The sequence below is a fragment of the Phoenix dactylifera genome, chromosome 8 (genome assembly GCF_009389715.1).
Source record: "Phoenix dactylifera cultivar Barhee BC4 chromosome 8, palm_55x_up_171113_PBpolish2nd_filt_p, whole genome shotgun sequence".
NCBI classification, from domain to species: Eukaryota; Viridiplantae; Streptophyta; class Magnoliopsida; order Arecales; family Arecaceae; genus Phoenix; species Phoenix dactylifera.
The window spans coordinates 7639633-7711302 of NC_052399.1; the positions used below are offsets into that span (position 1 = coordinate 7639633).

Consider the following 71670-nt stretch of genomic DNA (forward strand, 5'->3'; position numbering starts at 1 on the left):
TCTATGGAACTGGTCTTAATACAAAAAGTAGGATTTTGAAGAGTCATTGTGCAAAAATGTGGAAAGCAATTCAGTCCATCCCTCCCCACCCCCCCCCCCCCCCCCCCCCCCCCCCCCCCCCCCCCCCCACAACCCAACCACCAAGAAAAAAGGAGTAAAGGCATAAGCAAATATTTGTCATTACGAAATAGCATTTAAGGTAGCAGACTTTCTCACGTATAGCGAGCAGCAGAACAAAAAAAGTACAAATGTCAAGAATTACAGAAATCTCCCAAGCTTAGAGGATTCAGTTCAATAAAAGATTAAGCTCAAAAACAAGAATAATCAACTAATTCACCGACGAATTGCTCTCCAAGTTTGAACAAGACAAATATACCAGGCATAAGTTGCAGGATTCAACAACTAAATTCTTGACATCTATTACAAAAGTGAAAGAAAAAAACTTAGAGAAAGATGAAAAATTGCAATGGATCAGAGAATATATGTTCAAATACCATAAACATACAATAAGATCTCTGCTTTAAATCACAATTTTAAGACTATTGATGATGGTCAAGCTACATCACATGAATGCTGTTACTGCATCTCCAAATACCACCTTAATTGAACTTATCTATGAGTTCATTGATGCGCTCTTCACGATTGCCTGAATCACCACCGTCCTTGTGGGGTTTTTTCTTCAACTGCAGACGTCTCTCAGGAGCTTTAAGCTTGAATGGCCACAGGAATTTGGTCACCTCTTTAAAATGTGATCCCACCGTAGCAATCTCATGCACGATATCTTCAATACAGATGATGCCATACTTTCCAAGTGCCTGAATTACGCAGCAAAACAATTTGTAAGTATTTATTATTCCTAAATTAAAGCAGGAAACAGATGATGTGGGGCACATCATCTTCAATGGAGAACAGGCAGCTTTAACACATTCATCGCTACCAAGTTTACTCGAGGCATAAAACTTGAGTTTATATTTGTTTTCCCATTCAAAAAATGCAGGTCAGAATCAATGTTAACATCGTAGGTGCTCAGGTCAACTCAGACTTGTCAAGTCACATGTAGCTGCAATGAGAAAAATACAGCTTGTCCAAACCCGTAGGAAGGTGGGACGACCCGCCAAATTCACATCCGATCAGGTGGTGACTGTTTTCCACACTGTCTTGAATTGTGGTGCATGAGAAGTATCCAAGAACGTTAAGGTAGAGAGAGGAAACGGCCAAGGTACAGCATGATGTTATTTCTGTGTTCTGAATGAGATGCAGTATAAGCCACTTAGACAAGGCCTATGACTAGGAAATCTTTCAGCATTTGAACTTTGACTTCGAGGAATTACAATGCTACCAGAAATTTCAATGCGAATCTTGTTCTTGTCCTTCCAAATAAAATTTCAAATATTTGTACAGTCAAAAATTAACAATGCAAAGCAATATGAAATGAATTATTGTTGTGATGGTTTTTGTTCCTAACCCATAGTCACAGTAAATTTACAGACCATGCATGAAAAAGTAAAACAGAAAATAAGTTATGTGGCAGGTGAAAGATTATACAGAATGCAGGAGACTGCACCTGCTCAATAACATTGTTATTTGTGAGAGGAACCCTCTGCTTATCTATCATTCCACAGCCCTTCTTGTAGATCAGCTCCCTCACACTCTTCAAGTTAGGATAGCTGCGATCACATAAAATTTTAAATGAACATAAGAGAAAACAAGAACTATGGTAAAATAATGAAGAACATATCAGATTTCTTACCCATAGGTGATAAATGGCTCTACACTGAGTAACATTTTCAAAGTCGCTTCACTGGCCTTCACAAATACACCACTTAAAAAATGTCTCAACCTCAACAAGTCCAAGATTTTTCGGGTTCTAGGATGCATGTCCCTTGAGCTGAATATTATCACAAAAAAGAGGGAGAAAACCGATTTAGCAGAGGCAAACATGTCAAAATCAGCTTTGAACAAGAGAATTTGCAAAATAAGAGGTATTATGACATCCCCAACTCACCCACGAATACGAATAACAAAAAGTAACTCAGATTTAAGACTGTCAGAAGCCAATTTCCGCAGCTTCAGCCTTTGTTTCATCCGAATGTGGTCCAATTCCTGGAAAATGAGTGAGAAAATCAGAAAAAAAAATTCCAAATTTAACTATTTACAAATTTCAGATGCCAAACATACAACCAAAAAAAGCTTTGCAGTGACAAGAAATGAACATGTCATCTAATTGATATGGCCTAGGTTTAGCAATGAGCTAAGTATCTATGATATTAAAGTTACAGATGTTACGCAAAAAGAACTCAAATATTTTGTTTCCAATTTTCTTTATGGTGGTTGGACTTTTGTTACATAAACTGTACTTCTATATTTTTTTAAAAAATTATTCACAAAAAAATTTAGGTCATTATATATATATATATATATATATATATATATATATATATATATATATCAAAATGAAAATCAGGAACCAAAGAAGACTGAAGAATTACAAACAAAGGAAAATAATAAACAAACTTACAAAATGTTGATGAAAGTATGCAAGAATGGATAATAAGCAACAAGTAGAGAAATCTTAATAGGCCAAACCAAGCACCAGCAATATTGCAGCCATAAATAATGCAATATGCTTACTTTATCACAGTATTCCTTGACAAACTCCTCGGGCCTTTTGATCGCGAATTTCAAGTCCCTTTTGTTTCTTTTCTTTCGTGCTTCCAATTGCTCCCTCCTCTTGATAGCCCACTCTTCATTGTTTTTCCTCTTCTTTAGCACCGTCTCATGGACATAAGTGAGGGGCTGTGGCTCCTCCTCCGCCATGAAAATCTGATAACCTTCAAAGCAGCTTCACCAAATAATCCACTCACAGTTAATACTAACCTATAGCGCAAGAAATATCCAGGAAAAGAAGAGAGAATGATCGGATTCGTTAACCAAATAGAATACTTTCGTTACAAATCAAATCAAGTAAAAGATGCAAACTTTTACCGCTTTATAGATGAGTAAATTTGGGAAGAAACTCAAAAATTTACACACTATATCATCATATAGTTTGAAATCATTGACGAAATTAAAAAAAAAAAGTGATTTTGAGCGCAGATGACATAATTCCAGCTCTCAAAGTTTATAAGTTAGGGCAATAGAGATGAAGCCCCGTTCCAAAAGTAATATAAGTGAGCTATGATTCACAGAAAACGGGAAAAGAGGGGGAACGAGCGGGTGAGGACAAGAGTACCGGCAATCCGCAGAGGGAAGCAATGGCCGGCTCCGGTCTTCGACGGAGGGGCGACGGCCGGAGGGATTCGGCGGCTCGGCAGCCGGGGTAAGAGAGGGAGCGATGGAGGAGGGAAAGAGGGAAAGAGCCCGGGAACTCTAGGGTTTCTCTTCTTTTAATTAGGGTTTTCATCTGGTGATCTCCCGCTTCCGGCCGTTGGATCTTGGAATCGTTAGCCTTATATATTGCTCCATCTATTATATTTGGGATAAATAAGGCCTATTGACACGGTCTAACGTTCACGGCCGGGCCTGAAATTTTCAGCCGGCCCAGTTATGCTTACACGTGGTTTTTATTTGTAGGAGAAATGAAACTAATTAACTCACTATATCATGATAATTTTAATTAAATTTTGTGATTATGATATGAGATAATGCTTTTCTTTAACTAATTAGCAGTGTCTACTAGTTGAACTTGAACCAAATTTTATTTATAATACAAGGTTCTTACCTTTATGCTAGTATGAGGCACATGCAATAGGCGTAGCTAACAAGATTTTGTCCATGTATCATATGATCTTCCATCAACAAAAAGTCACTAAGCTTGAACTTACTAATGAAAAAGTAGAAATTGGTTTCAGGATAAAACAGAATCAAATGTTTTGTTGAATTTGGTAATTTACTATGGCAGCTCTTCAACAAGTGCTTGCATGAGCCTCAAACCAAGACACTTCCATCATCCCATCATAGCATCAAAACCGAGCTGTGGCTTGCATCCCTCTTTTGTTATTGATGGACATTGGAAAAAAGCATGCAGGGTCTAGACAGCCACAGTCCACCATTCATGCTTGCAAGCATGATTAGTGGCTTAATCAGTTACCTGAGTGGCCTGCCAACAATTAGTCTTACAAGGATGCATTAATTGTTCCAGATTTGCTTCTAATGTCCTCTGAGGGCCAGAGACCAGGGAGCAAAATGGCTCTCCCAACAACCCAACCTCCTTAGGTGCTTCCTTTTGATTGGAAGTTTGGAACACAACCCGTCTGGTCGATTGATAGAACCATTAGACAGACGGGAATGTAAATAGAAAACATATCCTGGGAAAGCCTCACGGCCTGGTAGTCAGCATAACAATAATGACATTTGTTGATATGCCACCGCCTATATTATTAATGCGTGCATTCCATTATCGCAAAAATATTGTTGAGGGTGAGGTCCAGCCCCATGCTCGGCAAGTTTGTTTTGAGCCAAGACTGAAGATCTGAAAGACTGTATGAGTTGTAGGTGAATGCTTGAAGATCGTTTCAGGCTGTTTCAGAAAGTTGCACTGTGGAGTTGTCGACAACTGAGAGTTGGTTGTCGACAACTGGACAGAACTTATCGACAAGTCAGCCAGACTTGTCGACAACTGTGAACAGAAGGCAGAAGGACAGAAAGATGTTTTTTGGCTATCTTGGCATCAGTTGTCGACAACTGAGATTGGGTTGTCGACAACTGTGCGCGGAAATCCGTGCGGTCAGGATTTTAAGTTACTTATTCGTGGCAAATCAACGGTGGAGATCATCTGAGAGTCTGGGGACTATAAATAGGTCTCTTATGAGACCTAGGGATATAAGAGAGAAGAATTATCAAGGAAAGAGAGAAGCTAGGGCTTGTGGTTGTGCTCTAGGGTTTTCTTGCTAGGGCTTGTGGTTGTGCTTTAGGGTTTTCTTGCTAGGGCTTGTGATTGTGCTCTTGGGTTTTCTTCTCGGAGTCAAGCCAGCGTTTCTAGGGTGTAAGCGGCGGCTCTAAACGGGATTTGAATAGATCCTCCTAGGAAGTGTTCCAGATTGTGGATGTAGCCAAGTTTTGGTGAACCACGTAAAATCCTTGTGTTCTCTCTCTCTGGATTGTTTTTTTTTTTGTTTCTTCCTTGTTTTGTTGTTTGTGTTTGCATCTCGTGATCCAAGTTTTTTTTATCTCCATCGATTCTGGGAGGAATCTATATTCTCAGCATGTTCGGTGGTTGATCCGAACTTAGGAAAGGAGAAGTGCACGATTCCCATCAAGTGGTATCAGAGCCTTTGGTTCAAGTGAGTGGAGAAATTGTTTTTTTTTTTGCTAGATCCAGATCTAGAGATGGACATGGGAAGCAACAACAAGGATACTGGAATGTTTTGTTTCACCAGCATGAACTCGTGGCCGATCTGGAAGGAGAAGATGGAGGACATACTCTACTGCATGGATTTGTATCAGCCTATCCTAAAAGATGCTGATATGAAAGATAACATGGATCCTAGACAGTGGAGGGTGTTGAATCGGAAAACGTGCGGGATGATCCGAAAATGGCTTGATGTAAGCATTTATCCCCATGTTTCTGGAATTACTTCGGCATTTGAGATGTGGCAAAAGCTACACGAAAGGTGCGAGCGGAAGTCCGTGGGAAACAAGACTCTATTGATCCGCAAACTTGTGAACCTGAAGTATAGAGATAGATCTTCAATGGCAGAACATTTGAATGCTTTTCAGAGTATTGTAAACCAGTTGGTAGTCATGAAAACAACTTTTGAGGAGGAAGTTCAGGCTAGCTTGTTGCTGAGTTCTCTCCCAAGTAGCTGGGATACCTTGGTGGTATCAATCAGCAACTTGACTCTAAAAGGTGGTTTGACAGTACCAGTAGTTCATAGTGTTTTGTTAAATGAAGAATCTCGCAAGATGGCCAACGGTGAAGGGCCTTCGCAAGTCTTGGTAAATGAGGACCGTGGAAGAAGTAATAGCAGGAAGCCCTGTGGCAGAGGAAAGTCTATTGCTCGGTCCAAGTCAAAAGGGAAGTCCAAGTATCAGTGCTGGCATTGTAAGCAAGAGGGCCACATGAAGAAGAACTGTTATCAATTTAAGAAGGACTTGAAGGAGGGAAAGGTGAAGCAGAAGGATGATGGCACATTGGCTGCCATTACTTCGGATGATGGCACATTGGCTGCCATTACTTCGGATGATGGCATTATTGTCTTTGTAGACTTAGGAGAATGCCTTCATACCTCAGGCAACAAAGTTGAATGGGTGGTTGACACCGCAGCATCGTATCATGTGACTCCTAGGAAGGATTTCTTCACAAGTTACAGAACTGGTGACTTTGGAAATGTCAGGATGGGAAATAGCAGTGTGGCGAAAATTCTTGGGATCGGTGATATATGTGTAAAGACAGAGGTTGGCTGCACCTTAGTTCTGAAGGATGTCAGACATGTCCCCGATCTTCGTCTGAACTTGATTTCAAGGTTGGCTCTTGACAAGGATGGCTATGTGAGTATGTTTGGACAGGGTGCATGGAAGCTGAGCAAAGGCTCTATGACAGTGGCTAGAGGCAAAGCATGTTGTACCTTGTACAAGACATATCTGGAGATAGATGCTCAAAGGGAGTCAGTAAATGCTCTTGAAGCTACTCCTGAATTATGGCACCAAAGACTTGGCCACATGAGCGAGAAAGGGATGAAATTACTCGGTCAGAAGAACCTTATTCCTTCAAATGCTGGATCGATGGCATTCCGCTCTTGTGAGGCGTGCTTAGCAGGAAAGCAATACAGAGTGTCCTTCACAGAACACTCAGAGAGGAAGAAAGAGCTCCTGGAGTTTGTCCATACCGATGTATGCGGGCCACTCCACGTTCCTACACTCGGTGGGCGCCGCTACTTCCTCACTTTCATCGATGATTCATCATGAAAGGTATGGGTTTATGTTTTGCTGAACAAGTCTGATGTATTTGAAGCTTTTAGCAAGTTCCATATGAAAGTAGAGCGTGGAACTGGGAAGAAACTCAAGTGTCTCCGTAGTGATAACGGAGGGGAATATGTTTCCCATGAGTTCGAAAGCTATTGTGCTCAGCGTGGTATCAAGCATGAGAAGACTGTTCCCCGCATCCCTCAGCACAATGGGTTGGTGGAGAGGATGAACCGCACATTGATGGATAAAGCTCGGGCGATGCTATTCAGGTCAAAGCTTCCAAAGACATTTTGGGGGGAGGCAATGTTAACTGCTTCCTATATAGTCAACCGGTCTCCCTTAGTTGCCTTGAAGGGGGATGTTCCAGAGAGTGTTTGGTTGAAGAAGGAGATTTCCTATACCCATCTGAGAGTTTTTGGATGCAAAGCATATGTGCATGTCCCAAAGGAGAATAGGTCAAAGCTCGATGATAGAGGCATACCATGTATGTTTGTTGGTTATGGGGATGAGGAATTCGGCAAGCACTTGTACGACCCTAAAGCCAAGAAGATAGTGAGAAGTCGGGATGTAGTGTTCTTTGAAGACGAGACTATCGCCGACATCCAGGTGAATATGAAGCCAAATGATAATAGAAGTCCACAAGATGAAACTCCCATCTCTTCCCCACAGCTCTCAGAGGGGGGAGAGGGAGAGGCTCATAAAGAACCAGTGGTTGAGGATGCTGGTGGTAATGAAGCTCCGGTACGTGATGAATCTACCAGGCAGGAAGTAGAGCTCCCACCTTCGGAAGTGCCTCAACTCTGGAGGTCCACTAGAGTGCCTATACCATCAAGAAAGTATAGTTCAGAGGAATATACTTTGCTTACAGAAGAGGGGCAACCAGAGGACTTCAACGAAGCTCTTTGTACTAAAGAGAAGATAAAGTGGTTGAAAGCTATAGAAGAGGAAATGGATTCCTTGAAGAAGAATGACACTTATGAGATTGTCGAAGCTCCAAGGGGAAAGAGAGTTTTGCACAACAAGTGGGTGTTCAAGCTCAAACGAGATAGTACCGATCAAGTAGCAAAGTACAAGGCGTGACTGGTGGTCAAAGGTTTTGAGCAGAAAGAAGGTATTGATTTCACTGAGATTTTTTCTCCTGTGGTGAAGATGACATCAATCCGGGTGGTATTGGCGATGGCAGCTTTGATGGACTTAGATTGAGCAACTCGATGTCAAGACTGCATTTCTTCATGAAGAGCTCGAGGAGGAGATCTATATGAAGCAACCAGAGGGCTTCGAGGTGAAAGGCAAAGAACATATGATTTGTAGTTTGAAGAAGAGCTTGTACGGTCTGAAGCAAGCTCCTCGACAGTGGTACAAAAAGTTTGATTCCTTTATGGTAAGTCAGGGATACACTCGTACAACTGCAGATCATTGTGTCTGTCAAAAGAGTTTTACCGGTGGGAGATTCATAGTGCTTCTACTCTATGTTGACGACATGTTGATCGTTGGCCAGGATGGAGATTTGATTAGGGCATTGAAAAGGGACTTCTTCAAAGCTTTTGACATGAAGGACTTGGGTTCAGCCCAGCACATTCTTGGCATGAATATCGAGAGAGATCGGAAGGGTCGAAGACTATGGTTGTCTCAGAATACTTATGTTGAGAAGGTACTTGAGAGATTTGGTATGAAGAATGCAAAACCGGTAAGTACTCCTCTGGTGGGTCATTTTAAACTTTGTTCTAGTATGTCACCGGATTCAAAAAAAGACAAAAAAAGGATGGTGTCAATTCCTTATGCTTCAGCCGTGGGGAGCCTAATGTACGCCATGGTGTGCACTAAGCCGGACATTGCTCATGCTGTGGGTGTGGTGAGAAAATATATGGCAAACCCAGGCAAAGAACACTGGGAGGCGGTGAAGTGGATACTGCGATACTTGAGGGGAACTTCAGATTTCAGATTGTGCTTTGGCGGTGACAATCCAATCTTACAAGGATATACGGATGCAGACATGGCAAGTGATCTTGATAGGAAGCGGTCAACTTTTGGTTATATCTTCACTTTGTCAGGGGGAGCTGTATCATGGCAGTCGAAGTTGCAGAAGTGTGTGGCTCTTTCTACAACCGAGGCTGAGTATATTGCTGTGAATGAGGGCGGCAAGGAACTTCTCTGGTTGAAGAGGTTTCTTCTTGAATTGGGTATGAAGCAGGAGGCTTTTGTATTACATTGTGATGCTCAGAGTGCAATTGACCCGAGGACCAAGCATATAGCAATTAGGTATCATTGAATCCGAGAAGTGCTTGAAGAGGGGGAGATGGTTATCAAGAAAATTGACACAAGTAAAAATCCGCAGATATGGCTACTAAGATTGTGACTCGAGGGAAGCACGAGCTTTTTCTAAGCTCGTGGGCATGACTTGAAGAAGATGTGCAGTGGTTCTCTTCTTCCCATGGGTCTGGAGGGGGAGATTGTTGGGGGAGAGGTCCAGCCCCATGCTCGGCAAGTTTGTTTTGAGCCAAGACTCAAGATCTGGAAGACTGTCTGAGTTACAGGTGAATGCTTGAAGATCGTTTCAGGTTGTTTCAGAAAGTTGCACTGTGGAGTTGTAGACAACGGGGAGTTGGTTGTTGACAACTGGACAGAACTTGTCGACAAGTCAGCCAGACTTGTCGACAACTGTGAACAGAAGACAGAAGGACAGAAAGGTGTTTTTTGGTGATCTTGGCATCAGTTGTCGACAACGGAGATTGGGTTGTCGACAACTGTGCGCGGAATCCGTGCGGTCACGATTTTAAGTTACCTATTCGTGGCAAATCAACGGTGGAGATCACCTGAGAGTCTGGGGACTATAAATAGGTCTCTTATGAGACCTAGGGATATAAGAGAGAAGAATTATCAAGGAGAGAGAGAAGCTAGGGCTTGTGGTTGTGCTCTAGGGTTTTCTTGCTAGGGCTTGTGGTTGTGCTCTTGGATTTTCTTCTCGGAGTCAAGCCGGCATTTCTCGGGTGTAAGCGGCGGCTCTAAACGGGATTTGAATAGATCCTCCTGGGCAGTGTTCCAGATTGTGGATGTAGCCAAGTTTTGGTGAACCACGTAAAATCCTTGTGTTCTCTCTCTGGATTTTTTTTTTTGTTTCTTCCTTATTTTGTTGTTTGTGTTTGCATCTCGTGATCCAAGTTTTTTTTTATCTCCATCGATTCTGGGAGGAATCTGTATTCTCAGTGTGCTCGGTGGTTGATCTGAACTCAGGAAAGGAGAAGTGCACGATTCCCGTCAAATATTCCCCCATAACACGCCCAGAATATGGGGCTAGAAATTGCAGAGCAGGATCCAAAGCAAGAGATAATTTTAGTAGCACCAGAGACAAACAGGGTTGTAGAAGAAATCATAGTGGAGGTACTTCGGTAATCAGGCAGAAAAGGTCTTAAGATACTCAGAAGCTAACTATGAAGCCTGATGGATTGCTCTCCCTCTCTTTCTCCGATATTTACTCTCTTTCCATCATTGAACTACAAACATCTGCTGCATGTGCTAGACACTATACAAATGCATTGTATGGCACTTTTTTTGTTGGAAAAAAGGTGGTTAAGAATAATCTTTCTAAACATGAATGATATAAGATTATAGCATGCATTGAAGTTAGTTTATAAACATAATATGTTATGTGAAGTTTTAAAATGCTTATTGGACCGCAAATGCTAACAAAAATAACCAGTGAAAATAGCGGTTGAATATAAAGGATTTTTTTATAAATTTTTCATCTCTAAATAGTTATAATGCACGTGCAATTGCGTATGGCTATTAATAAAGTTTTTTAAAATATAAGATAATTTTGAGTGCTTGGATATTTTTGAGCGTGCAGAAGTGTTTTTTCAAAAATACCAAGGGCAATGTGCTCTGCACTATTGGTCCCTAAGCACTCAAAAAGCCATAAACAACCTGTCTCTTTTGCAAGTTGAAGCTCTACTAGACATCTAAAATCATTCCTGTCTCTATAGCTATTAATGAATTTTACAGAACTTTCAAGCACCTCTAGAAATTGCTTTGATTAGTTTGCCCACAACCACGAAAGGAAAGCAGCATAATTAGGAAGTGTGTTGGCGAGGGAGGAAGCAGTGAAGGTATAGGATTCGTCATCAGAGACCATGATGCCAGACTGATAGTGGCTAGGGGCCGGCAAATCTTCGACAAATCTATAATCAGTGTTGAGCTTAGAGTTGCATGAAAGGGCATCACCTATGCGAGGTATATGCTGGGTGCGGACTGTATCCTCCTCGAGAGAGACTTGGCCACAATGATCGAGTAGATCCGGGGTCGGGGTCGTACCGCTGGTTCTAGGCCGCTGCTCCTCGACATCTACAGGCTCTTAGATGAGTGTGGTTTCTATCGGGCCACATATGTCTACATGGAGACGAATAGTGCTGCTGACTAGGCGGCCTCCTTTGGGGCTCACCATTCTGAAGGCTTCACCTAAGAAGACCACATGTTTGTACCTTATCCTCTGTTCTATTTTCTTTTTTCTAATTTTGTTAGCTGCACTCACATCTGTCACGTGTGAGCCGCTGTTGTACTAAAAAAGCAGCATAACTAGCAGTAATAACCATAAAATCTATACGGAACCTTCCACTCTTGGTGGATTTGGAACGTAGATTTGATGCAAGTGGATGGAAAAATGTATAGATCGAGGGGTGATCTGTCCATTTTCCTTTGCCGTGCTTCATGCATTCTTCCTTCCACTCACATCAAATCGACATTTGGAACGAAACATGGAATAGTTAGAAACGCACATACGAAGACAGAACTAAGGGTTTCAATAATATGCTCTCTCAGGGACTCTATATTGGATATCCAGCAAATGAAACATTATACCTGTGGATTCTTTGGAGAACAGAACTGCAGTTCCAGATGTCTTGGGATCTAGGCAAAACTTGAGCATTTGATGGAACATAAAAGGTGAGCAGGACTTCATATCCCACTCATAATCTCTTTGTTCTTCATATGAAATTTTAATTCAAGAAATGTGATATCTTGCAAAAACGTGTTTTCAGGAGAAAATTAGGCCGATGCCTCGTAGCTTTCATTCAGCAAAATGAAAGTAAACATCAAGAGGAAACTTGTTCATATCCTATGCTATATGAGAAACACTATGTGAATAATATTGTGCTCCCTCTTTTCGGTCGGCTTGATCCAGGTAACAACAATTTAAGAATTGCCTTCCATCCAAATATTTGCATGCTGATAGCTTTTTTTCCTTTAATTACTTCAACTCCCATGAGGGGCTGCTAAGTTTTCTTGTCTTTTTGCTTAATGATCTTCATCTAAGACTCTGCTTTCGTGAGGGGCATCCATCCATGGGCCAAGACAGAGGAGTAGACGGCTCGATGAGCCAACAAGTGCAGTCCATTGCCTTGTGGTGCTGAAAAAATCTTAAGCGATGGAAACATTCTCAAAAAACCTTGCTTGACAATCACAGCACGGCATGGTTAAACTAGCAACAAGACAACACTGCGGACGACAAAAAATTTGAAGGCAGATAAATGCGTGGACACAAAGTCCCACACGTCTCAATAAAATGCATCAGTTCATGCGATGCAGCGTATCATCAAATGTATAAATGCGAACCAGTTAGAAATGTAGAAAACGGTCGGCCAAATGAAACAAAATGCCAAAACGCGATCCTGAAATCTATTTGATCAGTTGGATTGCAAGATAGAGAGCAATGTGTCATGTGTCACATCCCCCTCCATACTCGCATCTGTTTAGGCAAAAGCCCCTAAAACACCACAATCTAGGTCAATGACTTTTTACATAGAATGACCATGCAAACAGAAAGAGCTGATGGCCCACAGATTGAGAAAGAGTTCTTTGTTAGCTGACAAGATCCATGCCACGCGCTTAGCAGGGAATGAATTTGGCGGTAGACTTTCATAGCTGCCATCCGCCAAGTTGTGGATATAGACATTTGACTCCATATCAGGATCAGTTGGTTCTTCCCAGATGAATCTCTTCCGTTTTGCTGCCTCAAGGTCCAGACATCTTGGCTCCCAATATTCATTCGGTCTTAAAGTGGAAACCTTCCTTCCCCTGTTCCTCCATGCAAAATGAGCAACAACTGGTTTTCTCCAACTCAAGATCATCCAGATATTCAGTTCAGAGAAGTTTAAAGAGCTGAAGCATGGAGACACAAAATAGACCCTCACAATTTCCCCTTCACCTTCGACAATGTTTTTCGAACCACCTATAAGGTTATGGTGATGTGAGAAGAACATCCAACTCTTTTCTAGCAGATCAAGAGTGACAAACCTCCCTTTCTTACAATCAATGCACAGAACCTGCATTCCGACTAAAGTCATAGCACTTATAGAAGTAAATCGCTCATGCTTCTTAAAGGCATACACCTTCCAAGCTTCATCTCCAGGGCAGATCATATGCATTGAGATCCAATGGTCTTCGTTGTTGATGTAGATGGCACGGCCGGACACACTAGATTTAGTGGTTGCTTATGAGATCAACAAACGATATTTATTTTCTAAATCTTTGAAATGCAAGAGCCACACAATTACTGATATCTGTTAATAGCAACCAGTATTATGTTTTAACAGGAGCTTTTACAATACCGCCATTAGAGCTGGATTCCATTATGGTACTTATCTACAATCATACTGATCAAATAAAAGGGATTCATGTAATAAGTACATGAAAATGATCAAGACGAGAGCTAACCTTCTGTATGAGGATGTGGGCATGAACAGCTTAATTATACATGATGACAAGATATGTGGATAAGTAATCAAAGCAGATTATATGTCATAATACGAGATTAAAATATGAGAATGCAACTCTTCATCTGTACAAGTTTTAAGTAATGCAGACAATCTAGAGATAATATTGAATATCGAGCAGTCAATGTTTGAATAGATTCCTACAAAATCTTACCGCCGGTTGAATTTCTTAGGGCTGGAGATTAAAAGTTAGCACCAAGAAATTCAACTAGGGATAGGATTTTGCAGGAATCCATTCAAACATTAACTGTTCAATATTCGATGTTATCTCTTGATTTTCTACATCACTTAAAATTTGTAGAGATAAAGAGTTGTAATCTTATATCTTAATCTAGTAGTATAACATATAATCCGCTTTAACAACTTATCAATATATCTTGTCATCATGCAGTATAAGCTGTTCATGCTCACATCCCCATACGGAAGGTTAACTCTCATCCAGTGACCATTTTTACGAATCATTACGCAAATTCCTCCTCTTGGATTAGTATGAATACAGATAAGCATTATAATGAAATCCAACTTTGATTGTGGTGTTGTGAAAGCTCCAGCTAAAACATAAAATTAACTGCTGTTACTGGCAATTATGTGATGCTTACATTTGAAAAGTTTAGCTAGATACCACTTCCTAATCTCATACGCAACCTCTTTAGAAAGAACCTGACCATTCAGTTGTTGGATGTTCATCTGACAACTCCTCTTGTATATGGATTGAAAAATTCAACACCCTCGAAATTCGAATTCTGCAAAAATAATATGGAACCTTGATCAACTTCTGTGAGTCTCCCCTTTTCAAGTGCATTGGACTCTAATTTATATGCAGGTGGCGTACATGCAAGAGAGTTAGAGTTGCAATTTGACGACAATTGTATGTCGCATAAAAACATTGCTAATGATTGATAAGAAATATTATTGTCTCAAATTCTCACCATTGACATAAACAGAAAATATTACTACTTACTTCAAGGATAGCGGTGCTTCAGGTGGGAATATTGAGGAAATGCTTTGCAAGGGTAGATGAGTAAAAATCAAGGTGGGGACCTTCACAAGGGATGATGAGGTACTTCCCTTCTGCATGGATTATACAAATCAAAATTATACAAGATCAATGGTCAAACAGCTTGACAACTACACATGATCTAATAAGAACATTAAGAAAAGGAATCAACAATTGGAAAAGAATTTATCATTGTGAGACAGACTTCTGAGTTATAGCAATCATAATTCATGACCGATGACTGCATAATGATTTCAATTATATCAAACAGCAACTTTGATTAGTTACAAATCAATATAAATTATATCCTACTCTGTTTCGATTCATAACCAGATCATGATAAACTTTTTCTTTAAGAAAAAACTTTCGAAAAAATAGGTGTTGTAGCGAATATACATAAAATAGAAACATTTAAATTAATTTGTATTGGACAACTTTGATGTTACTTGAGGCCCAAGTAGCATCAGAAGTGTATGGGTATCCAAATTGGTGTTACAAACTATTCCTGCTATCTTTTTATATCATGCACAAGTTAATAAAAATTCAAGTGCTTTGGCTACCATATATGTATGGATCAAAACAAACCTTTTTTCTTATTTTCAAATAAACCATTCATCTTGCAACCATCTAAATAACATCTGGAACACTTAGCAAATCAAAATTCTGATATCTTGAAGTTCTCTTACCTATGCATTAATTGTACACAACATGGTTGATATTGGCATGGCTAGGGTTGTAAAGTCTACAATGGTTCATATGAAATGAGAATATACATTGTCGATCACAATCTGTAGATCTTAAAACTCACATCCCAAAACTTAATTATATCTAATAGATCCAAATTAAAATAAACTAAATTATTTTGCCATGTGACAGAAGGAAGCTTATTTTCTGAAATCACAGAGATTAGAAGTAACGAAACAATTTGTTTAGTTCTAGCCATAATAAATGATGCAGATAATCATTAAAGATGTGGATCATGATTATTTGATCCTCCAAGATCCATCTTTGAGATAGTGATGATGATGCCCTTCTGCAAATGCTAGCTTGGATATCTTCAGAGACATGTAGGATACATGGACTTGAATAGAAGCCAACCACTTTTTCCCTTCAAAAGGTTATCATTAAATCTTGGAAATCTCAGGCTGAAGAATAGAGCAAGTACACAATCCCGTTCAGTAACCAAGCATGTACAGGTGGTGAAGACTAGAGAAAGTAACCTCAATCCATGAAAACCATATCATGTATGTAGTCACTTGAAAATGAATCATTTGAGTTTGTTCTTAACTTCTTAGGTAAGTCTATGTAGAAGGTGTCTGTATTTTCTGGGTTCCTGCTCGGTAGGAGGCTCTAGCAAAAGGTCTTTGAGAACTGGGCTCGTTTGGTTCGCGGAAAGCATTTTTTCTTCTAGAAATAAGATTCCTGGAAAGCAGATTTCTAGAAAAAGGATGCCTGAAAAAGTACTTTTGGCATGTTTGGTTGACCATGGAAAAGTGATAGATTTTCAAAGTACTTATGTTTGGTTGACCATCCACTTTCCTAAAAAAGTTATGTGTAATTCCTATTATACTCTTAACAAAATTTAGGTCTTTAATGCCTCTTTAACGTTGAAGGGCCTTTTTGAAAAAAAAATAAAAATGGAGTTATTCCTGGCTCATGAGAAAATAACTTTTTCATGTTTCTCATAGAAAAGACTTTTCCATGAAATGTAGAAATCATATTCCCATGGGAATACAACTTTTCCATTTCTCTCCTTTGAAAACTCCAACCAAACAAAAGGCATCTCATTACTTTTCCGTTGACCATACTTCCCCCCTTCTTTTCCCGCGAACCAAACGAGCCCTAAGATGGATGCCATGAGCAGATACAAGATATATTCGTGAAAGGCAATTTGAAAGGAGATGCTTTCTTATTGCAGATGTTGAAACAGCTATTGGCTATCTTTTGTTTCCTCTATCTATTGTAACAGAAAATCAACTAGCGTCAATCAATTCAAACTGTTGAAAACTAGTATAATCATCATACTGAGACTTGCTAAGAGACAATATCACATATGATATAGCATACAGATAACAGGATATTGTCCAAAATGTTCTACATTCTGTTAGATATTCTATCAATCCATAATACTGATAAAACCCTATTATATTAAGTAATAGAATATATTCTTAGCCTATTAGAATTCATTAAGATTTTGGAAGCTTGAAGAGAACATGAAGATTCCTTCAGATTTAGATTTACGTGCTGGTGACTTTCATCGTATGCATAATGTTATGGAGAGCTAATTATCAAGTTTGACACCTCTAGAAGCCAAGAGTGTATATCCTTTTCAAGCAAGCTGTTTGGAACAGGACAATGATTGTTTTCAATGTGGAAAAATTAGCGTGACACCTCCTTACTGACAAGAACAGATAGCTAGCTCTGGTTATGAAGCAAATATCAGTAGGGATGTGGGAAGAAGGTTAGGGTGACTTTGGTTGTCTCTTGACTCAGATGGTTGCACATCATCCAGTTTAAAAGAATTCGGCAATTCATGAGGACTCAGCCTTTAAACCATTTCTTTTAAAGCCAGAGGTTTCTAACTGAAATTCAGCAAAATTCAGCCATGTTTAAAAAGGCTGGATTCTCCACATAACTCTGAGGAGATGATGAATGACTACAGCCACTCTGTTGTGAAAGAGCTAGTCGATATAAGAACATGACAAGGGATATAAGCAGATGAAGGAAGAAGTTTATGGAAAGAAGCCACAGTTGGCAATTAGCAAAGAAGAGGTGGAGAGCATATGAGCAGAAAGATTGCTAGAGTGGTCCTTTCTTTTTGTAAATAATAGTCGAACTGCCACCTTAGGAAATCCTAACTTAAATATTTGGAAAGCATCTCTCAAGTTTCAAATCTATAACCTCCTCTTGAGTTTAGGATGGGTGCAAACACAAGGGTTAGTCCCAGTTTGTCCTAGAGTCATCAAACTTAAGTGCCTTCACAAGCTCTCGAGCAGCTTTGATGCTCAAAGTAAAAACATAAGGTGATGTAACCAACATTGTCCTTTCTTCCAGTAGTCAAGGTTTGGTCACTTGAGCTTTTCTCAATTTATATCCTCCTTGCTTGCACAATGAAAGCAAAATCAATGGGAAGTAACTGGCATTATGGACCTACAAGAAGAACTAAATTTGCTAAAGAAAGCCAGAATCAGACCTTGCTGGCGTTTTTGAACATTCTGGGAGTTGAATGCTAGAGTAAGAGGTGGTACTAGAGACTTGGACTACTCTTTTCTATAAAGGCTGAATTACAGTATGTTTGAGGTTAAGTGCAAGGTGATAGTGGAATAAACCAAGAGTTGGAAACTTGATTAAGGTGTACATTGATTGTTTTCATTTGCCTTCAAAAGTTCAATCTTGGATCATTATGCCCAAATGAATAGCACCGTTTTGGATGATTATGCCCATCAACTTCAAACAAAAACTCGATTTCACTCCTATCTCCACTTTACGTCATTCATTATACTATTTCGTCCTATTAATTTCGAAATCCTTGATTTCTGAGGCTTTTGTCTAGACTACAAGTTCAGCGTTTAACCTAGTTAAGTTCTCAATACTATTCATGCAGAAACAACTTATATGATACACCACATTACCTATATGTGAATATAGAAGCAAACAAACAGTAACTAAAATACATAGCAACTAAAGGATAGAAAGTTTCAAAAGTTTGTATATTAATCTATATTAATCTGAGCCCGCCAGTTTACCCCCATAAGAAAGAAGGACAAGAATTGATATGCTGGTAAAGGGCTTCTAGCACAATATGGGGTTGCATAGTGCGATGTAGACATAGGTTAGGACATAACCTGATAAAAAGTGGCATTTGAACATATTCCATATCTATGAAGCACTTATTCACATGAATACGAGGCAAGAACAAGACATGATATGGATACAAAAATACAACAAATCTTGAAAAAAATGCGATACAATACATCGAGGAGGCAACAATATTTATTTATTTATGTATGTATGTTAGCATCTACATAGTATATATTAACAAGTATTCATCAAACATAACAAGCTATTACAATAGCATAGTCATCAATCCATGCAGTAATATCCAACATCATATACTTTTATTTAACCATCCATCATCAAGTCAAAAAGATCATTATTCATCAGAGTATGCCGGCGGCATCAGAGAAGTATCTGAAGCCCTTTCGGGTTCTTAAACAAATAGGTTACTTGAAATAAGTACTCATAGATGTAGCCACATGTGAAATAGATTGTTATAATTAGTCTAATAAAACTTTTTGATATGCAAGGACATCCTTCTACCAAAAAAAAAAAAACCAAGAAGCCATTAAATTTTTCAAGGGATTGGTATACCTGCGGCGTATTGGAGGATGAGGAGGAGCCATATCCCACCTGATGCTGGATCCTCTTTTCCTTCATCATCTGGATCTCGAGTTGCCTGCCTCTCTCCTTTCTCCTCTGATCCTCCATTTTTAGGATCATCCGTTGAGTCTTTTCCTTCCTTCTATTCTTCTCCCCCAGCGGATCGACCAGCTGCATCATTGATTCAACAAGCAACGATAACACAGCCAGAATGGAAACAAAGCATCGCGCAGTTTACAAAGAAGGGGGATATACCTGGGAGATGGGTTATCACTCCTCGGAGGCTTCTTGCATTGCGGAGAACGGAGGAGGAAGAAGAAGGGGAAAGGGGAGGAAGACAAAAAAGGGGTCTTTGGGAGGAGGAAAAGGCCTCCGGACATGAATCCGATTTTGTTTTGCATTTGATAAGAGCGTGACGCCCGCTGTTCACAAGGATGGGGGTTGTATCTTTCGGGCGAAAGAAGGATTTACCTTCCTTCCCGCGCATCCACCGTTGGATTGCGAAGTTGGTAGCTTCCAGAAGAAACTTGAAGTGCTTTGAGTGTTGTGCCGGATCTCGATTCAACGGTCTATCTCGCGAGGGAAGATCAATGGTTCTTTTGCGCAAAAGATACAACCCGAAACTGTTTACCGTACAGAGTCCGTGACACAAGCAATAATTTGTCGCCACGTAGACATGGAATGTGTCGGTAAGAATGTTGTCGGACCGGCGAGGGGACCCAAATTTTGACATCTCAAAAATTTTATTAATATACTTGCAAAAACAAATATTGTTTTGATAAAATATTTTCAGTTGGCTATTTAGTAATTGTCTATCATCTATAGCTCCTAAGCATTGATCGCTAAATAATATTGATTTTATATTTCCGGACGATCATCGTGTGCTATTTTTTTTTGGGTAAATCGAACAAATTAATCCAAATAAGTATAAGTATATCCGTAGGAATTAATAAACAAAATATTTAATAATAAATCAAAAAAGAATTATCGTAGAATTCCATAATGCAATTTTGATATATTTAGTCATATAAGATATCATCCAATTAGCTGCACTATTAACTAACCTATATATATATATATATATAATGTTAAAAGAAAGAAATGTGTACAACAATCAACAGAAATCTTAGAGAAGAAGATGGAATTTGATTTCAGCATTAGATAGATTTGAGAGCCATCTAATAACAATCAAAGAATCGACCTCCAAGTAAATATTGGTTGCCCTTAATGTCTGAATAGTATAAGTTAACACTTCGATGTTGCATGCAATTTTGTTATTGGAACAGTTGTATCAAGAATAGAAGAAAGAATCTACACATTCCGGATGGATCGCGGCTGCTTCCAGATCTTCCTCTATCTGCATCCTTCTATATCATCACTGCTAGCTGCTTAAGTATGAAATAGATAATACATCTTTATTATACGTTTGATGCATTTTATTGTATATCCGCTATATATATATATTACACATCCAATAAGTATTTATTTAGAATGTCACATGTTGCACTTGGACATGACAATAAAATTATTCAAGGCCCCTATATGTGTATCAACTTGCAAGGAAAAAAAAAATCCAACTTTTTAAAAAAAATCCACAATCAAGTGAATTTTTCAATGCAAAATCCATCACTTACTAATATCCCTCTGCCTTCACCAATGTCATAGCTTTATGCCCGAGTCAAAGTTAGGGTTATGGGAAAGCTTAATCCACTTATCCTTGTTAAGTGTTGGTGATGAAGGCGTTCACAAGATAAATTTCTTGCTATGCATATGTTTTTCGAAGGAACCCACTCCCTGTGTCATTTACTCTTTTCTGATTCGGTCGGCCTTACCCATGCTCGGCACATGTGAGCAGCCATTGTACCAAAAAAAAAAAAAAAAGAAAAGAGAAAGGGACCAGGTAATTGATCCTATAGCTTTAGGTTTTGGAGTTTCTTCTTGACCTGATGTACCTGATGGAGCGGCATTTTCAGATGGCGGCCTCAGATTTTCTTAGATTTTGAAACATCTTGATGTCGTGTAAGTGCACTAGGAAAAAAACGAGCATGCCAATCTGACTTCGTTGTACCATTTATGTCCAATTCGATTAAATCCAGTTTGGATTAAGTGATATAAGAGAACATGAAAGAATTCCTCTACTTCACTATAATTTGCAGCAAAAAAAGAGGCAAAATCTACCACATATCAATCCTCCTCTCTCTTGAAATGAAACAATCTATATTGATTTCGTAACTTCTGATATCCAACATCATCCTCCACCACCTTCTAATACTAATCTTAAAAACAGAACCAGATGAGGAAAGAAAGAAAAGAAAAGGAACCTTAAATCAATAAAACCTTGTAGTTTCTCCACCAAAACATGGACACTTCCAGCTTCATGCTTCTTCCTCCATGGCAGCTCTGCAATACAGCAGGGAGACACTAGAAAATCAGCTCCTGTTGTGGATTGGATTGGACCCCCTTCGAACTCTTCTCTTGCTCATTTGGGTAGACTGGAATGACGAAGATCCCGAAGTTGATTTCTTCTTGGTGTTCAAGTTTGCGACGCCAATGTTCTTGAGGATGTGTGGCTTCTTTGCTGCTAGCCCATGCCCTGGACCCAGCCTGTGGACGAGGTCTGTTCTTCCAAGGCCATGGACCATCCTTGGTTCCATGGCCAAGAGACCAACACAAACTAGGAGAGCAAAGAGCCTGTAAGTGAGAAAAGCCATTGCTCCTTCGCTTGAAGACAGAGATGGTAGTAGGCTCTGATCATCTTCACTTCTGATGTCCTGTCTATGTAGATATATCCCTGTTTGGATTTTGGGTCTAAAAGCAATAAAGCTTGCCCAGGGGCCCAAAACACTCACACAAACTGAGATTCACTTCAATCATATGCCAGCAACCAAGGCACATCTAAGGCTGTTTTAGAAGGTTCTCACAGGAATGAATAAAGTAATTGGAAGCCAGTCCTTGGGAAGCTATAACCTTTCTTTTTGCTCTACTGTGATCTTCCTCTACTTTGAACTCCCCTCTGAAAGCACATCTACCCATGCAGCTAATAACAGCAGCACTTGGTTTTTCGTGCTAGAATAGGCTTCTTTGCGCTTTTGTTTGCTATCTTGCAGCCAAACTCCCTTTCCCTTAAAATTTTCCAAGCCTCCAGACTTGATTCAAAGTTTTAAAGAGAACCCACAATTAGCTTCCCTCATCTTCACCAATTTTAATCCTCCTCCTCTTTTAGTTTTCTCGTTTTCCTATGCGCACCATCTTCTCTTTTACTTGCTGCTTTTATATATCCATTGGCACATATAACCACTTGCAACCTGGAGGATTCCTAACAGCATAAGCTTTGCCACTTTATCAAAATCTAAGGGATGGGGTTTCATTCGAGATCAAGATTGTGGTGCACTGATCATAGTCCAAGCCAAGCAAAGCAACCGAGATCAAGATTTTGCTACAAACAGTCGGGCTATCCTTTGCCTTTGTGTTAAAGCAAAAGAGCGACAGTAGCCGTTGCTCTATAAAGTGGTTCTCGTAAACGACCTCCCTTGAAGGGGGTTGGCTTGCACACTAACTACTAGATAGTTTGAGTTTGAAGTAACCCAGCAAAGCAGCAATCTTATCAACTTAGATTTATGCATCTACTCAAATTTCGACAACTGTTGGCACAAGTTACTCTCTTAGAATAGTCAAGTAGTCTTTTGCAGTTCTGACGCGATCATGCATGCGATAATTACATAAAGAGATCTGGATTCCTTTGTACAAGGTTTGTACTCAAGATAGATTCTCTTATATTATGGTTTTCAAATAAGAGGTGCCCACAAGAATGTGATTGCTGTAAAGTAAGGGTAAGTAAAAGAAGGAAAGACAGAAGTTACTACCGAAAAAAAGGGAAATAAAGAAAGAAGAAACTAAAGAGTGACGAGGGAATTTTAACCGAGCCTTCTTTGGAGGCAAGATTCTTAAAGTGTGTGGCATTTTACTAATATTTCTCCAAAGCAGAGGGTTGGACTGGGTGCCTCCTGCTCCTTTGAGCAAGGGTTGCATTGCCTGAGGCCACTAGTTTAGCATTGTCGCACCAGAATTTAAGGAAAAGAAGCAATGACTAAAGGCTTGGTTAATCCAGCTAAACAAAGCATGGTTCATCCAGTTAAACTAGTCTTGAGTGGTTGCAGCATTTGAAGGGCAATTATGAAGCTCAAAGTGTGATAGTTCCTTCCCCTCTAAGCAATGGAAACCTCTGTGCTGCCACCAAAACAATACATGTGCATAAAGCAGTACATCGTATGCAAGCATGGATAGATCATGAGAAAAGCGAATTATGCTCAAAAACTGAACAGAAAAAGAATGAAATCACAAACATGTGGAACTTATCAGACTCTTGTTTTTATGGCAACTGCAATAAAGAATATCCATTGCTTTATCAGAAAGGGGGAGAAAATAAAATCCACTATTTCCCTGCTTTGCAATTAAACTAGCATTTAAAGGTTCTACCTGAACTAGGATCTTGTTTATATGAGGTACCATATAGGATGGTGAAACAAATGAGAGAAACATAAAATGTTTTTGCCATTACAGAGACTCGATTTCCTTTTGATGTTTAGCGTTTACACATGTTTCCCAGTTGCCAACTTTGAATTATTCAGCTACAACATTCAGTGGCATTAATCTATTGTCTAAGTTTCATGATACCTTCTAGAAGTAAGCTAATATAGAAGTCAGTAAGAACATTAGTCTCAAGTGCCTTAGCTGTCCCAGGCAATGCGTCCAAGTTGTACTAGCCCCTTCAAATCAAACATGAGATACGACTCCCCCTCGTCCAAAAGTTAATCCCACTCTGTTTGAGTGAAGCATTGATGGTCCTGAACTCAAAAATGCAGACCGGCAAACCACTATAATTTGTGGTTGACAATAGACTAGCTAATCTATAATGCATCTCTTGCTGCTGCGCCTAAAATATTCTGTACAATTAAGCAGAAATATTCCATCAAATTAGTCCAGTTAAATGGATATATGATGTTGTCATTAAGTTCTTTCAACAACAATGATACAATGTTGTCATTATGCGAGAGAGAAAACGGAAGGTATGGGACCATGCCAAACCACTTAAATGGAGGATCAAGATAGCAACCCAACCATGTCTAAATCAGATATTACACCCTTGACACAGATAAATAGAAGTATGCACAAAGCAGGCCTTACAGAACACTAATGCCATCTTCAAACAGTTATGCAGAACAATAGAGAATGGATCTCCATGCATACATATTGGAGCAAAACAGATAACAACAAAGAGGTAGTTATAATCCAGGTTAGAAAACAGAGCACCTGAAACTGAAAGAAAGGTGCTTAGAGTCTTGTTATTAGCCTGTCTAGTGTTTCATGTATTGTTCATTATTCAAAGGGAATAATTTGTTGGGTTGGTTGTTTGTTTGGATGTGGCTGGGCTTCATCCAACCTCTAGATTATCCCCCTCTTGTGAATTTGTCTTAAGAAGAAACAAACAAGAGGGTATATAGTCTTCTTTGTCGCATGTACTGATGAACATCAACAAAAATAAATTGAGGCATTAAAGTGTTTTTGTATCTAATAACTGAAATAGTAGGTATTACTTCATATTCATGTGAGGGTATAAGAGCCTATAGTTTGACTAGTCTCTCTCAGTAAACCACATTTCCCCTCAGCATTTTGTACATCTGTACATATCTGTACAGCTATTGTTATAAGTATTCGGCTCTCTCTTCGATTAGCCAAGTAGTCTTTTGCAGTTCTGTAGCAATTATGCAAGTGATTATTACATACAAAGATCTATGTTCCCTTTTTCTAAGGTCTGGGACTCAAGATAGATTCTCTTGTTTTAAGGTTTTAAAAATAAGAGGTGTCCACAGGATTGTGATTTTTTGTAAAAGAAGAGGAAGTATCAAAATAGTTATTTCAGACAAAAAAAGAGTAGTGACAGAATAAAAGGGATAAATTAAAAGGAAATGAGGAAGTCTTAATGATGTGGCCCTCTTCCTGAAGACAAGATTCTTAAAGTGGAGCCATTTTGCTAGTATTTCTTTGTAGCAGAGGGTTATAGAGGGTGCCTCTTGCTCCTTAAGCAAGGCTTGCAGGGTCTGTCTTAGGCTGCTAGTTCAAAATTGAGGTCACAGAATTTTAGGAGTAATGACTAAAAGCTTGGTTAATTTGGCTAAGCTAGTCTTGCGAGGTTGCCCAAATGAATCATTCAAGCATTACAAGGAAAATCCAGAACTTCCCTGCTTACCTCTTGAACTAGTATTCATGGGTTCTCTTTAAATTTATTTAAAATATTGAAATTAACAGTAAGATACATACTTGTAGGCAGATCTCTATGACTATCTTCTTTCTGGCCCTTTCAGAGAGTTTGTCTCCATTTGATGTTAGGGTTCACATATGTTCTCCCAGAAGCCTTGATTCAATCTTTCCAGTAATATGCTGATTAATTTAAGGCGCAACATTCGATGTCATTACAATTTTAATGTCTAGAATTTGTAAAACCTTCTCAAGTAAAGTTAATATCAAAGTCGTAGAAATATTGGTTTCAGGTGCTGTAGCTATACCCAGTGTTTGCAAGTTATAATTCTTCCCAGCCCCTTCAGATCATGTATGAGATATAACCATGCCCTTATTCCAGAACTAAGCCTAATATCTAGTGCTTATTTGTCGCTCATCCCTCAAAAGAAATGTTTGCACAAGATCTCATTATATACTGCTATTTATTTATATCAAATTGATAGATCTGCTAAGCTCCAATGCATCGTTTGCAGATACAGAAATAATATGGTGTAGAGTTAATTGAAATTATCTGATAAATTAGAACATGATGCGTCAATAATGCTTCCCAATAGTTATGATTCACCATTGCCAATATGTGATAAAATTAACGACACTTTTTTACAATGTCATATAACAAGACATTTCAATGGAATGAGCATCAACATGTAATAAACTCAAAACTTCAGGATTACAAATGGATATAAAGAAGGCTAGCTGATGTCAAACAATAATGACAGAAAACCCATGCTTTTTCTTGATTATTCATTACTTACAATAGACAAATCGAGATGTCTTTTGACACACCCTGGAAGCAAAGTCTTCGACTTTTTGATATCAAGATCCATCTGGCTTCAAAACCCAGATTTTATGCTTATTTTCTCTGAGAAGAGAATATACAGGTTATTTTTTCTCCGTTTTTTGGAATGTAGTAGATGCCCATTTAGCAACAAAATATCACAATGGTCATAACTGCTACGAGACATCTTTGATCAAAGGTACTGAGATGTAGTCCAGAATTCCAGATTGTTCCTCCTTCAATGCATTTAACTAAGCTTTGGAAGACAAAATGGTCTGGATTCTTTCAAGAGAATAATAGAGCTACCAAGGTACAGCTATATCCCCACTATCATCACCAAGGCTATGGAATTTGATTTCACTCATTAAACTGCTACCTTGTTAATCTCATGATATTTTCTTTCATTTGCCAGGAACAGCCCCATTGGACAAACAGCTATTTCCCCTCCAATTTGTGCATCTGTTTTCTTAAACTGTTCACCTACGCTGCTACAATCTTTCTCGTAAGAGCCATCACAACTTGATAGCCACAAAGTATCAGACGCCCAACCAGGATATTTTTAGAGCTCTACTGGACTGCAGATATGTCAAGTTTTGCTGCAAATCCAATGCTGCAGCTGGCTGCAAAAACTAGAACTGTGCCTCCATACTGGTAGCAGATTTGAACAAATTTCACCATATCCTTGCATAATAGGAATAAGAAATGTCTGCTCTCAATACTCCAAATACAACCTCCTAACTCACTATATTCTTCTTTCTCAAGTTAAGTTGGAGTCTAAGATTTTAGTAGTGAAAATATGTAGAACAAAAAGAGCTCGAATCCAACAGGAGACAATTCTTAGAATCATTCTGTTACTCCAGTTACTGAACTTATTCCTGGCGTTCTAAGGAATGCTTGAGCTCCAATCAGCCTTCTTGCTAGCAACACATCATCCCATCTTCCTGATTCAGCAAAAGTATTGGAAGATATGACATAATCTTCAGGATCATAAAACTTCTTCAGCTGTATCAGCCTATCAACTAAACTTGCTCCAAGAACAACTTCCCCATGGACTCTGCAAGCACCTATAAGCATCCTCCAAATAACTGCATTGGGTTCAATAGGCATGTTCTTTACAAAATCATCCGCCTCCTCCAGCAACCCTGCACGGGCGAACATATCAACCATGCAACCACAATGCTCGATCTCAGGCTTTAAACTATAATCTTGGCACATGATTCTATACATATTTATACCATCATCAACCAAACCAGTATGGTCACAGGCTGATAAAACTCCTATGAATGTGATGCTATTTGGTTCAGCCCTTGCATCACGCATCTGCTGAAAGACTTCCAGAGCTTCCCTTCCTCTACCACTGATGGCATATCCAACAATCACAGAAGTCCATGAGATAACATCTCTCTTTGGCATCATACTAAATATTCTCTCAGCTCTATCCATGCGCCCAAATTTTGCATACATGTCTATAAGAGCATTGCATAGCACAGTGCTCCCAGCAAGACCATTTTGCTGAATGTCAGAAAGAATCCGATCACCGTCGTCAAACGCCTTCAAGTTTTGGCAAGCTGAAATTACACCTAGCATTGTCACTTCATCCGGGATCAGCTTTTCCACTTGAATCCTCTCAAAGAGATTCACGGCTTCATTAGAAAGCCCATTTTCAACATAAGCCAAAATAATTGAATTCCAAGAGACAATATTTCTGGTGGGCATCTCATCAAAAATTTTTCGAGCAATCTCTATCTTCCGACATTTAGAGTACATGTTGATCAGAGCTGTTGCTACAGGAACGGGAATATTGTTCACTCTTCTTCTCAGATAGGCATGGATCCAATCCCCCATTTCAAGATTTTTGCTCTGAGCACAGGCAGAAATCAAGCTAACTAGAGTCACTCTGTCGCCCTCAACACCTTGGCTTCTCATTTCTTCGAACAAGGATATAGCTTTATCAGCATCATCGTTTTTCCTATAACCAGCAATCAAACTATTCCAAGAAACCAAATCTCTTTCAGGCATTGCATGAAACAGATCCTCAGCATCCTTGATGCACCCAAATGAGGCATACATATCAATAAGAGCATTACCCACTGAAATCATCGAACAACCAAAAGATTTGCAGCAAAAGGCATGAAGAGACCTCCCAATACTCAGGTTTCCATACTCAGCACATGCACCGATCAAAATCACCAAAGTAACATCATTAGGACTCAGTTCTTCACCAAGACAACCATCCAGCATCTTATTGAATAAGCTCAACCCCATCCAAAAAAAATTTCTTTTTAAGAGCCCCGAAAGCATGCAGTTGATCGTAACTATAGTTCGGCAGGAAATTCCATCAAACAGATTGCAAGCGCTGCCAATCGAGTTCGCAGAGCTCGAGTAGAAATGGATCAGGGTGTTCTGGACATTTAGGTTGGATTCCAGTCCACGTCTAAGAACTTGGCAATGAATAGACTTTCCTTCTCTTATCGCCATCAGCCTACCGCAAGCTTTTACGGCCGACGCAAAGGTGAAGAGGTCGAGAGCAAAGGATGGCATTTTGCCATTCACACTCCATTGCAAATTTCTAAGGAGATGAAGGGATCGGTGCGGGTTGCCTCCAGACGCATGGCGGCGAATCATGGCATGCCAAGTGGCGGCATCGGGCTGCTCGATGGAGTTGAACAGGAGGGTGGCATGATCAAGAAGAGATGGTTTGCAGGCGCAGAGGTGGAAGAGCTTGAGGAGGATGGATTGGTCGGCGATGAGGCCGGTGGTGACGAGGTGGGAGTGGAGTTGGAGGAGGAGGTGGGTGGATAAGAGGGAGGAGTTTTGGTGGAGAAGGTGGAGGAATGGGTGTCTCAGCTTGGTATGAATGGCTGCGTTCATGGACGGAAGGAATGCTGGTTTTCTTTGTTGCTTTGGAATGCATCCAGGCATCCAGCAGCTCGTCAAATTTTGTGTCCTTCGAGTCAGTGGACGGGAAGATTGACACCTAAGGAAAACAGTTTATTTAACGCTTCTCTTCCTCGCGTATTGGTGGAGATCAGCTAGACAAGGGTATGCCACCCTAAAAAAATTCAAGAAAAAATTCAAGATGAGGGGTGAGGACAAGTTTTTTTTTTTGTTTTATTTTATTTTTATTTTCATCATGTTTATATATTTATATAAGTATAGCGTATTTTATAGCTATTATGACAGTTAAGAATTCCACTTCTTGTGAGTCCAAATTTGATAGATGCTGTGATAGCTAAGAATTCCTCTTCTGGTGAGTCTAAATTTAAATGAATTTAAAATTCAAATTTACAGCTGTTGGAGCAGTTACGAATTTTTTAGATTGAGCTTCTCCTTCACTTGCGCAGAAAGCTCGGACTCTTTTGGTGACTCCGTTCCAACACACCCCCACAATCGAATGGGATGTTCTTGCACATGAAGATTATCTCGAAGATGCGTAAATCTCACTACCAATAGAGGTTTTGTGAGTAGATCGGCTATCTGATCTTTTGACGATAAAAATAACACTTTTAGTTATTTCTTCATCACCTATTCTCGCACGGTATGGAAACTAATTTCAATATGCTTCGTTCTGGCGTGGAAGATTAGATTATAGGAGAGGTAGGTAGCACCTATGTTGTTGCACCATAATATAAGAGTTTCCTGAAAGAGCAAATGAATATCATTAAGTATGGACTGCAACCATTGAAGCTCGGCAGCAGTGTTGGACAGGGATTTGTACCCTAATTCAGCGCTACTTCTCGTAACTGTTTGCTATTGTTTGCAGCTCCAACTTAGTAAGTTTGCACCATGGAAAATACAATAAGCACCAACACTTCTTCTGCCATCACAGTCCCCGGCCCAATTAGCGTCGGTGTAACCATGCAGAGTGTGACCCGAATGAGTGGATAAGTGGAGACCATAGAAAATTGTGTTTTTGAGATACATTAGTATTCTTTTAACAGCTTACTAGTGAGGTATCCGGGGTTGATGTATATATTTGCTGACTATGTGGACTGCGAATGTGATGTCTAGTCTGGTAAAGCCCAAATAGTGTAAGGCGCCAACAATACTTCGATAGAGATGGGGATCATCAAATTCTTGACCTTCAAATTTTGATAACTGACAGGAAGTAGACATCGAGGTGCTGCAAGGTTTAACTTTGTCCATCATGTACTTTATACTAAGATTTGTTGATTGGGTTGTTGCAGCCTTTAATATCAAAGCATGGAATTGAGTGTTCATGGAACTATTTGGTTCGGATACAAGACTGCATTTGGTTTGGTCAGGGCGGAGCAAGATCATTTTGAACTCATATTCTCCAACTATTACAATCAAATATTAGAAATAATTAGATATCTAAAAGGGAATTTTTTTGCATGCTAATCCTCATATGCTTGCATATATAATTCTATATTTCCACTTTAATCTATTTTATTTTAATGTATAGTTGGTCAGTGCTACTACACTTATGTTGGACTAATTTATTCCGAGAAACGGAAGCTGAAGAATTTCAGAAGGCTAAAATACTCAACCAACCGGACCCGATGTTCCAGGAGGTGAGTTGGGCAAGCTCATGGGTCCTTTACGTGGGTTTAAAAAGGTGCTTGGGATCATATAGATTGTTCCGGATTAGATATTAAAATTCGAAAATTCAGAAATTTTTTCTACATGCTTTCAGATAAAGATGCTCATATGCACTCTCTGATACATGTGGGTTGTGAGGTCCCTTGAAAATTCAATATCAATTTTCGCATAATGACTAACTTATGGCAGTTTTGAAGCAACAGGCTGTTTGTATATTTTTCATCCCTTGCTCAAAATTGTTCAATGTTTAAACTTTTAAGCTCAAGACTTCTTCAAACTTGTTCCACATTTATGTCAGTAGTTTATAATGCAATTAGGAAAAGCTAGATAGTAGTTCGAGTGACAATATACTTATTATCGCATCTTTTATTCAGAATAATTTGTCGTTGATATAATTTTGGAGAAGATGAGTCCATCCAGAGTGACCCAGCTGTTATAAAATACTTTGTTCGAATCATATACAACTCTTTATGAAACTGTATCCCAAGAAGGAAAGTAGCTCTAGCAGCAAGTTTGTATAATAGCTCGTATATTATTTAAAGTTTGTAATTAAGGTAATATCTTTACAGATCATTTCTCATAAAGTGATGGAAAAACACGAATATTGACATATAAAACAACTTGGTTAGATCTGTCTGGTATGTCCCTGTACTTGTATATCGACAAACTTGTTGGGTCAAACCTAAGAGGATTGGAGGTGAAACCTATTCGAGCTGGCTGCTTGATCAAATAATGTCACCAGGCTTTATTTATGACGTATAGCAAGTAGGTTGAGCCTAAATGTAGAATTTTCTTCATTATTGAACTAGCCGGACCCCTTGACAATGGTTATGTTTGTCGAGCTCGGCAGACCTTGATCGGCCAAATGGCCATCTCCTATACCAGAAATATACAAGAATTTTAGAAGATAAATCTAATTCTCATTGATGAAAATTTCGTGCTATTTTATAAAACACGGGAGTTTGAGATGATGAATCCAATTCTTATTGATGAAAATATCTTACCCATCCTATAGAGATACGGAAGAACAAAACATTATCTCCTAAAAGTAAATAGCAGAAGATCATAATAACTTTTGCTTTTGAGCCTTGTTGTCATAGAACGTGCTTCTAGTAGTTAACGCAGCTGAAGTAGATATTGCAGCTTCTTTAGATTTCTCCATCTTATTAGTTTTCCATGCCTATCATGCAACTTCTATGCTCGCCTTTTCCTCTGAAGTCAAAATTTGAAAGTCTGAAGATATATTTACTTCTGTTTCATGTTGCAAGCTGCAAACAATGGTTTTATAATTGTTGAAAGGAGATGCTACCTACCTCAATGCCCTACGATGTTCTTACTAATTGTTCATTCTCTCTAATTTGCAGACTCAAGCTTTCTTCAGCATTGGCCAAGGCTAACACCCTCCTATCCCCAACTACTGTCAAGAGATGCCCGTAATTTTATCAGTCAATGTGTGAAGGTTAACCCAGAAGAACGGCCTTCTGCTGATCAACTATTAGAGCATCCATTTGTGGTGAAACCGCTGGCATCTTCTTCGGGATATGATTCCTCCACCCACGGTAATGATTGAAAGAATTAACTAAAAAGATAAAGCATTGCACTGCCCTTTCATCCTGGCGTCCCCCCAATGATATTGCCGACTTTAGGCTGTTAAATTTTTGCTTTTCAGATGACAATCTGAAGAGTAAAACAGATATTTGTAGGCTTTTGCGCAAATTGGCGTTCAGAAGGTTGGATCCTGCCCTGGTTTACAAGCAGATTCTTGGAAAGCAAGGAATACAATTTTCGGTTTTCATTGTGTTTAAGAATTTCAACAGTAGTGTGATTTTTTTTTTCTTTTTTTTCAGGGTGGTTTCGATGTTGTTTTGGTTCACATTCTTGCAAAGTCAGTCATGTATTTAGGTGCGGAAAAGAGAACTGGATATGCAACCAAATCTGGGTGAGATGAGTGCATGAATATGTAAATATGTAGATTTATTTAAGTATCATTTTCAAGGCTATGTTTGCTTGGTAAAATCTCAAGTATTCTGGTGCCGAGAAGATGGTAGCGCTTGGCTGTTTAGAAAGAAAAGACAAATGATGGTGGACCCCGCAGATCAAAGATACTGTTTGGCAGTCAGGATCTAATATAGAGGCATCATAAAAACCAAAAAGGGCACAGTCAGATCATTAAGAACCAAGGCAATGGATGAGATATAGATTACCAGAGTCAAACTAGACCTGATCCAAATTAAGACAACGCATAAATTTTTCAATACTTGCTAACGCAGCATGAATGTGACCAAAACGAGATCTATGTTTATTTATTTATTTTCCCCGAGAGAGATGTAAAATAACAATGGCCAAATACTTGGGGTTCATCCGCCTCCAAAAGTCTTAAACTCCGACGTGGTCAAATTGAGAGGTGTGATCACTGGGATATTTCACAAGTCAATTGTATTAATTCAGCAGGATGGATCAAAGCTTTTAGGTGAAGAAGCTCAAGAACCTAACAATTGAGTATTATATTCAAAGACAGACTGGCGCTCACGGTAGAACTTGTTAGTGAATTCTAACCATGACCATGCAACATAGTTATGGTATGTTTCCGAATTATTTTACTTAAAAAAATCTCTTCAAGCTTTGTTGCTGCACTCTTAATTCTCAGCCAGATTATTTTATCGATACCCAAAACAGAGAGGGCGGAGGGTGGGGACAAATTGAACTCCCGCCGCTGTAAGGCCTTCAGTTTTCTTGAATGCTGCTGTGGAGCTTGTTAATGCCATTTCCTCAAATACGATCCTTTTTTCTGTACATTCACCCTATGAACTCAACTCGATGACCTAGCAAAAGTATAGGAGCTAAAGGAAAGAATGCATTCAACAAATATATTGCAATCACAGTCATCCATCAAATGCACCTGCTAATAAACTGTGGCCTTCAAATATTCAGTTTCAAAAATGTTTTATCATCTTTTCAATGGTTTGTACCAGCTAAAATTCCACATTTAATATTGCTTGCATTTTTGTCAACGCATTCCTCTAACAACATTCAAGGGTTCAAAGCAGTATCTGTCCGCAATAGCCACATAAAGCCAGGAAAGTGCTGAAGCAGAAAGTGATTGAAGTCATTCTCTCATCCATAAGAAACATCTACCACGTCAAGTATTTTGGCCTGAAGATGGGGATCAAAAGCAGCGCATTAATTGGATCGCAATGGATCACTGCAAACTGACAGCCATTTGCACCCTTCCTTTTTGAATTGTAATAGACCGGTAAAATTAAACCAGACTATCGTAGATCCACACGTCTCTACTTTGTCAAATTTTTCCTTTTTCGGTTCTTTTTAGAGAAATAATAGCACCACCTTTAAAATTAGTCGAGTCAGAAACTTATCACCCCTTTCTTTTTCTTTTCTTTTCTTTTTTTTGGTAGAAAAATAGGAAGGAGGGAGGGGCAGAACCCCACCCGCATAGCAGCTTCCACTGGGCCCCTCTTCTATCAAAGAATGTTCGATGCGGGTCGCAAGTTTCCACGTGCTCTCCCCAACCCGTGGAAAAGCCCATTGGGCCATCCACGTATGAGTATGTCACTCTAGCGCCACCTCAGTACCGATGGAAGAAAAGCATATCCACACAAAACCATCCAGGTATGAGGCATGCGGTCCCCTAATTTAATCGACGCCCGCGCGTTTCGAATCCAGACAACTCAGGTGGAGTCCAAGCTCCCTTACCACCAAACTACCACCTTGGTGGCAACTTATCACCCCTTTCACTGCTACCCGAGTCACTCTATAAAGAGCTTCCCGTCTTCTGGGGAGTGCATAAGGTAGCTACCAACCATCAAGTCAGTATCTGATAAAAAAAAAAAAAAAAAACAAAACGAGGAAAAAAAAAAAAAAAACTGAAGCTAGAATATTATCGTAGTAACTAGGCCACTATCTGCAAATAGTCTAACCTTGTATTTGAGATTTTTCTAATGACAGACAGTTGCTAATTAATTTCCAACATGTTGACTTGGGATACGTTTGTGCTGTGCAGTGTACTCCAAAAAACTATTTCAGAGGTTCAAGTAAATGCTGAACCCTACACAAATGCACACGAGATGCAGAGCGACTAAAAAGTCCCGAAATTTCTTTTGGGAAGTTTATCATATAGCACTGCAAATCCACAAAATACATTTACCTGGCGAGCAGTCTCCTACCAAAAGAATCTCAGCTATTGGATCCAATCTTTGGCTACCTCTTGTATGTTTTATCAAACTCATCTCCCCTATGACCCATTTTATCACTTTGCACTGCTTGATACTAGATGTGATCATTGAAAAGATTTCCTGCATATTTCAAAAGAAATGACATATGCAAGAAACATGTTTTTCTTTACACATGGTTTTGAGACTTGGAGGCGGGTGATTGCGATTTCCCTGTCATGCAGGTGGTAACAGATGTTGCCAATTTTTTTAAAAAAAATCCTGCATATTTCTGCATATAGAAGAAACAGAAATTTTTTCTACATGTTTAAGACTCTAGGATGCAGGTGATTGTAATTTCCATGTCATGCCACTACAACTAATACAAATTGATGTAGGTACTTGCAACAAAAAAATACAAAAACTCCAAACCAAACTTGCAGTAACTCTAAACTGCAGTGCAGAATTCAAAAATCCATCAAACATTTCTTACCAGATACAACTTGTGCCGGTGGTCGTCTGAGCATCAAATCACCAAAATTTAATGGCTGCACTAACTAGTGCCGAGCATGATATATAAACCTCATGTAGCACTGTAAGAAATCCAAAGGGTAAAAAAGGACTAATTTAAGAAGTCCTAGAAGTAGAAGCATGCTAAATCCAGTGAATGGAAGGCTCAGTTAGACACTCAAACACCAAAAAGAAAAAGCACCGTGTAAATACAGTCACAAAGCCAATTAAATCAGAAAGAAAAGGACCACAGTCCTCGCCTTATCATCCAACAACATGGAAGGCCAGAGAGGGGGTGGAGGGGGGGCAATCAATGTTTAAACTATGCTAGAGCCCAGACCCAACTACAGAAAGAATTTTTTGCACTTGAGTTTATATCATTAGATGCTATTTTATTTTAGTGACTTTTGAAAAATTACTGCAAATTGGTCAATAACATGGCATAGAGAACAACTTACAAAAGTTCCTCTTTCCTGTCATTAAGAAAGATCATACTGATTTCTTTGGTTCATCATCTTGCAGTTGAGGCTTAGCATCTTTCCCTTCCATGACTTGTTTTATCCCTTCTTGATAACCTTCTATAAAGCTCTTAAGTGCATCCCTGTACGCAGAGGCACGTGTCATATACACACGCTGCAGTGCAGGCCTTAGGGTCTCCATTCCGCCTCTTGCTGCAACCGCAAGATCCTCCAACGTTGAGGGTTCTCTTTCTTTAGATGCAGCCTTCTCCTCATGAGGTTTGCTATCATCCCCTGAATCCTTTTTATAGTCGTTCGGTCTGAGGTCAGGCCCTATATCCCGCACCCAACTAGCTGCATAAAGCCTAGATGCTTCCTTCAAAACATACCACCGCTCTATCCATGTCAGTTTCTGTCATTTTTTGATATGCGGGGGATCAGGCAAAGAAGAAGGGAAAGCAATTTCCTTCAGATCGTAGCGAATATAATCATACACTTTCCTACATACCACTTTTAGCTTCATACTACTCTGCAAGCCTTCTTAAATCAAACCAAAGTGTCCAAACAACATGAACCTACATCAACCCAAAAGCAACGGTTCACAAGATTGTACTTTTCTCCTCCCTATCTTCAATTTAAAAGGTCAGGTAGTGATAATCTTTAAGTAAAGAAACAATAGAATAAAGCTAGAGGAAGTAGGACCTAGAGCCAAAGTTGTAAACATGGCCAATGACAGTTTATGAACAACCAAGTAAATAAAAGAAGAACAAGAAAACAAAATGAACCAATTCAATTCAAATTATCTTGTAAAAATTGCCGGCATCACTATCTGGCGCTATTGGTCCATAGAAAGATCCTCAGTCCCAAAAACAATAGACAGAATGTACGAAGAGGTTTCTTCCTTTTGTCAAAAATCAAAAGGGCTTTCCCTTGTTCCTCTAGAAGAGTTCCCAGAGGTTCTATCCTTCTCATTACAGATCTCACTAAAAAAGCAAATGGGCTCAAGTTTGAATATTTTATGTTTTCACCAAATAGATACTTCTATAGTAGCAAAAGATACTCTAAAGATTCAGTCTGGATCCACAGAAGAACTTAAAATATAGATTCATAATTATTTCTCAGCAAAATCTAAAACTGCTTGTCAAACAACCACAAAAAATCTAGAACCCTCGAACATCTTTTACTGGTTAGGAGTCCAGTGCCACAACCACAAAAATCTCAACATTCACATAGATTATATCAACCATCACATAATCCATAAAATAACAAAAATAAAAAAGACTAAAACCTAAAAACATCGATCCAACCAACCATCCAGCACCTAAACCGCTAAACTCTAAAATCTGGGTATCCAGTAGCTACTGAAAATCTGATGTAATAACGGACATGAACTAAAGATTCTTCCAAAGTAAACAACAAAACAATACCCAAAGAAAGAGAAGCAAAGAAACCCAAAATCTAGACCAGAGGAATTCAATATCCGGAACAGATCCTAAAAACATCAATCAGCCACCCATTTTTGCATCTAGATAGCAAAATCCAGGAACAACCCATCATTTAACAGCTACAAATCTGATGTATGAATCGCCATAAAACTCAAAATCCTTTGGAAAAATAGCTTCATCAGAGAGCAAAACGAACCAACTGCAAATCAAATTGGAGACCAAAAAGAGATCGAATATGGGAGAGAAAGATTACCAAAAAGAGCACTGACGATTGTCAAAATAAAGCGAGCCCCGAAGGATTGCTTCTTACCTCTATTTTTTGGGATGAAGACAGATGAGTCTTCTCGTTTTCTTTTTTTTTTTCCTTTTCAACGTCCACACTCCAGCTTCGAATTCACGAAATCACACCGACATCAAGGACATGCCCTAACGTCGTTAGCAAGGGGTGGCAATTTCAAACCCAAAACTGACCCAACATCAATCAGGGTAGGGGGGAAGGGTTCCGGTCAGCCAATCCCAACCTACTACTCAGTTCAGGTGTGCCACTCAACACATCATATCCATGTAGTACGCAACTTTTTTGATATTTATATTCATATATTTGAAAAAAATTATATAATATATAAGTTATTGGACCGTTGATCCAAAACAAATGGTTCAAAGCAAGGTCCGCCGTACTAGTACCGATCGGCGTACCGGTGGCGATCCGAACCGGTACGTACAGGTCCCATACCGATCCCGTACCGGTCTGTACCGATCCGTACCGGTCTCATACCGGTTCTCCAACGATAAGCTACCGGTACTGGATTTCACGCTGATCCAGTACCGGTCCCAGGCCGGATAGATACGTACCGGCCGTACCGGCCGGTACGGACCGGTACTTACCGGCCGGTACGGCAGACCATGGTTCAAACTATATTAAAAAAAAGAAGAATTGTACCTACTTTGGAGGACTTAAGAAGGATCATCTCCACCCTATGGTCGTTCAAAGCTACCCATATTATAAATGAGGCAAATAGGGTTGCGGATTGGATAGCTTCATATGTGGCTAGCCACTTGGATGTTTTTGTTTGGGATTCAGTTCAGTCAGCCCCCTCCAGTTGCAAGATATTTTATATGCCGTTACCGCTGAAAATTGGTCCAACCAAGGCACCAAGTTGGCTGAGTTATTGGAGTGCTTGGAAGATCAATTGTTCCGATCGCAAAGGTCAGCTAAAGATTGTGATGTGTCTCCAAGGCGGTGATGTGGTGGCCGCTATGCTCGGATGGCGATGCCTCCAATGTTAGTCGCTCTCGAGATGGAGTTTGGAAGAGATCATGCTCGAACCTTCGCTCAAATGCCTAATCCAACTTAAAATAACAAAGACAAGAAAATTCTCTTGCCGGAAAGTATTCGGCAGGGGACCCTACATCACTTAAGTCAAATGGACTCTCAAGGAATAGTAGAATTGCGAGAGCGACCAAGTGGCAGCAAAAGGGCATAAGAAGGCTTGAGAGCACTTACCTAGAGGATCCCCGAGAGTGGTTTATGTAGGCAAAGGCCAGCATCCGTCGCCAAGAAATTCGGACATGGGGATTGGACATTTTTGGTAACCGATTGCATGTCTTGAAGGTCATAATGCCTGCGTATCACACTCGTTCGTCATGCAATTATGAAAATTGTTCACGATTGTGGCCGAGGTGTCACCAGCAAAGGGGAAAGTTTGAAATTGAAAGGACTCTCCACATACCCTAGAGTCAGCCACATGACGGGCATTGATTGGTTGGTCGAAGGCTATGTAAAATAAAGAATAGAAGGAATAAAGATATAATAGAAAAAATAGATGGGAAGAAAGAAGCATATGTGAAATGCTCAACCCCGGGGGAACATTTAGACCATCCTCCTCATTTTGTAGATAAATTCTTACGGAGACTTTGTAAAAACAACTCTATAATTGACCAAAGCACTTCCATACTTCTTCCTTGTGAAAGTAATAAGAAAAGAAAGAAAAATACTTCTGCACATTCTGAAAATAGCAAGAGTCATCTCTAGGGTACCCCACATAAAAGCCACCAGAATCTCTTCAATTCATAAAAAAGATGCCAGTTCAAGATAAGATTCAGAAACCACCAATAACATTAAGCCTAAAATTAAGTATGAAAATTCCTAGCAAATTAAAATTCCCAACCTTCTCCAAGAAGACCTGAACATAAGACTTCTAAGACTCACTTAGAATGGCAAATTAGCTCAAAAAATAAAACCAAGAAATAAAATAACTAAACTAAACCAAATTTGAATACAATCTACATCAAGTAGTGACTTGAATCTATAAACTATATAGCTTATGTCAGGTCAACAACTTCATTTATTAGCTTCATCCTTTGTAAACATTTTATACGCTTCATCTATTGGTGTATACAACTATGATTTGTAAAAAGTATAACAACAGAAAACTTTCTTAAAACATTTGCAGACATGCATGCATGAATATATATATATATATATATATATATATATATATATATATATATGCATATCTAATACACATATTGTCGTCCATGGACTCCCTTACCGAACATTTAAGAAACACAGAAACAATCCAAAATGGCATCCCAAAAGTAATGACTTAAGAAACTCATCCACCACCAAGCTTAAAACCACGTAAAGACGGCGGCGGCCTAATGCATTTGAGGGCCTAAGGCGAACTCATTAAGAGAGGCCTTTTTTTTTTAATAATAAAATTTTTTTAATAAGTGTAAAATACTTTTAAAATTTATTTAAACATAATTCGCCTAGCTTTTTGAGATGCAAAATTACTAATCAAACTTTTGTACTCAAGATTCATTAAAATATTATTTTCATTAAAATACTATTTTCACTACTATGTGACAAAAAAATTTTAAATAGCCTACAATAATCCAAATTGATCACAAGAATGGTCGTCGGAATTTAAAATCTGATGAGTAAAATATGTTTAATGACATGCCTCTGCAGGTATCTGACAGGGAGAGGACCAGAGATTGGCAACCATCTGCCTATGAGAGTTTTGGCCGTCGTGCAGCAAGATCAGTGCTGGAAAAGAATACTGTAATCTGATGACCATCAATTTATGTTAGAGATGAACAATGGAGGCAAAAGAAGCCTGTAATCTGATGACCTGATCATGTCCTGTATATTGTTTTCCACCCCAATCCAATTATATAGCTCAAGAGTTACTATCTGAATTACTGCATCTGATGGGTGATATATAACTTCCCAAGTGTAAGAATTTCCTGTTTGATCTAAGCAACACCTACAAAACAATTGAACTTTGTTACATCCAGAATCTTCAGTCCCCATTCTCTGAACTAGTTTTCCAGACTTTGTAGCTTCCTTATGGTGTACATATTTAAACCATCTCTGTCAAAATTTTGTTTTCTTCAAAAAAAACACACACTAACCACTGGCACTACTGGACATTTATCTGATATATATTAAACCCTATCTATGATCAACAACAAGAGTAGCATTAACAAATATCAAATCAATAGATGCATGCAACTCGAAAAATATTAGTCTCCGGGATTGATGCCACTGTGTGTTGAGACATCAGTCTAATGACAAATCTGAAGTATGTGCAAGGGAGTGATTTCTTATATGTTTATAATAAGAGAAATTCCTAGAAGATTAGTTCCGTGTATTGTGATCACAAGAACATTTTAATAGAAGAGAAAAGAAGGGTCTGCTATTATTTACTTTGTTATCATTAGCACTTCACGGCTGGATGGGGGGATGACTTGATGACAAAAACAGTATATATTGCTCCAATTCTACTCAGCAGTCACCTTTTATCCTTAATAGCTGAACAACTTTCTTACAAAATAATCCTATTTAAATGTAAGCAAATAAAACCCACAAAGCAATCCTTTCCTGATAATAATTGCTTTAATTACATAATACTATTTTATTTATAAAAAACTCTAAACAATTGGTCTTTCGCATACTCTCACTTTCATATCCTTAATTCTTATGCAACAGAAAATATGATCAAATCAAATGATTCATACAACTTAATCATGCATCAAAAAGGCCTATTTTTATAAACTTATAGACCAATATGGCATCTATCAACTAGCTAATAGCTTTGAATTTTCATCCTTCTAACAACCAAAATCCATGGGCAGCAAAATAAATAATCAACTTCTGACAACCAGTGATTGCCAGGAATTTTAAGCACTTCAAGGGGTGCTAAAAGCCCCAGAACAGCACTAAAAGCTAGACAATTTATCCTTCCATACTTTGTTATGCAGTTGCTGTATTCCTAGGGAAAAATAAAGAAATCATAATTTGGCCACATATTTTGGACACATAAAGAAGAAAAATTAACTCGAGGTCAATTGAGCAAGATACTCGCATTCCAACATAAACGACTAGCTTTGATCTACCTTTGACTACAATGTTTTCCTTTAAATTAAGATGGTATAATTATGTAGTCGAAAGTATACTGCCCTATAGACATTCAAGCCTATTTTGCATTTTGCTAAATCAATGAACCAAGACTTTGTATATAATGCGCAAAAATAGAGAGAAAGGGTTTTTTCCCTAAGGAAGAAAAAATAGAAGCAGAGAAATTAAGCATACAGAGAAGCGCGAGGGAAAGGGAGGCGGAGAAGGGAGAACCCTGACCTTCCGAGGACCTGAGCGAGGGTCTTGATGTAGCCGTCGATGATCTCGTCCCGGGTGAGACTGGGATCGGGGGGCTCGATGACGATGAGCCAGTGCTCGAAGTCGCACCCGTCGAGAAGGATGGTCTCCTTGGGCGGCCGGTTTCTCCAGTTCGGCGAAGGATCGTTAAGAGACGACGTCGTAGGCCGGGTCGAGAAGCACCGGACCGCGCCGCCGCGGTCGCCGTCGACGGGGAGGCGGAAGTAGTCGGCAAGGGGGAGGAGAGGGCGGAGGCGGAGGTCCGGAGGAGAGGGGAAGAGGGACAGGCAAAGAAGAGAGCTCGGGAGGCGAAAAATCCGGAGGAGAGGAGAGGGGAGAGGGACACTGAGGGAAGAGAGCTCGGGAGGCCTAGAACTCATGCATCATCGGAGAGGACTCCAGAGTCCAGAGTCCAAAGTCCACACACTGGGGAGGCTGTTTTTATTCCACTGCACTGGAGATTGACAAGTCGATGATTTGCGGATAGGTTTGTGGGTTGGATTGCAGAAAGAGATTAGGGTGAGGATGAGGGAATCATCATTTGATCCAAAATGGCGGCACGCTGACATCAAACTACCATTAGCACCAATCTAGTTCGTGAAGGGGCTACATGTCTAAGTGGAGGTCCTTTGAATCAAAGTTCAGCTGGGATGCTAACCGTTATTCTTTGCGGTTGTTTTTATTTTTTAGTGACGAGTTAGTAAAAAATGGTCAAGTAGAATTAGGCTTTATTAGCTAACTGTTAGTTTTTTAATTTTTTTTAAAAAAATCTGTTCTTGGCTTTTACTCTACAATGTCAACGTGTTATGTTTGCACACATATACAAAGTCATGTATGATCATATATTTCTCTAAAGACCATAAAATTGTAGAGCTTCGGACTGCCTAGGAGGATATATCATATGCGAGATGAGTGCTCGATGCCGAGCGGGTGCACATCGAAGAGGACTCATCTATGGTGATCGAGTGGATACGGAGCGCGGACAGGTATGAAGATGGTCATCCAATTATTCGTAAGACACACAGGCTGGTTGTGCACATGTTTTTCGGAAAACAAACAGGGCAGCAGATTGGGTCACCTCCTATATTGTACGGCGTTCCGGAGAGTTCCTATGGACGTCCACAGTAGAGCTCCCGCTCTCATTATACTTTTTACTTTCTTCTGACTTGGCAAGATATACTCACGTTAGAGTAATATGAATTGCCGTTTTCACCACACAAAAAAAAAGACCATAAAATTAATGATATTTTTAGCTCTCCATGCTTCGTAGACAGAATATGAGAATTGCTCTCTCTCTCTCTCTCTCTCTCTCTCTCTCTCTGTATGAGAGAGAGAGAGAGAGAGAGAGAGAGAGAGAGAGAGAGAGAGATGCGAACATCATGCATTTATGTTTACAACACACGTTATTCCATCTCTTGGGCCATTACACATAGTTTATCAGTAGCAGTAGAACGGCATTGATTTGTAATAGGAGCCTGCAAATCAATATATAATGTAAATATCATAACGAGAAGCATATACAAGAGTAGAACTACAACTGTAAAATGGGATAAACCTAACTCAAGCTGGTCATGCTAAACAAAGGGTCATCCTTAAGCTCATCCTGTTATTTTAAGGGGCAGATCATGTATGTACAATAAGATTTATGAGGCATAGTGCTTTATGAACTCTAGAACCATTAATATGAATGCTAAAAGGATGGAAGAGGGTGGAGTATGCATTGGGGCTTGCCCAATGGTCACATTCCTCTACGTAGCAACAAGAGGTTCCAAGTTTGATTCCTGGGTGGTGCATCCTCAAAAATATAGACTTGGATGATTATAGTATGAGAGAGTCTGCACTCCTTTTTTCTCAGAACCAAAATAAAAAGAAAGAAAGAAAGAATAGGGTGAGGAATGGTTGGGCGGTACTTAACTGAAATCAGCAATGAAAGAGTAAGTTCAGGTGGAAGGAAGGGATGGAGGAGAAGAAATTGAATATGATGCAAGAGGAGTAAAGATTATCAATGAAAATTGAGAAGAGGAGGACATTTATTTTTTTCTCTTTTGCTTAGTGCTACTTAAAAATAAAACAGAGGAATATGCATATATTTGTCCCTCATGATAAATTATGTTACATCTTTAGCCATGTTGTTCCTTGCATTCCAGGCATGTGTGTAGAAATCACATATTGCGGAGTCTCAAGGAAGACCCTTTGTAAGTTAATATTCTTACAACAATTTGTCATCCAAAGAATTACTAGATGAAGCGATGAATATCTAATTCATTTTCAAAATATGATAAATCTTTAGGCTGCACTGCTGCATTAGATTTTGGTTGTAATGTTTTGAGCCATAGTATTGCAATGGTACTTTACAATCAGAAAAGAACAAGCAACACTAACTAAGGGATTTCTCACTTCTAAGAAAATTCCCCAGGGTGTGCAATTATAGAGGCATAACTGATACTTAAATCAAACCATTCAATATTTCTAAAAATTTCATGTACTAAAAAAAGATGTGATGGTTGCTTCTCATCTTTTCACTTTGTCCTTGATATGATCATATGAGAACAGACATCAGCAGTGATTTTGTTGTTCCTTTCTGGCTACTGAATCAGTGTATGGCATCAGCACCCTGTATAAAATTATTAGCTTAATTTTCTTCTTTACCACATTATTAGCAATGCCAATACCTAAATACTTTTTTGTCTTGAGTTTTATACAGAAGCATAGTTTTATGCATGATGGTCTATTATTTATGTTTATTTTCTAAGGATGCCAGGATATTGTGTGCAGCAAGGCTGATGCCAACAACTCAGGCATTGACCCCAGTAGGCTCTCCCATGATCTGGAATATGACACCTTCAGGTCCAATACCTCCACCAGCTCATTCTCCTGACTATCATTAACTGAAGTTTCCATAATTTTACCTGTCTTAGATATACATCTTGGAATATCATTATATCATCTGTTTAAAGGCTCTCCCACTGGCCATCCCATGCTGAAACATCACCAGAGGTTACCTGATGCTGTTCTGCCAACTTCAGCTGTGCCATCAAAAAACCAAGGTCTCAGATATTAAGGTCATTGACCTAGTTTTTCAGGCATCTCAGCAGTTCCTTGCATTCCATATCAGGAATGAGCATATGTTTACGAAATGTTGTTACAATCATTTTGCAGTTATGCATGTTTTGAAATTTTTGATAGGTTGTGATGAAATCTCCTGTTCTGAGCCACTCACTTCAACCCCAATTGGTTCTCCCTGTGGGGGTGTATACCTGATGCGAGTCAAGGTTGACCTTGGAGTGGCACCGTAGCAATTATTTTCAAGGATTGAGGAGCTAGAAGTCGGGGTTGCAGCAGGCACATTTCTGAAACAAAGTCAAGTAGAAAAATGGGCGACTACCACCCACAATTTTGGGACATCCGGGCTATAGTCTGTGGTGGGATGGCCTTGTAGGCGAAGCATGTGTATAGAGAGGCCAATAGAACAGCGGATTGGGTGGCCTCTCATATGTTGGAATGGACTCACCGGAAGAGTCCGAGTCTTCAACGCAAGTGAAGGAGAAGCCCAATCCCATAAATTCTTAACTGCCACAACAGCTGTAAATTTGAATTTCAAATTCATTCAAATTTAAATTTCAAATTTGTGGAGTGATTGATTAAAACCCCATTTGATTTTGATGAGCTCAAAGCATTTGAGTATATCTTGTGATTACTAATGAATTCAATTGAGTGTTTCAGTGAAAATCCTGTCCAAGTGTCTCTAGATTTTGGTTCATAGTATTTTGGATAAGTTAAGAAGTCTGCTGAACCAAAGTCTGAGACTCGAGTCGACTCCCGAGTATCACAAGTCGACTCCAAGCGTATCAAGTTCACTGGCACGAGCTCGAGTCGACTCCAGACTAGTACGAGTCGACTCCGACTGAGAACAGAAAGAAGAACAGAAAGCCTCATCTCAGAACCTGTCAACGAGTCGACTCCTGAAGTGCGCGAGTCGACTCCAATATTCAACGAGTCGACTCCAGGGTAGTAAGAGTCGACTCCAAGAGGTACACAAAGAAAAGTCAGAGAGCAGTTTTCGAGTCTGAGATTCGAGTCGACTCCAGTGGAACGCGAGTCGACTCCGATGGTTGGCAAGTCGACTCCAGAGAAAGCAAGAGTCGACTCTCAGCGGTACACAAAGAAAAGGTCAGAGAGCATTTTATGGACTCTGAGATTCGAGTCGACTCCCGCAATACGCGAGTCGACTCCGAGACTGTGCGACCATCGACAGACAGAAAACCATGTTACTGCCTCTGAGATTCGAGTCGACTCCCAGACAGCTCGAGTCGACTCCAAGACAAGCTTCACGTCAAAAGGCAGAAGACCAACTTTCGGAAACTGAGAGCCGAGTCGACTCCAAGGAAGTTCGAGTCGACTCCAAGACTGGATGAGCCAAAAGACAGAGAATCGGGAGTTCGGGCTCTGAGATTCGAGTCGACTCCAAGGACAGTCGAGTCGACTCGAGTGGACAAAATTCAAAATTGGATCCACGGACTTCAGTGGATGAGCCGACTCCAAAATTGCCAGGTCAGCTCCAGAAGTTGGCGAGTCGACTCCGGGTCAAGACGAGTCGACTCCCAGTCGTGACGGCAACTTTAATTCAAATTTGGAACAGTTGCCGAGTCGACTCCGGAAAAGCTTGAGTCGACTCCCGCTACAGCCGAGTCGACTCCTGATCGCGCGAGTCGACTCCAACCCACCAACGGTCATATTGTCAGGCTGCGCAGAGTGTGCAGAACGGACAGAAAAAGCAGTGTAACGGCTAGTTTCCGTGGGGGTTGGCTTAAATAGCCACAGAAGACTGTAGCAAGGCAGAGAACAACCATTCCACTCCAAGCATTCAAGCTTTCAAGCTCTGCAACGTGCTCTTCAACGAAAAAGGGGAAGATCAGCATTTACTGCAACCAACTACATCTTCCCAGCAATTAAAGCCTCCTCCTCCTGCATTCAAGTCGACTACTCATTCGAGAGGAGACCTGAGTTCAAGAAGCCATTCCTCTACTTCAGCTTAAAAGCGTTTGAGGGCTTCTAAACTCCTCTTTTGATTATATTGTTTTACATCTGCTTTTGAGAAGCTTATTTTCCTTTCTTTCTATAACTTGTATTTACTTGGTTCAATCGGGGGATTGAATCAAGGGGATTAAGGTTGGTTGGTGAGCCAAGTTAAAAACCAACGTGTGTAAGGGTTTGATTGTGAGCTCGGAAAAACAATCGGGGTTGGTTCTAGTCGGTGAGCCTAGGAAAACCGACCGAGTTCGTTGTGAGCTCGTAAAACAACAAGTTTGGTTGTGAGCTTGCAAAACAACCGGCTGTAATCCAAGGGGGTTATAGTGAATTCCCAAGAGAGACTTGGGGAGTGGACGTAGGAGCAAGGGGTAGCTCCGAACCACTATAAAACTCTGTGTTTGCATTGGATTGTCTCTCTTCTTCTTCCCCTCACATCACTCACAGCACTTAGCATTAATTAAATAACTTGCAATAGTTTTTAATTAATCAACCACATCGTTTTAATTATCTAAATTATTTTAAAACCCAATTCACCCCCCCCCCTCTTGGGTTGTCTATCTGGGCTACAAAATTCATTCAAATTTGGTCTCACCAGAAGAGGAATTCTTAGCTGTCACAATAGCTATCAAATTTGAACTCACCAGAAGAGAAATTCTTAGCTGTCATAACAGCTGTAAATTTGAATTTCAAATACGCTATACTTATATAAATTTGTAAACATGATGAATGTAAAAAAAAAAAATTAAGAGAAAATGAAAAGTTCTATCCCTCAACTCTCATCTTGAATTTTTTAATGGTATCAAAGCCCCAAGACAAACGTTACTCAATATGTCTTCTTCTCAATCTTCTACCTCCAATAACACAACAATCTCTTTTCCCATTTTCAATCCACTCCCAATATCTCTAAACTAACCCGCAACAACTACCCCATATGGAGAGCACAAATGCTGCCATACCTCAAAGGACAACAAGTGTTCCGGTACATTGATGGCACTACAAAAAAACCTCCTACTAGGCTCACTGCACCTGACAGCTCTACCTCTCCAAATTCCGATTATGATGTATGGGATAAACAAAACAATCTTATTCTTAGTGCAATCAACTCGCTCAAGTTGTCCACTGTACAACTTTCAAAGTTGTGTAGTATGCCTTTGAAACTGCGTTTGCTGCTCAATTCAGAGCCAAAGCTATCCAAGTGCCGTCTAAACTCGCAACAGCTCGAAAAGGTAACATGTCAGCCACTGATTATTTCATGCATATCAAGAGACTCACCGATGAACTTGCCATAGCTAGTCAATTGATGATGTGTGATGACATCATAACCTACATACTTGCGGGTCTTAGCCCTGAGTACGACTCCATAGTTGTAATGATCAACTCCAGCCATAACTTAGTACAACTGAAAGAGGTATACTCCCTACTCCTCACTAGTGAGGTTCGCATCATCCACAGCAACCAGCCCCCATCCTTAACAGGAGGTTATGCCAACGTTGCAACAAGACAACAAAACAACACTCGAGCCGAGGCCATAGCAATTCCAATAATTATCAAGAACGGCAGCATGAGCAATATAATGCTGGCAGAGGTAATGGTCGAGGAAACAATACCATCTCAAACCGCAATTCCTATGGTAACAATAACTCTTCACTTTGGTGCCAATTATGTGAAAAGCCCGGACACACAGTCCACAAGTGCTTCCATCATTTTGATATCACCTATCTCCACCCACCTCAACGAAAGAAACCACAAGCCATGGTCGCTTCCAATCAGCAAAACTCTGAGAATGATAGGCATCCCAACGCTGGAGCTTCTTATTATCTGACTTCCAAACTTAATAAGCTCAATATTCGCAGTGATAAGTACAATGGATCTGATCAAATTCAAGTTGGCAATGACACAGGTTTGAACATTTCTCACTTTGGTACCGCTGAACTATCTACTTCCTCAAGTTCTTGTTGTCCCTCAAATTAAAAAAATCCTTCTTTCTGTTCACAAGTTTGCTCATGACAATCACGTTTACTTTAAATTTCATGACAACTTTTTTCTGATAAAGGATTACTCGGGGAGCATCCAACATAAAGGCCATCTACAAGATGGTTTATATTGTTTTTCGAAGCCCTTTCAATAGCAATCTCTTTCAACCTTAGTTGGTGTTCGAGTCTCCATAACTGATTGGCATCGTAGGTTGGGACATGCATCCTTTTCCAATGTTGATCATGTTATCTCAGCAAATAAACTCCCAGTTGGTACGAATAAGAGACAACATGTTTGCCCTGAGTGTCAGATGACTGAAAGCCATAATTTACCTTTTCATCCTTCTGCTTTCCAAGCTTCAAAACCTTTAGAATTACTATATTATGATGTCTGGGGACCAAGTTCGATCATTTCAAGTTATGGATCACCAAATTTATTTAACTCTTTCCAATTAAACAAAAACTAAATGTTGAATCAATTTTTCTTCAGTTCCAAAAATATGTAAAACTCCACTTTGACACTAAGATAAAGGCTATACAAATTGATTGGGGAAGCGAATATCGTCGCTTTAATCAATTTTTTAAAACATGTGGGATTCATCATCGATTAGCATATCCTTACACACATGAACAAATAGGCTCTATTGAAAGGCATCATAGGCAAATCATTGAGATGGGTTTAGCTTTGTTAGCTCACTCCAATCTTCCATAATCATACTAGAAAGATGTATTTTTAACATCTACCTATATTATCAATCGATTGCCCATAAAAATTCTCCAACAAAAATTGCCTTTCGAAATGGTCTATAATAAGAAACTTGACTATCAATTCATGCGTGTCTTTGGATGTGCCGATTGGCCAAATTTGAGAGCATACAATAAACATAAAATTGATTTTCGCTCAAAAACATATGTCTTTATTGGCTATAGTCTCTACCACCAAGGCTACAAGTACCTCGATCTGTCCACTGGGAAAATTTTTGTGTCCAGACACGTAGTCTTCAATGAAAACATATTTCCTTCTGCCTCCCACACTCTAGATAAGAGTCCATCAAATCCTGATGTCAGACCTTTGCCCTCCACGATCAATATAACCTCTAGTTTTCCGAGTTTATCAACTAACCATGCAGGTACCATTCAGTCTTCTCCTGCGACCATGCCACTTAAATCTAATCAAATCTCAAACACTCAACATGGGAATATAGAAACAAAAGTTGATGGAACTCTAGCAAAGGATATCGACCCAGCTCAAATGTTGCTGTTGCACAGACCGCCAGCACACTATTTCGCTGCCACAATAACCAACTCATCACATGACCACATGATCTTAGACAAACTCCCTTAAATCGAAGTAACCATTTGTTGGCATGATAAAATATCCATTGCTAAAAGCTCTTTTTGCAGAATCATTACCTAAACTTACAGAACCCACATCATACACAGAAGCTTCCAAACATGCGTATTGGAGGGAGGCTATGAATCAAGAATTTGACGCCTTGATGCGCAATGGTACTTGAACCTTGCTAGCACCTCCAATAGATGCCAACTTGGTTGGCTGCAAGTGGGTATACCGAATTAAGAAGAAAGCTGATGGCGCAATAGAACGGTTCAAAGCCCGTCTGGTAGCAAAAGGTTACCACCAGCAACAAGAAGTCAATTTCACTGACACCTTCAGCCTAGTTGTCAAACCGGCAAATATCAGGCTTATTTTGTCCATTGTAGTGTCCAAAAACTGGTGCCTTCATCAAATCAATATCCTAAATGCTTTTCTACATAGTGTGTTGCAAGAAGACATATGAGCCAACCACCTGGCTTCACACATCCAGACTTTTCTTACTATGTCTGCAAGCTTCATAAAAGCTTGTATGGACTACGTCAAGCTCCTCGAGCCTGATTCTCATGCTTGATAGATAAGTTGCAGAATTATGGCTTCATTGGCTCCAAAGCGGACAGTTCTTTATATACATTGCATCGAGGTCAGTTTCATATCTACTTCCTCATTTATGTTGATGACATAATTATTACTGAGTCTGATGCTCATGAAGTCACCAAAATCATCAACCTGGTCGGGCAAGATTTTCCTGTCAAAGACCTCTGCAACTTTAGTTTTTTTCTTGGAGTGGAAGCCTTATGGACCCCCTTTGGTCTCTTTCTCACTCAACGAAAGTGTATCATTGATCTTTTACAAAAGGTTTCTCTGAACAAAGTTAAACTTGCAACACCCCGATGTCTACTTTCTGTTAGTTATCAAAATTTGAAGGTCAAGAATGTGATGATCCCCACCTCTATTGAAGTATTATTGGCGCCTTACACTATTTGGGCTTTACTATACCAAACATCGCATTCGTAATCCACAGAGTCAGCAAATATATGCATCAACCCTGGGTACCTCGCTAGCAAGTTGTTAAAAGAATACTAAAGTATCTCAAAAACACAATTTTCTATGGTCTCCACTTATCCTTTCATTCGCGTCACACTCTACATGGTTACACCAATGCTGATTGGGCTGAGGACTGTGATGACAGAAGAAGTGTTGGTGCTTATTGTGTTTTCTATGGTGCAAACCAAGTTAGTTGGAGCTACAAAAAATAGCAAATACTTACGAGAAGTAGCACTGAATCAGAATACAAATCTTTGTCTAACACCGCTACCAAGCTTTAATGGTTGCAGTCCAAATTTAATGATCTTCATTTGCCTTTATAGGAAACTCCTACATTGTGATGTGACAACATAGGTGCTACCTACCTCTTCTCCAATACAATCTTCCATACCTAAACAAAGCATATTGAAATCAGTTTTCATACCATAAGAGAATAGGTGATGAAGAAACAACTGAGAGTGTCATTTTTATCATCCAAAGATCAGATATATGATCTACTCACAAAACCTCTATCAGTAGTGAGGTTCATGCATCTCTGAGACAATCTTCATATGCAAGAACTATCCATTCGATTGCTGGGGCATGTTGGAACAAACTTACCAAAAGAGTTCGAGTCTCTGCGCAAGTGAAAGAGAAGCCCAATCCCAAAAATTTGTAGCTGTCACAACAGCTGTAAATTTGAATGTCAAATTCATTCAAATTTGAATTTCAAATTCATTCAAATTTGGACTCACCAGAAGAGGAATTCTTAGCCGTCACAATAGCTGTCAAATTTGGACTCACCAGAAGAGAATTTCTTAGCTGTCATAACAACTGTAAATTTAAATTTCAAATACACTATACTTATATAAATCTGTAAACATGATGAATGTAAAAACATTAAGAGAAAATGAAAAAAAATTTTCCTCAACTCTCATCTTGAATTTCTTTACCACGTGGCCAACTACTCTAGGGTTACTCTTTGTAGGAAAAACCCTCCCTCACTTGGTGAGATCACAAACTAAACCAAATGTAAACAACTAAGTGTAAGTTTATCAATACATCAAACACATAGAAGGCATACACAAGAGACGCAAAATTTACCGTGGTTTGGCATATAGCCTACATCCACGGGTCATGCTCCGATCAAATTTCCACTATAATAAACAGATTACAATGGTTTCTACTCGAGTATCAATATAATCACTTGAGCCAACACAACCCAAAAGAGAGGAGAAAGACAAGATTACCTCATGAGCTTGAACAGGCCAACTCCAACACCAAATCTTTCAAACAACTTGTTGGAAGAAACCTCAACACCCTTCAAAACACAAGCTTCAATAAGTATCAATGGACATAGGAGTAGGACACACAAGCTCTCCCCAAACTCTAGCCGCCTTTCCTCACCAAGAGCTCTGATTTTCATGCTTCTGTTTTTATTTAGAAAAATAACATCTAGGCTTTAAAATTTGTGCTTAAAATGACTTAAGAGTCCTCATAGGCTTGGACCAAAAGGAAAAGGCCCAAACCACATAACACCCTTTAGGTTGGGGAGAGTGGGTTACCTGGTACGCTTCGGGATCTATTATTTTTCGATTTTTTTGCTGTATCTATATCCGTAATGTATAATACATTCGTTTTAGTATTAAAAAAAGAAGAAGAAGAAAAAAAAAGAGTGAGAATAATGGGTGCTGGGGCAGTATTCGGGACCCAGAAATGGCAACAGTTACTATTGACTTGGTGTCACCAGGAGAGAAGTTTGATAGGTTGATTGCATTGCTGACTTATGACAGATTTTGGCAGAAGAAAGTTTAGATAAACACATCCATTTTTGGTGATTATGATTTATGATGTGATATATGTTCATTATCCTGGTAATACCATGTCTCTTTTTCCTCATATGCATCATGTTGCATGTATCTATTTCTTTAACAGTGTGCAAACATCAACATAGGACTTCCTTCTTCTCCACTCCCCATATCACAAGGATTCTTTGGCCCGAGTGTTCTGGAAGTCAACAATATCCTTTCATGGCGGATGTACACCATGGCAAGATGCAGAAGATGAATGCAAAAACCATTGCTTTAATTTCATTATCGTCATTCATACTTGTCTTGGAATGCTTTGGGTTAGTCTGCATTATCTGGAAATGGAAGAAACTTGGAAGACCTCCCCACTGCTATTGGACCTGCAATTCCTTCCCTCAACTACTAGAAAAACTGGTAAGGTCATGTCAGGGTTTATTTGAATTTAAGTGGTATTGAGCTTATTGGTATTATATTATGGATGCTTGTTGAATTAATTAGTGAGAGTAAGTTTTGTCCAATTCTTCTAGAGCTCAAACCTTTCGGATAATCGATACTCCACTCTTTCGGTTTTCCATAGACGGGGCCTAGGCTATGCCATATAATATTGGCTTAGTTATTCTAAGGTTTGTGCCCATGGTTTGATTTATTTGTTAATTTATAAAACCATTATTTTAGACCTTTAACTGAAACACTTCCAAGTTTTTAAAGTAACTTAAAACCATGAGCTTACCACTATATATTGTTATAATTTCAAATATGAAATTATGTAGTAAGAAGATCTTGGATTATCATGTTAATCACAATTATAACGTGGATTATAAAACTATAAAGACGTACCTATATCTATTGCCAAAATCTGCCCTTACTTTTAGAGAGAAGGATCACCCTAACAACATTCCTCAAGAGTGTCTCAGAATGGTTAGAGGCACAAATTATGTTGTAGGTATGAACCCTAGAGTCTCTCATTTCTTTTATGGGTCTCCCACTATCAAGAAAACCAAAAGAATCTTCTAATAGGTTTTCTACCAGTAAGAAAACCAAAAGACTTTTACCAGCAAGAAAACCAAAAAACTCTTTTTAATAGGTCTTTTACTCATAAATACAATTGGACTAGTAATAACCCATAATCATTTAATTGGGTATTATAGGGTGTGTGGGATATTTTAATAGAATATTAATTTAATAATATTCTTACATAAAATACATGTGATGAATGTAAAGTTAAATAACTGAGCCAGCCAATATTTGGGCTATTCCTTAACTTGAAATAAACCAATCTATACTATATACAATATTGCCAATATATTTCTGTTTTCATGCCATCTTGACCCTTGGATTTAGTTGAAACCATTCTATCCATTGAGATTTCAAATTAGTTTTCATTGAACTCTTGCTTCCATCTCTTCTTATATTGTTTAGATCAAAGTTGAAATTAAGAAGTTTCTGTAAGAAACTCTTTTCTCAAGCCAACTCTACTTGTTATCCATGCAAAATGAAATCCAAGTGGACTCTCCCAAGGCCCAACTTTGTCAAATAAATACCAACTCCCACAAACCTCCCCGTTCAAGAACTTCCCCCGACTCCTAATATCCCAATCCACTCATTGTGATCCTGGAATCCGGTGCTTATGATGTTTGGACCAATTATGTCAAAAAGTGGTAGTAGAACTTTATTTGTGGTCAACGACCAAAGGCTGTGGTGGTAGGTGGGCTAGGCTTGGTTGTATAAAAACATTATTTGTGTATCTAAGTCCAATGTAATCTGTTAAGCTTTCAAATTTACACTTGACAATTATATGTTAAATGCTCAGGGGAAGCATATGTGTGATGTTTGTTGTCATAATGCTTCAAGCTAAGTTGATTTGGTATTTACTCATTCAAAAAGTCTCACAAAGACATGATTCTTAAGTAATACCTTAAGGAGTTGAATACAATACATGCATAAAACTCTTTACAATGCTTGCTGAATCAAATTTTTTCTTTACAAACGAATAAGAACATGATGAATGCGGCGACCACAGCTAACTAAAAGAAGCCCTATCACTAAACTCTATTTTGAAAAAAATAAAATATAAAAAAGAGCCAATGTATAGGTTAACCAATTACTTAGATGTACGGTTATTCATTCCTAATGTAGCTTACGGAGGCCTAATGTAGTTTCATTCTAAATATTTTCCAAATAACGAGTTACTATATTATTGATTTATTTATATGATAACACTTGCTATTAAATCTTCGTTTAAAATCATTCTAGATGATATTATTCTAATAGCAAGGACAAATCCAAAATATGTTTGCATTATAGAAGATATAATTAGTAGTTTTACTGAAGTCTCCTCATACTTTCGGAGTTGCAGGAGATGTATTTTTATATTGGAATGTTTTTGTAACTGATTACAGGGAAGATTAGTATACTCCTAAGATCAAGGTAAGTTAGAACAGCTCGAGAACAACTTAGTTAGTAGCTGGGAGTAGTTGTAAACAACTTGGTTATTCGCTGAAACCTCCCAGGATCCTCCTCAAGGCGGAGATGACAGTAACGGTGTAACAGCCTCAATATGCCCCCTCAAGATGGGCGCGCCATTTGCAAGGCCGATCTTGCTTTTGAGTAGTTGATGTTAGATGTATGCCCTAAAAGCCAATTTGGCTGACACATTGTTGATTCTAGGGACATAATTTTGTACTTGACTATTTATTATTGAATAAATAAAAGGCATCTTTTCATTCATATTGTTTATGTGTCTATGAATCGTCCAAGAAATTAATAAGATGATGATACATATTCTCAAGAGTTGAGAATTTGAGCCATGTATCATTGGTGATTAATTTCTAAATGCTCCTGATCAATGAATCATCACGAGGACGGTGATCGATCCGATCAGTGCACAGATCACTTTCCTTCTGGATGGACGAGACTTGAGTCCACAGTGTAGGGACACTGAAGTGATAGTGCAGGTGCTTGTTAGAGAACAAGGGTACTGAGCGTGACCAAGACAAGAAGTCACTTGGATGTCTATCCACTCGTCAGTGACTTGCTTGATGTTGCAGTAGTGTGACTGGTCCTTTGACCTGCGGTGCTTCGGCTACTCACAGTGAGGTTATTGTAGTTTGACTGCACATATACATGGTCTCTAGCCATATGGGTCCATGCAGTGTAGATTGGCTGCAGTAGGTTCACTGTAGGAGTAGGGTATGCACCTATAAGGAATCTATCGACCTTGATAGAAAAGGAGTGATCCTATGTGATTTGTTAGACTGAGTTCTAAGACCTTGGCCAGGGCAGTAATATAAAGTGAAAAAGAGTTTTCCACTATCGAACTCAAGTCGAACAAATCTTGACATATGACAGACGATGGGGTTTGACGAGTTGTCCATGACCTCCGTCCTGTAGGGATCCACGATAGTAGGACTGTATCACATGTTAACTGCACCTAGAGGTTCATCATTCCATTCTGCTGGGTAGCCACTACATGCTGCTAGGTGTCACTGGTGGATGGTGGGACTCATAGGGATTATCTCGATGATCGATAAACCCTAATGAGTTGAGTTGGAACCGTTCCAACCCATTGAAAGGAGTTTTCAATGATATAGTGATAGAGATCACAATATATCTCACTACCAGTCAGAATAGAACCTATGGGGTCACACACACTAGAAGTATTGACCGATCCGATGGTTGAAATCGTGATTAAGAATCACAAGTAATCAATTTGATTGATAAAGAAGTTGAAGAAGGAACAAAGGGAATTAATTAATTGGACTTGAAACAAGAATCCTACTTCGGGTAGGATACCTAGAGTCCTAATTGGATTAGGACTGGGAATCTTAGTTGGAGTAGGACTGGGATTCCTACTTGGGATAGGATTCCTAAAATCCTAATGAGATTAGGAGTTTTGAATTAAAATTGGATTCCTACTTAGAGTAGGATTCCTAGAGTCCTAATCGGATTAGGACTTCGGATTCAAATAGAGTCCTAATTGGATTAGGACTTGTTACGGGGGAATTTAGCCACCATGCCCCACGTGACCGGCACGCGCGCCCAGGAAGACTACGGCAGTCCCTTGATCCAGCAATCCGACCCCGAGTCGGATATCTTCGGCTCCGCAGCCCGACCCCGAGTCGGCTGCCCCTTGATCCAGCAATCCGACCCCGAGTCGGATATCTTCGGCTCCGCAGCCCGACCCCGAGTCGGCTGCCCCTTGATCCAGCAATCCGACCCCGAGTCGGATATCTTCGGCTCCGCAGCCCGACCCCGAGTCGGCTGCCCCCTGATCCAGTCATCCGACCCCGAGTCGGCAATCTCTCGACAACAACAGACTGTTCCTCTGAGGCGCGCCGCGGCCCCCTGCTCCACTACTCCCTGCAACGGCCGTATCCGGCGCTGCCCCACGATCCCCTGTAACAGCCGTACAAAGCGGAGCTCCACTATGCCCTGCCAGGGCCGTACCCAGCGCTGCCCCACGACGCCCTGTAACGGCCATGTCAGTGGCAGCCCCATCGTGCCACACGATGACGAATCCCCAGAAAAACCCCCCAGTCTGATATATATGGGGCTGGGGGGGGGAAGGGGAAGGGTAAGCAAAGGTTTTCCAGAGTATTCTCTTATCCGTTACTACTATCTCTCCTTCTCCTTCAATCTCCTCTGACTTGATCGTCGGAGGGCCCCCACTACCCCAGTGGTGGTGCGAGGCTTGCCTGCAGGTTTCCCGGTGGAAGGTGGAGCGCAATCAACCCAACTCCAAGGGAACCCCGTTCACACCGCTGTGCCAATCGTTCTCGGTTTGGACCACCAGCAACAGTTGGCGCTAGAGGAAGGGCCGGATCTCAGAGCGATCGTAATGGCACGGCGAGGTGGTCGTGGAGCTTCCAATGCTTCCGGTCGCGGGGCCTCTCGCGCCACTGGCCGGGAGGCCGCTGCATCCCCAACACGCTCTCAGCAACACTCCACCGCCCCACCGCCCATTCAGATGGTCGAAGCCGCCCAGTTCGACCAGCTAACCCAGTAGGTTCGCACCCTCGCGGAGGCGGTGCAGAATCTGCAGGGTGCGATGTCCCAGGCGCCGCAGCAGGCTCAGGAGCCGCCGCTGCCTGAGCGTTCGCCTGTCCTCCTCAACCCGCGTTCCTTCCTCTCCCATGGGGAGGAGCGCCGACGCGAGGAGGATTCTCGAGCACGCTCCATTCTGCCGGGACCTTCCCACCGGAGCTGCGCGGGATACGAGAGGCGGGCCCGGGCGCGTTCCCAGACCCCCCAGTCCTCGAGGAACCCGCGCTCCAGTCGGTCCCCCTCTCGCCGCTCCTTGCCTCCCACCCACCGGTCGCGTTCCCTGGACCGGCGGGTGGACGATCTCCACCGACAACTCCAGGTCCTGAAGGGCCATTCCAAAGATCCCTTCGCCGACTTAGAGATCTCCTCCCAGCCGGCGCTCGCCTCGAGGATCCTGCGGACCCCGAATCCGCCGGGGTTCAAAATGCCGGCGATCGAGCCCTATGACGGGGCGGCGGACCCGCGGGATCACGTCGAGAGTTTCAGGACCCTTATGCTCCTCCACGGAGCATCAGATCCCCTTCTCTGCAAGGCTTTCCCAGCAACCCTCCGTGGCCCGGCGAGGGCATGGTTCGCCGGGCTGGAGGCTGACTCAATCCGGTCCTTCGACCAGTTCACTCGCCTCTTCATCACTCATTTCGCCGTCAGTAGCCGGCGGCGACTGGTCTCCGACTCCCTCTTTGATGTCCGGCAAAACGAGGGAGAAAGCCTGCGGGATTATCTTACCCGCTTCAACAGGGCTACGCTGGAGGTCCGGAACCTGAGTCAGGAGGTAGCTCTTTCAGCCCTGAAGCATGGCTTCCGGAAGGGCAGACTCACCTTCTCCCTGGACAAACGCCTGCCGCGGAGCTTCCCAGAGCTGTTGTCCCGGGCGAACTAGTATGCGGACGCCGAGGAGGCGGCCGCCCACCGGAGCAAGGAGGCCGCCGAGATCCCACAAAAGCTTGGGAAGAAAAGGCGGAAAGAGGCACGCCAGAGGAGGAGCCCGACGCCCCAGCGTCGGCGCAGAAGCCCGTCGCCGGCGAAGAACCACGGCGCCCCACGCCCTCGTTCTCCGCCCCGACGTTTCAACCGGTACACCCCTCTCCTGACTCCCCGGGCCCAGATCCTTATGGAGATCAAGGGGCGGGAGGACCTCCCGGCCCCGAGACAGATACGAAGGATCCCTGGAAAGAGGCCCTCCCGGGCGTACTGTGAGTACCACCGAGACCACGGCCACGACACAGAGGACTGCTTCCAGCTTCGGGACGAGATCGAGGCTCTTATCCGTCGGGGGCGTCTCGGTCGGTATGTGAGCGACCGACGTCCCCCCGCAGACCCGCGTCCGGCCGACCCGGCTCCTCCGGAGCCTCGGGAGCAGAATCGGCCCGTTGCGGGCGTGATCCACACTATCACTGGGGGCTGCTCTCGGCCCGTGAGGAACGCAGGGGGCTCGACGGAAGCGTCAGGGACGGCCGTCGTAAAGAGGCAGAGGGTCGACAATGTAATCACCTTTTCTGATAAGGATGTAAAGGGGGTTCAGACTCCCCACGATGACGCCATGGTGATCTCCCTCACTATGGCAAACTATGATGTAAGGCGTGTTCTTGTGGATAGTGGAAGCTCAGCTAATATTTTGTTTTACGAGGCCTTCCAAAAGATGAGCTTGTCCAGACAGTTGTTGCACAAAATGTCCACCCCCCTCGTAGGATTCACCGGTGACGCTGTCCCGGCGGAAGGTGTCGTTGAGCTGCCTGTGACTGCGGGCGTCGCACCCGCAGAAGCCACGGTGCGACTCGGGTTCTTGGTCGTCCGTATCCCCTCTGTTGCCCAAGGTGACAACCCAAGAGGGGGGGGTGAATTGGGTCTTTTAAAACCTTTTAAACTACTTCTAATCTTTTAGATTAATTATGCTAAGTTGTATGGATGCTTAGTGAAGCTTAACCTTAGCAAGAGTATGATTCTAATCTAATCAACTATTAAGCAGTGGGTTCAATAAAAGATTAGTCTAATTTTGCCCTAGTATGCTATTCAATTTAATGATTGAGTAAATTGATTATGCTTGCAACTAAAGGATGCACGAAGAAGAGTTAAGCAAGCTTAATATCTAAGTAAGTGAGTGAGGAGGTCAGTCAACAAAGAGCATCACAAACACAACAAAAATATAGTGGTTCGGTGCACCCCAGCACCTACATCCACTCCCCAAGACCTCTTGGGAATTTCACTATAATCCTAGCGATTACAGCCGGTTGTTTTACAAGCTCACAACCCAACTTGTTGTTTTACGAGCGCACAACGAACTCGGTCGGTTTTCCCAGGCTCACCGACTAGAACCACTCCGATTGTTTTCCCGGGCTCACAATCAAACCCTTACACGTTGGTTTTACCCTCGGCTCACCAACAAACCTAAACCCCGTTGGTTTTCCCTTTGGCTCACCAACAAACCTTACACCGTTGGTTTTCCCTTTGGCTCACCAACAAACCTTTACCCCTTGATTCAATCCCGTGATTGAATCAAGTTACAAGATATTATAACAAAGTTTAAGATAAATCAAAGCTTCTTAAACAAGCAAATATAACACTATAAGCAAATAGAGTAAAGTGAAGTCCTCAAACGAGTTTGGAAGATGAAGGAGCTCGACTTCTTCTTTACTTGACCCTCTTCTGATTTGGCACGAAGTGGAGGATCACTGAGGCAGCACACGGATGGAGAGGAAGCTTTGGGATTCACTTGGATGCTCTTCTTCCCTCTATTTCACTTTGAATGGCCCTTTTGTGCTTTTGGGAGATTTCCCTTGTAATCTGTTTGGAATCTCTTCCCTAAAAGTTCTCTCCCACTTCCATGCCTTCTCCCCTAGCTCTCCTCTTGTTTTTATAGCTTTAGATGGCGTGGAAACAAGAATCTAGCCGTTAGAGACAAAAATAGAGCCGTTGGACACAGTCTGCACTTCCTGACAATATTACCGTTGGGATCGGAGTCGACTCGCGCGATCAGGAGTCGACTCGCCTGTTGCAGGAGTCGACTCGTGCTTTACTGGAGACGACTCGGCCACTGTTCCAAATTTGAATTATGGTGCATCCTCGACTGGGAGTCGACTCGTCTTAACCCGGAGTCGACTCGCCAACTTCTGGAGCTGACTTGGCAATTTCGGAGTCGGCTCATCCACTGAAGTCCGTGGATCCAATTTTGAATTTTGTCCTCTCGAGTCGACTCGACTGTCCTGGGAGTCGACTCGAATCTCAGACCCCGAACTCCCGATCCTCTGTCTTTTGGCTCGTCCAGTCTTGGAGTCGACTCGAACTTCCTTGGAGTCGACTCGGCTCTCAGTTTGTGAAACACAACCTTCTGCCATCTTGGTGTAGCGCTGCCTTGGAGTCGACTCGAGCTGTCTGGGAGTCGACTCGAATCTCAGAGGCAGTAACTTGGTTTTCTGTCTGTTGATGGTCGCGGAGTCTCGGAGTCGACTCGTGCAATGCGGGAGTCGACTCGAATCTCAGAGTCCCAAAAATGCTCTCTGACTTTTTCCTTGTGTTCCGCTGAGAGTCGACTCTTGCTTTCTTCGGAGTCGACCTACCAACCATCGGAGTCGACTCGCGTTCCACTGGAGTCGACTCGAATCTCAGACCCGAAAACTGCTCTCTGACTTTTCTGCCTGTGACTCCTAGGAGTCGACTCATACTTCTCCGGAGTCGACTCATACTTCTCCGGAGTCGACTCGAATTCCACTGGAGTCGACTCGAAGACTGTTCTTTTGAATTTTTCTTTTGATTTTACTCCTCCAATTTGAATCCTTTGAACTTTAAACTTTGGGCCAATAAATTGTAGCTTTCTTCCAACTTGAGAGCTTTGGAGGCCTTCTTGTGTTCTCCCAACTTGCTATGTTCCTTGCAAAATAAATATCTTTCTCCTTGCAACATAAGCATTAGTATCTATACTTCAAGGTTTTGTGATCATCAAAATCAATTTATGAATCAATCTTTGGGTCATCAATCTCCCCCTTTTTGATGATGACAAAACTTGGAGTATATGCAATATAAAAGATATTGATTTCTAGAAGTAATACATAGCTAAGTTGCATGAAGTAGAAAACATATATATTTAAAAACATACTTCATGATAATGCTTTAGATTTAATCAGCTTAACACAATCAACATATTTAAATTTTAAGCTGATTTGTATTCAATTCAAAGTAATAAAGCATTCTGAGTATATAGCATATACTTAGATATTTCTCCCCCTTTTTGACAACATCAAAAAGATAGTGAAACATTAAGTACACAGATCAGAGCAGAACACATCGAGTGTGAATTCAAGAGGTTTTTTTTTAATTTGATACCACAGATAGTTTTCTAATCAAGTGTAGGTGGAATCTTCCTTAGGTTAATTCAAGAAGTACCACAAATGATAGTCAAGGAAAAATATGAGTGGAAATCTAACCTCTCTTCACTAAGTATGAAAGCTTGTTCATTTAAGACCTTTTGCCCAATCTATTAAGTATTTTATCAACATGAGAGCAATTTAATTAATTTTCAGAGTAAAAGATCAAAACTTATATATTTGGAAAAACATATCATCATGTTGGATCATTAATTCTTAATGACTTCAAAGTTCTTTTATGATAATAAGAGCATTGGGGGCACAAATACTAAAATATGAGTTTATGCAATTTTTGATACATCTTTGAGCTCTTTTAAAGACTTTCTTTTATTCCTTTAGAAAATAAGCACAATTTGATACATAAAATAATGAATTGGCACAAAATAGAAGTTCTAAAGAGCAAGCCAATTAAAACTCATTAGTGAGGTTCAAAATAGATTTTCTAAGAGATACTCAAGAAAATTTAATACATTGTTCTCCCCCTGTTTTATTAAATTAGAGGCTCTTAAGATTTGTAATTTGGTTCATGAGTGATGCATAAGATATACTAACCAAATAACACGCCTCAAGGTGTATCATAAAGATTTTCAGATTTAAATTTCAGATGATACATATTGGAGAGTATTAGGATCACTTTTCATTTAGTATTCTTTCCCTCTCCTATAGATTCATGTAATTAAGTTCCATAAGACCTCTCCTTCTGAAATTTTCTTTCTCCCCCTCAATTGATCATTCCATTTAAGAGTTTAGAATCCTAAGATAATGTTCAACAAAATTGTCAATCTCAAAAATATATTTTCTATAAGTTTCAGCTTATTTTCATAAGACTCAAGGTTTGAGATAAGACAACCTTTATAGAACTCATCTTAAGGTAATTAAAGCATGTCTTGCAATATAAGGAGGTTCATCAAAATCAATCCATAAAATTCAAAGCATGCATCAAAATAAAGTGTCTTTGGGATAGGATACTGAATATCTAAAGCTCCCCCTCAAAAGATGCATTCTTCTTTAATCATTTTAAATTGTTGAATTTCAGATTATAGTGATAAACATGAATAACACTGAAATCCTGTAATATCGAGAATGTAGAGTAATCTAGTATTATTCCAAAATTTGTAGTAATTACTCTTTCTAATCCTTTACGAACAAGTTATGCTTTCTCTTAATCTTAGTGAAAATGTATAGAAATATCAATCAGAAAATGATTCATTAGAAGCTTAGTTTCTTTCAACCGCATTTACATTTTCTTTCTTTTAGAATCATTTGAGTGAGCTGAAATATTTCTAGTTTTAAGATCATTCACTCTATTGATGGAAGTTTTTTAATAATGTAGGGGAGAAAAACATATAGATGATCATTGAGGTATATATATTTATAGAACTCAATTTCTTAATCATAGTTTTTCAGCAATGTATACATGAGACACAATAAATCCTTTTAATATCAAAATAAAATCATATATTTAGAAATTTTTGTTTGCAATCAAGATCATCGAAAAACACATCATTTGGATCAAAATTAGTATACTTTGAAGATAAGAAATGATATGTTTCGGATGCGTATCGGAGCAATCAAAATAAATTCTGTTTTTCTTACATTAACATTTTATTTAGTAATCATATGGAGTTTAAGCTTTTATACAAAATCAAATTCTGAATTTCATAAAGATTTTCAATAGAGCCCTTTTAAGTCATAATTTGAGATATGTATCTTTCACATTGTGGCTCATCTTAAATTATTATGATTGAAAAATACATATTTCAATAACATTAAAGCACTTTCAGAATCTTTGTGTTTAATTTTGAGTTTTGATACAAAATAAAGGATATTTTAACAAGTATTAGGACATTATGTATCAAGGTTAGGCGAGTAGAAAGATAGATCAAAATCAATTTATTTTTCCTAAATAGAGATATTCTTCTCTTCTCCTTTCTACAATGATTGTGAATGAATCTATTTTATTTAGCTTTCAGATTTTAACAATGATTGTGAATGACAAATCTGAAATTTCTTTTCAATAGGATCAAACAAAAGATGTTATGTAGCAATTCAAACATTCAATCAAGTTGTCCAAGTATGAAGCATTACAAAATATTGAGAACCCATAAATCAAGACATCATACCATATGCAAAACATCTCATGTGTTAAATCATGCATTAAAATATTAAGAACAAGCATGTCAAGGATCCAAGTCAATACTTTTCAAATAAACTCCCCCTATTTAAATATAATCTTGCAATGATTTCATCCTTAAAGTGTGTTTTCAAGTGATTAAGAGATTTGACTTAATTCTACTTTCATTTTCTTTGTTTTTCATTTATAACTTTCTTATGCTCTATACTCTATTTGCTCCCTATCCGGTGGAGTTGGGAAGGGGCACGAGGTACTACCACTAGCCTCCCTCTTGTGCCGTCCCTAATATGCCCTACACCGAATAGTTGGGTCAAATAGTGCCGGATACTACCACTAGCCTCCCCATTGGCACCATCCCTATGATGAGCAATATAGAAAGGTTAAAATGTTCACTTCATACTCTCCCTGTTTAAGTGTAATTAATTATGGATTTTATCACTTCCAAATATGCCGAATATATTATGCTTGTTTTGCTTTTCCTTAAGATTGGAGTACTTGCTTTTGCTTAGATTTTTCATCTCTTGAGTAATATCCATTTTCTTTTCTTTATCTCTCTCTCTTCATTATTCTCAAGTAATTTACATGAAAGAACAGAATAATGAAATAATCTTATGTATCATATAGATGTATATCATGCAAACAATATTTTCATTGTGCTCAAGGATTCATAACTTCTCACAAGTTATTTTAAATCAAAATTTTATGCATAAACTTGTGTATTTCATGATTATGACATAGGCAAAGATATATTATAGTTTTGGCAAACCATGAAACAATTTCTAAAAGTATAAGTCAATCAATATATGTATATATAGACATGATATCAAAAATTAATAATTAAAGACCTTAATCATGCCATAATAAGATTTAAGTTATTGACTTTGCTCAATTAATTTGTGAGAAAGGTATCTAAAATTACCTATTCATTATATGTTCTTCAAGCCAAACTCGATTTCTTATGTGTGAACTTTTGGCTGAAGAAGATCCTCTCTCTTGTTTGCATGTGAATGTTTAGTGTATCTTACATGAAGATATCCTTCAAGTTGAAATTTCTCATTTTTCTTTCTTGAAGGAAGGTCATTAGTTTCTTTAAGATACAAAGCATTCATCCAACATATATATTTTTTTTAACTAGATGACTCAATATAAGATATGACAATAGTTGCATGTTGAGTCACTTTACTCAAGAGATTCCCTAAATATAAGCAAGCACATATCACTTGAACTAAAGAGATAGTTTCATTAAATCAGATGGTTCAAGGACAAGCATGTGAGGCAATAGGTAGATTTATCAAGGTCAAATCAATTTCTTATTTTCAAAATCAATTTAGTTTAGATTTTATTCAATAAGGCACGCTAGCTAAGTTTTAATCAACTTATCTTAAACAGTTATTTCTATCACAATTCAGATTATGATTTATTTGTTTATCAATAAAATATGATTCATTAAAGTTAGATTGATGTCTTGCACAAGGTCACATAATGAGCATACAACCTGGTCTACTAGCTGTATGATAAAATAATTATTCTATCATGCTTCAATACAGCTTTAAACAGTAGATCTATTTTGCTCATTCTTTTCAAATTCTACAAGATGGGGTCATAGACATACCTTCTTCATGCCAATCTTCTATGAGAGTTTTCTTGTGGACTAACATTGGTCAATGAAGATCCCCTTTCCTGTTTGTCTTAATTTGGAGTTTGAGAGAAGATGTTAATTCATTCATCATACATATTTCAAACTCACCTTGCAATATAACTCTTCATTAGTAGAACCAGAAATGATGTCATTAATGTATACTTTGAGCAAGTGAGGTGTCACACATTTTTTGATGCAAAGAATTATCACTATTACCTTCTATCAAAAAGGTTATTTAAGCTTTTATATCATGCTCTTGATGCTTGTATCAAATCATATATTGCTTTATCATATTTGTAATGAGTGTTTTCAAATATGGTGGTTATTTAACATATATCTTCTTTAATAAAGTAAGCACATAGGAGTCCATTCTACACACTCATTTGATGGACTATAAAGCTCATAAAGCAAGCAAATGATGATGGTGATCTTTACTTCTAATCATGCAAAAATTTCATCAAGATCTATTTCATCTTTTCTTAATTTAGTCTTTTAGTAGTCATCACTTTTTCTTCATTAAGAGCATATCTGAAAATCCAAGTTGGTTCTAATTATTAACAAGTTTTTCAGATTGTTATATGTAAAAGATTAACCATATATATACATAATTTAATTTTAGTATCTTGATAATAAATCATTAGTCTCATAAAGAATAAAATACCTTGATATTTTTGCAACTAAAAACTTTTCATTGAATACTCTATATGCATTGCTTGATGAATGATATCCAAGGATAGACATATCTCTATCAGATTTGGCATTATTTTCATAAGAGCATATCAAGCATAACATGTACGACTGAAAAATATGAAAGATATGCAATGGTTCATTTTTCATTTTTTTCAGAAGATCAAAATTTTCATCAGAAATAGATCTAATAGAAATCATATGTATGACAAGCAGTGATGATAGTCTTTTAAAAATTATTTAAGTAGATGACTATCATACATAATTGTCTTTTTCATTTCTTCAAGAATTCTATTAACCCCTTTTTACTTATGATGTCCATGGAGCTGAAATAATTGAATTTAATACTATTTTCTGTATAACCTTAATCTGGATTTTGGTTTTCAACACTGTGCCATGATCTTCACAGTTTGGAAACCTTTTTCATTTGAAACGCTTCTACAAGATTTAGTAAATACAGAAAAATACTTCAGTTTTATTCTCCAAGAACAAGTCCAATGTAAGCTTTTGAAGACTTAGAGATGGAAACAACATCTTTAGATTTAGAAATGATTTTTGTTTGTTTCCTTAGTTAGCATGCATAGCAAAACTTTGACCTTTAAGTAGATAATCTAAACAAGCCTATGGCAAGGTCTTTTGATATTAAGTACATACTAGCATGAGTTGATTCTATGTGCCAAGGATGGTTTCTTTAATCTTGGTATTCAAAAGCATACCAAGTACACATTATCATATTGATGATCAATAAAAATAATGCCATAGACAAAAATTCTTAATCAAGCATATAGAGGGTTCATAGAGTTATTTTTAATGAATTAATTAATCATTTAGCAACTTATCCAATAGTGAGTGGAGCATACAAAAAAAATGAAGTGATTTGAATATATTTTCTTTTCATACCCAAAAAGACAAATATCACTTATATCACAAAAATGATTAATACTTTCAAGTTATGTTTTAATCAACTAATAAAGTAATTTCAATACGAGAAGATGTAAGAATTACTTATTTCATCCTTTCTTTCATTTAAATCATTCTTTTTAATTACATTTTAAATTCAATTCTTTAACACATGTCTAGAGCACCCATTGTTTAGATAACATCTTTCATTAGAACCTTGGATAGCTAGACATGCTTGCTGAAAGAATAATCATATTTTCAACTTAGGAACCCAAGCTCTTTTGGGTCCTTGTAGGTTAGCTATAATTGTTCCTTTTGGAACCCATATTCTCTTAATAGCTATTTTGTCCATGAATTTACAGATTTTAGGATTACAAGGGATGTATTTCTGTATCCTCTTGTTGAATTTAACAAACTTAGATCGAACATGAGTAGTAGGAAAACTTTTAATTTTCTGTTTCTCCCTTTTTGGTTCATTAAATTTGTAATGTATAGATTTAGGGACAACAGAAGAGATTTTACTTAGCTTTTGTTTATGAGAATCTGTTTTAGAGTAATTAAAAACTGTTTTAACAAACATATTCTTAAAAGGTTTTTGGGTGTACCAAGGTTGATATCCTAATGTAACTTTATCAAATTCAGCTCCTTGATCATTTATCATTAGGTTCAATTTTTCAGAGCTGAGGGTAAATCTTTCAACAACAGGTTTTAATCTGTCAACTTCTTTAGTTAATCTTCTGTTATCTTCTGAAAGTAACTCATTGTTTTTCTTAAGTTTATCATGACTTTCAGTGAGAAGTTGATCTCTTTGATTTAGTTCTTGATTTTCTTTAATTAAGATTTCAGTTTTACTGGTTAGTTTCAGTTTTTCATCTATTAGAATTTGATTTTCAATCTTCAAGTTTTTGTTCTTACAAATAAGTTTCTTATATTCTAAGTACAAATCAGAAAAGGCATCATGGAGTTCATCAAATGTAAAATTGCTTTCAGTTTCAGCATGTACCTCTTGTGCCACCAAGCATAGATTTTCAATATGATACTGCTCTCCTTCTACACATGATATTTCAGATTTGTTAGTGCATTCATATTTGTCTTCAAGCATATTCCATATTTCTTTAGCAGTCATGCAAGAAGATATGCAATTAAACTCATTCCTATCTAATGCACAATATAAAAGGTTCATGGCATCAGCATTCAATTGTGCTAAATCCTTTTCATTAAAAGTTTGAGAGAGTGTGTGAAGATCATTTATTATGATTTTCCATAAATAATAGTTTTGTGATTGAATAAAGATGCGCATGCGTATTTTCCAATGTGTATAGTTTATGCCATTAAATAGTGGTGGTGTATCAATTGATTGTCCTTCTCCTAGAAAACTATCTATTTGAGTTGTCATGATCTTTGGCTCTAGTCGGTTAAGACTACAAATAATATTTGAGCACCTGCTCTGATACCACTTGTTGCCCAAGGTGACAACCCAAGAGGGGGGGGTGAATTGGGTCTTTTAAAACCTTTTAAACTACTTCTAATCTTTTAGATTAATTATGCTAAGTTGTATGGATGCTTAGTGAAGCTTAACCTTAGCAAGAGTATGATTCTAATCTAATCAACTATTAAGCAGTGGGTTCAATAAAAGATTAGTCTAATTTTGCCCTAGTATGCTATTCAATTTAATGATTGAGTAAATTGATTATGCTTGCAACTAAAGGATGCACGAAGAAGAGTTAAGCAAGCTTAATATCTAAGTAAGTGAGTGAGGAGGTCAGTCAACAAAGAGCATCACAAACACAACAAAAATATAGTGGTTCGGTGCACCCCAGCACCTACATCCACTCCCCAAGACCTCTTGGGAATTTCACTATAATCCTAGCGATTACAGCCGGTTGTTTTACAAGCTCACAACCCAACTTGTTGTTTTACGAGCGCACAACGAACTCGGTCGGTTTTCCCAGGCTCACCGACTAGAACCACTCCGATTGTTTTCCCGGGCTCACAATCAAACCCTTACACGTTGGTTTTACCCTCGGCTCACCAACAAACCTAAACCCCGTTGGTTTTCCCTTTGGCTCACCAACAAACCTTACACCGTTGGTTTTCCCTTTGGCTCACCAACAAACCTTTACCCCTTGATTCAATCCCGTGATTGAATCAAGTTACAAGATATTATAACAAAGTTTAAGATAAATCAAAGCTTCTTAAACAAGCAAATATAACACTATAAGCAAATAGAGTAAAGTGAAGTCCTCAAACGAGTTTGGAAGATGAAGGAGCTCGACTTCTTCTTTACTTGACCCTCTTCTGATTTGGCACGAAGTGGAGGATCACTGAGGCAGCACACGGATGGAGAGGAAGCTTTGGGATTCACTTGGATGCTCTTCTTCCCTCTATTTCACTTTGAATGGCCCTTTTGTGCTTTTGGGAGATTTCCCTTGTAATCTGTTTGGAATCTCTTCCCTAAAAGTTCTCTCCCACTTCCATGCCTTCTCCCCTAGCTCTCCTCTTGTTTTTATAGCTTTAGATGGCGTGGAAACAAGAATCTAGCCGTTAGAGACAAAAATAGAGCCGTTGGACACAGTCTGCACTTCCTGACAATATTACCGTTGGGATCGGAGTCGACTCGCGCGATCAGGAGTCGACTCGCCTGTTGCAGGAGTCGACTCGTGCTTTACTGGAGACGACTCGGCCACTGTTCCAAATTTGAATTATGGTGCATCCTCGACTGGGAGTCGACTCGTCTTAACCCGGAGTCGACTCGCCAACTTCTGGAGCTGACTTGGCAATTTCGGAGTCGGCTCATCCACTGAAGTCCGTGGATCCAATTTTGAATTTTGTCCTCTCGAGTCGACTCGACTGTCCTGGGAGTCGACTCGAATCTCAGACCCCGAACTCCCGATCCTCTGTCTTTTGGCTCGTCCAGTCTTGGAGTCGACTCGAACTTCCTTGGAGTCGACTCGGCTCTCAGTTTGTGAAACACAACCTTCTGCCATCTTGGTGTAGCGCTGCCTTGGAGTCGACTCGAGCTGTCTGGGAGTCGACTCGAATCTCAGAGGCAGTAACTTGGTTTTCTGTCTGTTGATGGTCGCGGAGTCTCGGAGTCGACTCGTGCAATGCGGGAGTCGACTCGAATCTCAGAGTCCCAAAAATGCTCTCTGACTTTTTCCTTGTGTTCCGCTGAGAGTCGACTCTTGCTTTCTTCGGAGTCGACCTACCAACCATCGGAGTCGACTCGCGTTCCACTGGAGTCGACTCGAATCTCAGACCCGAAAACTGCTCTCTGACTTTTCTGCCTGTGACTCCTAGGAGTCGACTCATACTTCTCCGGAGTCGACTCATACTTCTCCGGAGTCGACTCGAATTCCACTGGAGTCGACTCGAAGACTGTTCTTTTGAATTTTTCTTTTGATTTTACTCCTCCAATTTGAATCCTTTGAACTTTAAACTTTGGGCCAATAAATTGTAGCTTTCTTCCAACTTGAGAGCTTTGGAGGCCTTCTTGTGTTCTCCCAACTTGCTATGTTCCTTGCAAAATAAATATCTTTCTCCTTGCAACATAAGCATTAGTATCTATACTTCAAGGTTTTGTGATCATCAAAATCAATTTATGAATCAATCTTTGGGTCATCACCCTCGGCCTACAACGCTATCCTCGGGCGACCCGGGCTGAACGCCCTTCGCGCGGTGGTCTCCACGTACCACTTGCTCATGCGGTTCCCCACGGCGGTCGGGATCGGAGAGGTCCGAGGTGACCAACCGACCGCACGGCAATGTTTTCTAGCAACCCTCAAAGGGAAGAAGCCCGTGGAAGCCCTAA

General features: G+C 39.6%; 4 protein-coding genes across 16 annotated transcripts; all 4 read right to left on the bottom strand.

Annotated features, from left to right (window-relative positions):
• Window positions 1–277: 277 nt before the first annotated feature.
• LOC103701540 (60S ribosomal protein L7-2-like) lies at window positions 278–3420 on the bottom strand. Of its 2 annotated transcripts, XM_008783629.3 has the most exons (6): window positions 3233–3420; window positions 2632–2842; window positions 2006–2103; window positions 1751–1888; window positions 1565–1667; window positions 278–815 (listed from the first exon to the last, which is right to left on the bottom strand). In XM_008783629.3, exons 2-6 carry the CDS (start codon window positions 2815–2817, stop codon window positions 600–602), a joined length of 741 nt encoding a protein of 246 aa, XP_008781851.2. In that variant the 5' UTR covers window positions 2818–2842; window positions 3233–3420; the 3' UTR covers window positions 278–599. The 2 variants fall into 2 exon arrangements, with proteins under 2 accessions (XP_008781851.2, XP_038984772.1); XM_039128844.1 differs by lacking the exon at window positions 3233–3420 and having other exon boundaries at window positions 2632–2859.
• Window positions 3421–12410: 8990 nt separating this feature from the next.
• LOC103701539 lies at window positions 12411–19421 on the bottom strand. 5 transcript variants are annotated; one of them, XR_005512766.1, is made up of 5 exons: window positions 19303–19421; window positions 19039–19218; window positions 14632–14741; window positions 14293–14413; window positions 12411–13371 (listed from the first exon to the last, which is right to left on the bottom strand). XR_005512766.1 is itself a non-coding variant. In XM_026802390.2 (5 exons), the coding sequence occupies exons 2-5, from the start codon at window positions 19165–19167 to the stop codon at window positions 13169–13171; spliced, it is 369 nt and encodes a 122-aa protein (XP_026658191.1). In that variant the 5' UTR covers window positions 19168–19218; window positions 19303–19421; the 3' UTR covers window positions 12411–13168. The 5 variants fall into 5 exon arrangements, 2 of the variants coding, with proteins under 2 accessions (XP_026658191.1, XP_008781847.2); XR_003384587.2 differs by having other exon boundaries at window positions 14270–14413; XM_026802390.2 differs by having other exon boundaries at window positions 12411–13220; window positions 14336–14413.
• A 1826-nt stretch (window positions 19422–21247) lies between these two features.
• On the bottom strand, window positions 21248–29220 carry LOC103701538 (putative pentatricopeptide repeat-containing protein At1g74400). The gene is made up of 2 exons (XM_008783624.3): window positions 26100–29220; window positions 21248–23990 (listed from the first exon to the last, which is right to left on the bottom strand). Exon 1 carries the CDS (start codon window positions 29042–29044, stop codon window positions 26966–26968), a length of 2079 nt encoding a protein of 692 aa, XP_008781846.3. The 5' UTR covers window positions 29045–29220; the 3' UTR covers window positions 21248–23990; window positions 26100–26965.
• Window positions 29221–33522: 4302 nt separating this feature from the next.
• LOC103701537 (multiple organellar RNA editing factor 8, chloroplastic/mitochondrial-like) lies at window positions 33523–42553 on the bottom strand. 8 transcript variants are annotated; one of them, XR_005512768.1, is made up of 3 exons: window positions 41910–42553; window positions 36328–36394; window positions 35572–36195 (listed from the first exon to the last, which is right to left on the bottom strand). XR_005512768.1 is itself a non-coding variant. In XM_039128849.1 (2 exons), the coding sequence occupies exons 1-2, from the start codon at window positions 42305–42307 to the stop codon at window positions 33817–33819; spliced, it is 420 nt and encodes a 139-aa protein (XP_038984777.1). In that variant the 5' UTR covers window positions 42308–42548; the 3' UTR covers window positions 33523–33816. The 8 variants fall into 8 exon arrangements, 6 of the variants coding, with proteins under 6 accessions (XP_038984777.1, XP_026658190.1, XP_038984776.1 ...); XR_005512767.1 differs by having other exon boundaries at window positions 35572–36231; window positions 41910–42552; XM_039128849.1 differs by lacking the exons at window positions 35572–36195; window positions 36328–36394 and adding an exon at window positions 33523–33838 and having other exon boundaries at window positions 41910–42548.
• Window positions 42554–71670: the final 29117 nt, after the last annotated feature.

Excerpts from the sequence above, each read along its gene's own strand:
- LOC103701540 (XM_008783629.3), bottom strand. The coding sequence starts at position 2,817 with ATGGCGGAGGAGGAGCCACAGCCCCTCACTTATGTCCATGAGACGGTG. Across the intron at positions 2,104-2,631 it reads TCAAGGAATACTGTGATAAA|GAATTGGACCACATTCGGAT; the intron begins GTAAGCATATTG and ends CTCATTTTCCAG. Across the intron at positions 1,668-1,750 it reads GAGCCATTTATCACCTATGG|CTATCCTAACTTGAAGAGTG; the intron begins GTAAGAAATCTG and ends ATGTGATCGCAG.
- LOC103701539 (XM_008783625.3), bottom strand. The coding sequence starts at position 19,167 with ATGATCCTAAAAATGGAGGATCAGAGGAGAAAGGAGAGAGGCAGGCAA. Across the intron at positions 14,742-19,038 it reads CATCCTCCAATACGCCGCAG|AAGGGAAGTACCTCATCATC; the intron begins GTATACCAATCC and ends TAATCCATGCAG. Across the intron at positions 14,414-14,631 it reads GAAGCACCGCTATCCTTGAA|AATTCGAATTTCGAGGGTGT; the intron begins GTAAGTAGTAAT and ends TTATTTTTGCAG.
- LOC103701538 (XM_008783624.3), bottom strand. The coding sequence starts at position 29,044 with ATGCCTGGATGCATTCCAAAGCAACAAAGAAAACCAGCATTCCTTCCG.
- LOC103701537 (XM_008783622.4), bottom strand. The coding sequence starts at position 42,307 with ATGAGTTCTAGGCCTCCCGAGCTCTCTTCCCTCAGTGTCCCTCTCCCC. Across the intron at positions 40,537-41,909 it reads CTCGCTCAGGTCCTCGGAAG|GTGTTGCTTAGATCAAACAG; the intron begins GTCAGGGTTCTC and ends ATTGTTTTGTAG.